Source organism: Triticum urartu, chromosome 6, assembly GCF_003073215.2.
Source record: "Triticum urartu cultivar G1812 chromosome 6, Tu2.1, whole genome shotgun sequence".
In the NCBI taxonomy this organism is placed as follows: Eukaryota; Viridiplantae; Streptophyta; class Magnoliopsida; order Poales; family Poaceae; genus Triticum; species Triticum urartu.
Window position 1 is genome coordinate 531,422,368 of NC_053027.1, and position 70,052 is coordinate 531,492,419.

Genomic DNA, 70,052 nt, shown 5'->3' on the forward strand with positions numbered 1-70,052 from the left:
TAAGTCATTTCAAATAACTGGTTGTGCTCATTTCTAAAAGGTGATTTCACTCACTTCCAAAAACTAAATTCACTCATTTTGAAACACTCATCTCACTTATTCCGAAACACATATTTCACTCATTTACAAAAACAATTTCACTCATTTCAGAAAATAGATTAAGCTTGTGTGAATTTTTTAACTCAATTTAAACATCGATTTCACATATTCGAAAACACATATTTCATTCGTTTCAAAGAACTGGATACACTAATTTCGTAAAACTGATTTGACTCATTTCACTGTGTTAAAAAAATGATTTCACTCATCTAAAAAAACTGATCTCACTCATTTCAGAAAAATAATTTCACTAAGTTGAGAAAACAGATTTCACTCATCATCATATTTCAGTTCAAAATGGATTTCACTCAGCACAAAATACTGAGTTCACTTGTTTAGAAATTGATTTTACTCAAAGCAAAAAAAATGATTTCAAATATTTCAAAAATTGATTTAACTCAATTCAAAAAACAATTTCACTTGTTTCGTAAAACATATTTCACTCATTTATAAAAAAGGTTTTAAATAATTTGTTTCACATGTTTTACATCACTAGTTTCAAAAATCTGAAATAACAATTTTCACATATTTCACACCAAAACATGTGTCATGTGTATGAAAAACAGATTTCACTCATTTATAAAAAAGGTTTTAAATAATTAGTTTCACATGTTTTACATGGCTAGTTTCAAAATTCCGAAATAACAAGTTTCACACAAAAAATGTCTCATGTGTATGAAAAACATATTTCACTCATTTTAAAAAATTGGTTTCACCCAATTCAAAGAACATATTCCACTATTTTCAGGAAGCTGATTTCACGCATTTCAAACGTTGAAATTTAGACTTGTTCGAATGTATTCAAGATTGATCTTGTTCTAAAGGTGTTGGCTCCAGGAGTGAAAAGGGAATTAAAAGTGATGGATTTAGAGATGGAGATAGGAGAGATAATGTCAGAGACATGCATGTCATAGTCTGTACCCTAAGTAGTAAAAAGAGAGAAGCTGGACCATGCATGCGTCCTTTGCATGCGCATGGTGGGTCCGGTCTGATGAAATATGGTGACGTAAATATAGCAAAGAGGGGAATACAAATGTACACCTTTTGAGCTGGCAACATGCTATTAGTGAGAGAACCACATGTACATACCGGAACCGGTAATAAACACTTTGTGTTTACAGGTGTTCTACAGGCAAGTGGGTTTTGATTGGAGATTAAGGGGGCGGGGGGGGGGGGGGGGGCCACCCTCGTGAAAATCAAGGGGGAGAGGTTAGTCAGAAAGAAAGAATCCTAGTCAGCGTGTAATTCCGTGTAACCCTTTATATGTTTAGCATTATTGATTAAAAGGATATCAATTACTCCTACATCCGAATTCCGCAACAACACGACATCAAGGATGCACACTGTAAAATTAAATCATACCTCAACCGAACAACAAGTACTAAATTAGAGGTAAGCTTTATATGCACAGTTTTTTGACCAGCGGACGCGTTGGATGCCATTTGATCATCTAGCGTGGATTGCGGCGCAAGGATGATGCCACGTCAGGATTTTCTATTAGTTCGTTGTGCCCAACTCCCTGGCGAACGTCATATTTTTATTCTCCACCACAAGAAGTAGCATCAAGTGGCACAGAGGATGTGAACAATGTAGTAAAAGTTGCTATATATACTTTACAAGTTCTTTCAAATTTGTTTTTATTAAAAAAATGAAAATCCTCATCTTTTTCATCTTTGAAAGAACAAAATCACTATTTTTCAGAGGGAACTTATTCTAAACTTGCCATGTGCATTTTTATTATAGGTAGCATGGCATTTTTCTATTGAAACGTGACATTATTTTGTCTTTCAAAACATGGCAAAAAAATGATCATTTTTTTGGAAAAATTTCATCAATTTGAAAATTATTCGTGGAATTTTAAAAAGTTCATGAAATTTGTAAAAATATCATGAACTTGAAAAAATTACAAATTCAATAAAAGCTAATCAATTCAAAAAACAAATCGTTGATTGAAAAAAGTTCATGAATTCAAGAAATATTCACGAATTAAAAAAATCATGAATTCCAAATTTTTCGTGAATTAAAAACAATTGCAAATTCAAAAAATTACATTAATTTGACAAGGTTCACTAATTTTAAACATATTCACATATTTAAAATAGTTCATGAACTTGGAAAATTTCACGAAATTGAAAAAATCATGGGTTTAGAAGTTGGTTACTATTTTATAAAAATCGTAAATTTTAAATTTATTCATGAAATTTTCAAGAAAAAAGATAAAACATAAAATTCAAAGATTAAAAAGTGATGAAAATCCTCCGGAAGCTTCACAAACCAATGTGAATGAAGAATCTAACATCTTCACAAAACCGGAGCGAAGCACAGGATCCGAGCGCATTACAGCGAGACAGATGGCCAGCCCATTAGCAAAATAAATCTTCTACGCGATCCACTCCCACTGATACCACGGGCCCACCATCCTCCTCCCAGCTGCAGCGCACGTGCCCGGGGCGATCGGCCATGACCGCCTTCCATACGCGGATCGCTTTAACTCGGCCAATTACTACCGCGCAAGATACCAACTCTGCCCCTCATCCCTCTACTGGACACGGGACGGCCTTCCAGGGCAGGGAGGTAAAATCGCCACCAGGGGCGTTCGCAGTGCCGCTTTTTAAGCAGAGCGGCGGGCGCGTCCTCCTCCAGTCCACCACACCACCTCGCGAGCTCCTGCTCCGGACTCTTGACGGGAGGAGAGAGAGAGAGAGAAAGGAGAGGGGGATGGCGTCGAGGGTGCCGACGTGGAGGGAGCGGGAGAACAACCGGCGGCGCGAGCGGCGCCGGCGCGCGGTGGCCGCCAACATCTTCCACGGGCTGCGCGCCCGCGGCGGCTACGCGCTCCCCAAGCACTGCGACAACAACGAGGTGCTCAAGGCGCTCTGCGACGAGGCCGGCTGGACCGTCGAGCCCGACGGCACCACCTACCGCAAGGTCCGTCCCGTCCCTGTCCCTCCCTCCGTGCAAACTCATCCACCTTCTCCTTCCTCTCCTCTGCCGTCTCGACGCCGTTTTGCTTCATGCATGCGTTCGTGCGCGCGGCTGCACGCGCGTGCATGCGTACGTGCATTAATTCTTGCCGAGCTGTGGAGCGATCTGATCCCGTCTCGTTTGGTTGAGCTCTTTCTTTTCTCGGTTCAGCGATTAATTCCTTCCGGATCGAGTGATTTCTTCCTTTTTAGGATGGATGGATTGAGCCGTAGATTTCTGCTCCTCTCAGCTGGTTTTGCTATGGTTTGCTTTGATTTCCTTTTCTTGTTGAAATTCTCTCTTCAATGCATGGTTCCTTCATGGTGCGGATGACCGTGGAATGAGCTGCCGATGTGCATGTGGGACAAGGCAAAGGGGAACCACACGCACATCATTACGTAAGTTTTTGTTTGTGTGCCTGTTTCCAAGCAAAAGCTATAGGATTGCAGCAATGCGTATTGGTTCTTTCCCCTTATTAAGTGAGGAGGTCTGTAAAGTTTTGTGCTTTCTCTTCATGATGAAGTTAAATCTTCCGCGATACTGCCGCTATAGCCTCGCTATAGTTGTTGGCAGCCTCCGCGTAATGCTATGGCCACCGCCGCGAAATGCTCCGAATATCCCGCTGAACGATCCAAAGTTCAGCAATAACGTACAGAAATCCTCTTTCCTGACCAGAAAAGTTTCCTCTATAGCCCGCTATAGTTGTTGGGAGCCTCCGCGCAATGCTATGACCACAACCGCGAAATGCTCCGAATATCACGCTGAATGGTCTAAAGTTCAGCAATAATCTACAGAAATCCTCTCTCCTGACCGGAAAAGTTTCCGCTATAGCCGCGATTGCCCGCTATACGACTGCTATAGCTGCGGAGAGAACCCGCCGCTAAATCATATTTCCCGTGATTTGTAACTTTTTTTTTCCCAAAAATGTGAGGAAGTGGCGGGATTTTGCTTTTCTTCTTGGTCTCTGTTTCTTTTCTTTCTCTTGTCTTTTTAGGCAAGTAAGGGTGTAATGTACCAAAGCTCCTAGCTCCTTTCCTTTTTTCAGTTAGCATCTATGCTATGCATCGAATCTGTTCGCCGTCCAAACATTTGCCACAATCTTGCAAAGCCATGCTTTAGCAAGTACTCCCCCCTAGACTCTTATATTTTTTATAGAGGAAGTAGTTGAAAATTTAAGTAGCCGTGCTTGGATGGAAGAGTTCATGCGAGAGAAAAGACGGTCATATATATGCAGGTGCAGTGCATGATCGAATATTTTCATCAAAGGAGCTAAGACTGTCAAAGAAGGCACGGCTTTGATTTCAGAAGACCGCTTTGCAATACAAAAATGACATTCTAGAGATGAGCATGCTCTTTTTTTTTTTTCCTTTTCTCGTGCAATCAGCCTTTATGGAAGTGTGTCACCGCCAGCATTTGGCATTGTGACGGCTGTACTATAAAGGTGTTCAATGAAGATAAATGAATCTTCCTTGGCACGTGCCAATATTGTTCTCCTTCGGTAACATGCATGTAGTAACATAGACTGGGCTTGTATCTACATCTAATCCCGACTTTCAGAGTCAATTATCTTGTCGCGGTAAATATGCATTTGTCTTTCGGTAACACAATTGTAATCCCACACAAATGAGATGTAAAAAAAATACACACACAATTGTCATACTGACTTATTCATTTTTCAGGGTTCCAAGCCTGTAACAGCAGAAGGTACCAACCCGATGGTCCGGTCGGGCTCCCCAAGCCCGTGCTCGTCGCACCAGGTGAGCCCGCGGGCCTCCTTCCCGACCTCCGGCACGTCCTCGCATACCACGCTCGGCGGCGGCCGCGGCAGCTGCTACGAGGGCGGTTCCCTCATCCCTTGGCTCAAGAACCTCTCCTCCGGCTCCGGGTTCGCGTCCTCTTCCAAGTTCCCGCGATACTCGCCCCACTCGTACTACTTCAGCGGTGGCTCCATCAGCGCGCCGGTGACCCCGCCGTCGGGCTCGCCGCGGCGCATGCCCTGCCTCAACGCGGGATGGGGCGAGTATCCGAGTGCCCAGGTCCAGCCTCCATGGGTCGGCGCCGGCGGCAGCGGCTACGATGATTACGCCTCTCTCCCCAACTCCACGCCGTCGAGCCCCCGCGGAGGCCAGGGCGTCGGTCCAGACCCGGCCGCCTGGCTCTCCGGCTTCCAGATATCGTCGGCCGGCCCGTCGTCTCCGACCTACAGCCTCATGGCTCCTTCGAACCCCTTCCGAGTCTCCGGGGAGATGGCGGCGGCCACCGCGAGCTCTTCGAGGATGCGCACCCCGTGTCAGAGCGGGACGTGCTCGCCGGTGGCGCTGGCGGTCCATGGCGATGTCCAAATGGGGGCCCGCGCGGAGGATGACTTCGAGTTCGGGAGCGGCGGGAGGCCGGTGTCGGTGAATGCGTGGGAGGGGGAGCGCATCCACGAGGTGTGCGCCTCGGATGAGCCTGAGCTGGACCTCACCCTCGGGCTCGGGAGCTCCAACACCCGCGCAAGCGCACTGAACTGAATCATCAAGGGAGAGAAGAGATCGATGGAAGCTACCGCCATAGGAGTTTCGTCAGATTTCCATTTTGGCAGACTATTTCCGTCCTGTTTACAGGATCCGAGCTTCAGTTTTGCTAGAACTATCGTCAAATTTAGCCTATCTTTTTGCGAATTCTCTCTCATTTTCTCTTTATACTCTTCTTAAGAAGAAAACATGGCAAGGGAAGGGAACCTGCATGCTATATGCTGTGAAACTTGATCATACTGTTGAATTATCAGAATCAAAGATATATGTCGATCGATTATGTTTGGCATTTTGGGTAGTGTTTCCTGTGATTTCCATCCGTACTTTTTTCTTCATGGTTCTTGCTCTTTTGGTGCAGCTGCTGATCGAAGTTATGAAACACTTGCTAGTTTCTTTCTAACAGAGAAGTATCTTCTTCTCCTGTTTTATAACCCCCTCCGTTTTAAATATAAGTATTTTTAGAGATTCCAATATTGAACTACATACGGATGTACATGAACGTAGTTTAGAGTGTAGATTCATTCATTTTGCTGCGTATGTAGTTCATATTAAAATCCGTAAAAGAAGACTTATATTTACAAACGGAGGAAGTAAAACAGTATCCTCTTCTTCATTTCATAGCTATCTTGTTTGGGAGCACCTATGGCTCAGGTGCCTGAATATTTTCTTTGTTTCAGTCTATTGTTCCCTGAAACGTTTGATTCACATCCAACGAAGTTAATTGTTCTGATTTAGTAACTTCCAGTCAATTCCAATACTCAGCCCGATCAACCAACGCCCAGCAGACAGGAAGTGCTACTATCGAAGCCCAACCAATCAAAGCCCAACAACCAACTACCCAGAGAGGTAAAAAAAAAATGATATTTTTCTTTGTACATGACCACACACTATACATACAAAATGCCCCGTGTACTTTTCCCTCTAGTTAGGGTTTCGTGTTCTCCCGGGGCGACTTTTCGCCGCCATCGAGGTTTTGCTCCCCTATCACCGATCAACCCTCTCTCTCGCCTGTGCTTGCGCTGGGGGTGGCCACCGGGGCTGTCCCTACGCCTGTGTCGAGGGAGGAAGCGGCGGAAGTTTAGGGTTGCCCCACACAACCTGATCTGCTTTCTTCGGGTGAGAGATCTAATGGCGGCTTCCGGGGACTCGAGTTCCTTGGAAATCAGTGAAGTTGAGAAGATGATGAAAGAGTTGGGATTGAGAGAGGAGGACTTGGACGATGTGATCTTCGACGAGCAAGCTGCGCCGCCGGAGGGACCGAGATGGGTAGCCTTAGCTAGGGTTAACACCACGAAGAACTATAGCCAGACTTGGTTTTACAGAAACATGAGAGCGGCATGGGATATCGCACAGGAGGCTAAGTTTAAACCTCTGGAGGAAAACCTGTATACTATCCAATTCACTTGCCTTGGTGATTGGGAGAGAGTTATGAACGATGGCCCATGGAACTTTAGAGGGGACGCGGTGATTCTTCTGCCGTATGATGGAATCTCAAAGCCTTCCACTGTCAAGCTTGAGACAATCAAGATATGGATTCAAATCCATGATGTACCAGACCTGTATGCTCATCTGGTGGCTCCGCTGGCAGCAAAAGTGGGAGAAGTTCTATTCTCAGAACCGAACTCACATGACTTTGTTGGCAATTTTCATCGAGTTTGGGTCAGCATCAATGTCCATAAACCTCTAAAGAATACATATCTATGATTAGAGATGGGAAGAGACAGATATACAGAGTTAAGTATGAAAAGCTCCCGGACTGGTGCGCGGTTTGTGGCATGCTAGGTCACCTATATAAGGAACACGGAAATGGTATCCATCCTCCATCAGCACTTGTGTTCAAAGATCTCTGAGCTAGCTGGCTATGCGTTCGGGTCGTGGCCCGGGCGAAGGCCGCAGCCAGAGGGGTGGACGTAGAGGAGGCGGTCAGGGGGGCGTTCAAGCGGCCGCTCAGAGGGAAGCTGAGGCGACATGACAGAACAATATGCTCATAGTGCAGATCATGTTGGGGATCTTAGAGGGGTGGCCAGTGATGCAGATATGGAGGAGTGGAGCAGGAAGAGGAACGCGGGATCAGAGCTGGGGGCTAGAGGAACTACAGCCCCAAAAATCTCTGAGAATGCAGGGGAAGAAGTGAACCCACTAGCAATTGTGCCGACAGCTTTGACGGCTGTGAGTCCACACCGCATAGAGATCTGAAGAGAACCAGGAAGACGGAGGAGGACTCCGAAGGTGCAAACTCAAAAGTGAAGAATTTGGCGGGCTCCTTCGAGGAGCACCGCCGGGCCCAATGAGTGCGCTATGTTGGAACTGTCGGGGTGCGGGCAAAGCCACGACAGTTCGAGAGGTTCGCGAGTTTGCGAACAAATTTGCCCCTACCCTCTTATGTATTGTGGAAACTCAGTTAGAAGGCTCGAGGGTAGAAGCTCTAGCAGGCACTTTTGGTTATGATAATAGTTTTGTGATTGATAGTCGTGGTAGAAGTGGAGGTATTGGCATTTTTTGGAACAATGAAATAAAATTGGAAATTCTTGGTTACTCGGACTACCATGTTGATTGTTCTGTTGAGGAGGTAGGTTTTGACCCTTGGAGAGCTACTGTTGTTTATGGCGAAGCGCAAACACACCTTCGATATAAAACATGGGATACTTTGAAAAACATCAACACTTCTAGCAATCTGCCTTGGTGATTTTAACGAAGTTCTACGTCCTGATGAGCATCAGGGAGTTTGACAAAGGAGCAATGCGCAAATACAGAATTTTCGTGATGCGGTGGATGTTTGCATGTTGCTAGATGTTGGTTATAATGGTCGTTTCTGGACATTTGAAAAGAAAGTGCGGGGAGGATCCTACACTAGGGTCCGACTGGATCGTGCCCTAGCCAATGCTGGTTGGCGTGCAAGGTTCCCTCTTGCGGATCTGACTCACCTAACGGCAGCGTCTTCAGACCACTGCCCCATCCTGTTGCGGTTGAACAGAGAGCAGCCACGGAGCAGACAGCCGAAACCTTTTCGGTATGAGGTAATGTGGGAGGGCCATGAATCGTGGAGTGACACTATCAACGCAGCATGGACAGGCAGAGGAATCAGCAACAGAGTGGAGGATCTTCGGGCTAAATTGCAGGCTATATCCCTTGACTTGGGACGGTGGAACAATGAGACATTTGGGAACGTGCGGAAGGAGATTAAAAGGCTGAAAACGGAGCTGGAGAAGCTTCGGTCCGACCCAAACCGTACGTCTCCGTCCCACCTTGAGCTGAAGATCAACGAAAATTTAGTTGAACTTTACCATCGGGATGAGATACTATGGAGGTAGCGATCCAGGATTGAGTGGTTAACGTCGGGTGACAAAAACACGAATTTTTTTCATTTGAGAGCGAGCATTCGAAGAAAAACTCGCTTGGAGTCTAGACAGATGATCCAGATGAACTCAAAGCTATGGTGCATGATTTCTATAAAATGTTGTACACATCGGAGGGTGTAAACAATATGGAAGCAGTTCTAAATTGTATACCAACCAAAGTTACAACAGAGATGAACGAATTACTTGTCGCACCTTACAAGGGAGAAGAAGTAAAGAAAGCCCTTTTTCAGATGTTCCCCACCAAGGCTCCGGGACCCGACGGTTTTCCAGCTCATTTCTATCAACATCACTGGGATCTTTGTGGTGCCGAGGTAACGGAGGCGGTTCTCAGGATAATACGAGGTGAGTGTTGGGGAACGTAGTAATTTCAAAAAAAATTCCTACGCACACGCAAGATCATGGTGATGCATAGCAACGAGAGGGGAGAGTGTTGTCCACGTACCCTCGTAGACCGAAAGCGGAAGCGTTATGACAACGCGGTTGATGTAGTCGTACGTCTTCACGACCCGACCGATCAAGCACCGAAACTACGGCACCTCCGAGTTCTAGCACACGTTCAGCTCGATGACGATCCCCGGACTCCCGATCCAGCATAGTGTCGGGGAAGAGTTCTGTCAGCACGACGGCGTGGTGACGATCTTGATGTTCTATCGTCGCAGGGCTTCGCCTAAGCACCGTTACAATATTATCGAGGAATATGGTGGAGGGGGGCACCGCACACGGCTAAGAGAACGATCACGAAGATCAACTTATGTGTCTATGGGGTGCCCCCTGCCCCTGTATATAAAGGAGTGGAGGAGGGGAGGGCCGGCCCTCTCTATGGCGCGCCCTAGGGGAGTCCTACTCCCACCGGGAGTAGGATTCCCCTTTTCCTAGTCCAACTAGGAGTCCTTCCATGTAGTAGGAGTAGGAGACAAGGAAGGGGAAGAGGGAAGAGAAGGAAGGAGGGGGCGCCGCCCCCCCCCTAGTCCAATTCAGACTAGTCAATGGGGGGGCGCGCGACCTGCCTCTCCCTCTCCCCTAAAGCCCAATAAGGCCCATATACTTCTTCTTCCGTATTCCCGTAACTCCCCGGTACTTCAAAAAATACCCGAACCACTCGGAACCTTTCCGATGTCCGGATATAGTCGTCCAATATATCGATCTTTATGTCTCGACCATTTCGAGACTCCTCGTCATGTCCCCGATCTCATCCGGGACTCCGAACTCCTTCGGTACATCAAAACTCATAAACTCATAATATAATTGTCATCGAAACCTTAAGCGTGCGGACCCTACGGGTTCGAGAACAATGTAGACATGACCGATACACGTCTCCGGTCAATAACCAATAGTGGAACCTGGATGCTCATATTGGCTCCTACATATTCTACGAAGATCTTTATCGGTCAGACCACATAACAACATACGTTGTTCCCTTTGTCATCGGTATGTTACTCGCCCGAGATTCGATCGTCGGTATCTCAATACCTAGTTCAATCTCGTTACCGGCAAGTCTCTTTACTCGTTCCGTAATACATCATCTCACAACTAACTCATTAGTTGCAATGCTTGCAAGGCTTAAGTGATGTGCATTACCGATAGGGCCCAGAGATACCTCTCCGACAATCGGAGTGACAAATCCTAATCTCGAAATACGCCAACCCAACATGTACCTTTGGAGACACCTTTAGAGCTCCTTTATAATCACCCAGTTACGTTGTGACGTTTGGTAGCACACAAAGTGTTCCTCCGGCAAACGGGAGTTGCATAATCTCATAGTCATAGGAACATGTATAAGTCATGAAGAAAGCAATAGCAACATACTAAACGATCGGGTGCTAAGCTAATGGAATGGGTCATGTCAATCACATTCTCCTAATGATGTGATCCCGTTAATCAAATAACAACACATGTCTATGGTTAGGAAACATAACCATATTTGATTAACGAGCTAGTCAAGTAGAGGCATACTGGTGACACTTTGTTTGTCTATGTATTCACACATGTATTATGTTTCCGGTTAATACAATTCTAGCATGAATAATAAACATTTATCATGAAATAAGGAAATAAATAATAACTTTATTATTGCCTCTAGGGCATATTTCCTTCAGTCTCCCACTTGCACTAGAGTCAATAATCTAGATCACATCACCATGTGATTTAACATCAATAGTTCACATCACCATGTGATTAACACTCATAGTTCACATTGTCATGTGACCAACACTCAAAGGATTTACTAGAGTCAGTAATCTAGTTCACATCTATATGTGATTAACACCCAAAGAGTACTAAGGTGTGATCATGTTTTGCTTGTGAGAGAAGCTTAGTCAACGAGTCTGCCAAAATTCAGATCCGTGTGTATTTTACAAATTTCTATGTCTACAATGCTCTGCACGGAGCTACTTTAGCTAATTGCTCTCACTTTCAATATGTATCCAGATGAAGACCTAGGGTCATCCGGATCAGTGCCAAAAACTTGTATCGACGTAATCCTTTTACGACGAACCTTTTGTCACCTCCATAATCGAGAGACATATCCTTATTCCACTAAGGATAATTTTGACCGATGTCCAGTGATCTACTTCCTAGATCACTATTGTACTCCCTCGCTTAACACAGTATAGGGTATACAATAGATCTGGTACACAGTATGGCATACTTTATAGAATCTATGGCTGAGGCATAGTGAATGACTTTCATTCTCTTTCTATCTTCTGCCGTGGTCGGGCTTTGAGTCTTACTCAATTTCACACCTTGTAACGCAGGCAAGAACTCTTTCTTTGACTGTTCCATTTTGAACTACTTCAAAATCTTGTCAAGGTATGTACTCATTGAAAAAACTTATCAAGCGTCTTGATCTATCTTTATAGATCTTGATGCTCAATATGTAAGCAGCTTCACCGAGGTCTTTCTTTGAAAAACTTCTCTCAAACACTCCTTTATGCTTTGCAGAATAATTATTTCCGATCAATAATATGTCATTCACATATACTTGTCAGAAATGCTGTAATGCTCCCACTCACTTTCTTGTAAATACAGGCTTCACCACAAGTCTGTATAAAACTATATACTTTGATCATCTCATCAAAGTGCATATTCCAACTCCGAGATGCTTGCACCAGTCCACAGATGGATCGCTGGAGCTTGCATATTTTGTTAACACTTTTAGGATTGACAAAACCTTCTGGTTGCATCGTATACAACTCTTCTTTAATAAATCCATTAAGGAATGCAGTTTTGTTTATCCATTTACCAGATTTCATAAAATGCGGCAATTGCTAACATGATTCGGACAGACTTAAGCATAGATACGAGTGAGAAACTCTCATCGTAGTCAACACCTTGAACTTGTCGAAAACTTTTTGCGACAATTCTAGCTTTGTAGATAGTAACACTACTATCAGCGTCTATCTTCCTCTTGAAGATCCATTTATTTTCTATGTCTTGCCGATCATCGGGCAAATCCATCAAAGTCCATACTTTGTTCTCATACATGGATCATATCTCAGATTTCATGGCCTCAAACCATTTCGCGGAATCTGGGCTCATCATCGCTTCCTCATAGTTCGCAAGTTCGTCATGGTCTAGTAACAGGACTTCCAGAACAGGATTACCGTACCACTCTGGTGCGGATCTTACTCTGGTTTACCTACGAGATTTGGTAGTAACTTGATCTGAAGTTACATGATCATCATCATTAGCTTCCTCACTAATTGGTGTAGTAGTCACAAGAACATATTTCTGTGATGAACTACTTTCCAATAAGGGAGAAGGTACAATTACCTTATCAAGTTTTCTACTTTCCTCCCACTCACTTCTTTCGAGAGAAACTCCTTCTCTGGAAAGGATCCATTCTCAGCAACGAATATCTTGCCTTCGGATCTGTGACAGAAGGTGTACCCAACATTTTCTTTTGGGTATCCTATGAAGACGCACTTCTCTAATTTGGGTTTGAGCTTATCAGGATGTAACATTTTCATATAAGCATCGCAACCCCAAACTTTAAGAAACGACAACTTTGGTTTCTTGCCAAAACACAGTTCATACGGTGCCATCTCAACGGATTTAGATGGTGCCCTTTTTAACGTGAATGCAGTTGTCTCTAATGCATAACCCCAAAACTATAGTGGTAAATCGGTAAGAAACATCATAGATTGCACTATATCCAATAAAGTACGGTTATGATGTTCGGACACACCATTATGCTGTGGTGTTCCAGGTGGCATGAATTTGTGAAACTATTCCACATTGTTTTAATTGAAGACCAAACTCGTAACTCAAATATTCGTCTCCGCGATCAGATCGTGGAAACCTTATCTTCTTGTCATGATGATTTTCCACTTCACTCTGAAATTCTTTGAACTGTTCAAATGTTTCAGACTTATGTTTCATCAAGTAGATATACCCATATCTGCTCAAATCATCTGTGAAGGTCAGAAAATAACGATACCTGCCGCAAGCCTCAACACTCATCGGATCGCATACATCAGTATGTATTATTTCCAATAAGTCAGTTGCTCGCTCCATTGTTCCGGAGAACGGAGTCTTTAGTCATCTTGCCCATAAGACATGGTTCGCAAGCATCAAGTGATTCATAATCAAGTGATTCCAAAATTCCATCAACATGGAGTTTCTTCATGTGCTTTACACCAATATGACCTAAACGGCAGTGCCACAAATAAGTTGCACTATCATTATTAACTTTGCATCTTTTGGTTTCAATGTTATGATTATGTGTATCACTACGATCGAGATCCAACAAACTATTTTCATTGGGTGTGTAACCATATAAGGTTTTATTCATGTAAACAGAACAACAATTTATTCTCTTACTTAAATGAATAACCGTATTACAATAAACATGATCAAATCATATTCATGCTCAACGCAAACACCAAATAACACTTATTTAGGTTCAACACTAATCCCGAAAGTATAGGGGAGTGTGCGATGATGATCATATCAATCTTGGAACCACTTCCAACACACATCGTCACTTCACCCTTAACTAGTCTCTGTTTATTCTGCAACTCCTGTTTCGAGTTACTACTCTTAGCAACTGATCCAGTATCAAATACGGAGGGGTTGCTATAAACACTAGTAAAATACACATTAATAATCTGTATATCAAATATACCTTTGTTCACTTTGCCATCCTTCTTATCCACCAAATACTTGGGGCAGTTCCGCTTCCAGTGACCAGTCCCTTTGCAGTAGAAGCACTTAGTCTCAGACTTAGGACCAGACTTGGGCTTCTTCACTTGAGCAGCAACTTGCTTGCCGTTTTTCTTGAAGTTCCCCTTCTTCCCTTTGCCCTTTTCTTGAAACTAGTGGTCTTGTCTACCATCAACACTTGATGCTCTTTCTTGATTTCTACCTTCATCGATTTCATCATCATGAAAAGCTCGGGATTCGTTTTCGTCATCCCTTGCATACTATAAGTTCATCACGAAGTTCTACTAACTTGGTGATGGTGACTAGAGAATTCTGTCAATCACTATCTTATCTGGAAGATTAACTCCCACTTGATTCAAGCGATTGTAGTACCCAGACAATCTGAGCACATGCTCACTAGTTGAGCGATTCTCCTCCATCTTTTAGCTATAGAACTTGTTGGAGACTTCATATCTCACAACTCGGGTATTTGCTTGAAATATTAACTTCAACTCCCGGAACATCTCATATGGTCCATGATGTTCAAAACGTCTTTGAAGTCCCGATTCTAAGCCGTTAAGCATGGTGCACTAAACTATCAAGTAGTCATCATATTGAGCTAGTCAAACGTTCATAACGTCTGCATCTGCAATAGGTCTGTCACCTAGCGGTGCATCAAGGACATAATTCCTCTGTGCAGCAATGAGGATAAACCTCAGATCACGGATCCAATCCGCATCATTGCTACTAACATCTTTCAACACAATTTTCTCTAGGAACATATCAAAATAAACACAGGGAAGCAACAACGCGAGCTATTGATCTACAACATGATTTGCAAAATACTACCAGGACTAAGTTCATGATAAATTTAAGTTCAATTAATCATATTACTTAAGAACTCCCACTTAGACAGACATCTCTCTAATCCTCTAAGTGATCACGTGATCCAAATCAACTAAACCATGTCCGATCATCACGTGAGATGGAGTAGTTTCATTGGTGAACATCACTATGTTGATCATATCTACTATATGATTCACGCTCGACCTTTCGGTCTCCAGTGTTCCGAGGCCATATCTGTATATGCTAGGCTCGTCAAGTTTAACCTGAGTATTCCGTGTGTGCAACTGTTTTGCACCCGTTGTATTTGAACGTAGAGCCTATCACACCCGATCATCACGTGGTGTCTCAGCACGAAAAACTTTCGCAACGGCGCATACTCAGGGAGAACACTTATACCTTGAAATTTAGTGAGAGATCATCTTATAAAGCTACTGTCGAACTAAGCAAAATAAGATGTATAAAAGATAAACATCATATGCAATCAAAATATGTGACATGATATGGCCATGATCATCTTGCGCCTTTGATCTCCATCTCCAAAGTACTGTCATGATCTCTATCGTCACCAGCATGACACCATGATCTCCATCATCTTGATCTATATCAATGTGTCGTTACATGGTCGTCTCGCCAACAATTGCTCTTGCAACTATTGCTATCGCATAGCGATAAAGTAAAGCAATTATTTGGCGCTTGCATCTTATGCAATAGAGAGACAACCATAAGGATTTTTCCAGTTGCCGATAACTTCGACAAAACATGATCATCTCATACAACAACTTATATCTCATCACGTCTTGACCATATCACATCACAACATGCCCTGCAAAAACAAGTTAGACGTCCTCTACTTTGTTGTTGCAAGTTTTATGTGGCTGCTACGGGCTTAGCAAGAACCAATCTTACCTACGCATCAAAACCACAATGATAGTTTGTCAAGTTGGTGTTGTTTTAACCTTCGCAAGGACCGGGCGTAGCCACACTCGGTTCAACTAAAGTTGGAGAAACTGACACCCGCCAGCCACCTGTGTGCAAAGCACGTCAGTAGAACCAGTCTCGTGTAAGCGTACGCGTAATGTCGATCCGGGCCGCTTCATCCAACAATACCGCCGAACCAAAGTATGACATGCTGGTAAGCAGTATGACATATATCGCCCACAACTCACTTGTGTTCTACTCGTGCATATAACATCAACATATAAAACCTAGGCTCGGATGCCACTGTTGGGGAACGTAGTAATTTCAAAAAAAATTCCTACGCACACGCAAGATCATGGTGATGCATAGCAATGAGAGGGGAGAGTGTTGTCCACGTACCCTCGTAGACCGAAAGCGGAAGCGTTATGACAACGCGGTTGATGTAGTCGTACGTCTTCACGGCCCGACCGATCAAGCACCGAAACTACGACACCTCTGAGTTCTAGCACACGTTCAGCTCGATGACGATCCCCGGACTCCGATCCAGCAAAGTGTCGGGGAAGAGTTCCGTCAGCACGACGACGTGGTGACGATCTTGATGTTCTACAGTCGCAGGGCTTCGCCTAAGCACCGCTACAATATTATCGAGGAGTATGGTGGAGGGGGGCACCGCACACGGCTAAGAGAACGATCACGAAGATCAACTTGTGTGTCTAGGGGTGCCTCCTGCCCCCGTATATAAAGGAGTGGAGGAGGGGAGGGCCGGCCCTCTCTATGGCGCGCCCTAGGGGAGTCCTACTCCCACCGGGAGTAGGATTCCCCCTTTCCTAGTCCAACTAGGAGTCCTTCCATGTAGTAGGAGTAGGAGACAAGGAAGGGGAAGAGGGAAGAGAAGGAAGGAGGGGGCGCCGCCCCCCCCCTAGTCCAATTCAGACTAGTCAATGGGGGGGCGCGCGACCTGCCTCTCCCTCTCCCCTAAAGCCCAATAAGGCCCATATACTTCTTCTTCCGTATTCCCGTAACTCCCCGGTACTTCAAAAAATACCCGAACCACTCGGAACCTTTCCGATGTCCGGATATAGTCGTCCAATATATCGATCTTTATGTCTCGACCATTTCGAGACTCCTCGTCATGTCTCCGATCTCATCCGGGACTCCGAACTCCTTAGGTATATCAAAACTCATAAACTCATAATATAATTGTCATCGAAACCTTAAGCGTGCGGGCCCTACGGGTTCGAGAACAATGTAGACATGACCGAGACACGTCTCCGGTCAATAACCAATAGCGGAACCTGGATGCTCATATTAGCTCCTACATATTCTACGAAGATCTTTATCGGTCAGACTGCATAACAACATACGTTGTTCCCTTTGTCATCGGTATGTTACTTGCCCGAGATTCGATCGTTGGTATCTCAATACCTAGTTCAATCTCATTACCGGCAAGTCTCTTTACTCGTTCCGTAATACATCATCTCGCAACTAACTCATTAGTTGCAATGCTTGCAAGGCTTAAGTGATGTGCATTACCGAGAGGGCCCAGAGATACCTCTCCGACAATCGGAGTGACAAATCCTAATCTCGAAATACGCCAACCCAACATGTACCTTTGGAGACACCTTTAGAGCTCCTTTATAATCACCCAGTTACGTTGTGACGTTTGGTAGCACACAAAGTGTTCCTCCGGCAAACGAGAGTTGCATAATCTCATAGTCATAGGAACATGTATAAGTCATGAAGAAAGCAATAGCAACATACTAAACGATCGGGTGCTAAGCTAATGGAATGGGTCATGTCAATCACATTCTCCTAATGATGTGATCCCGTTAATCAAATAACAACACATGTCTATGGTTAGGAAACATAACCATCTTTGATTAACGAACTAGTCAAGTAGAGGCATACTAGTGACACTTTGTTTGTCTATGTATTCACACATGTATTATGTTTCCGGTTAATACAATTCTAGCATGAATAATAAACATTTATCATGAAATAAGGAAATAAATAATAACTTTATTATTGCCTCTAGGGCATATTTCCTTCAGTGAGGAGAGTCCAGAAAGCATCAATGATACGGTCCTGGTTCTCATCCCTAAGGTAATGAACCCGTCTATGCTAACTCAATTCCGACCAATCAGTTTATGTTACGTGTTATATAAGATTGCGTCCAAGGTGGTTGCGAACAGATTGAAGATGATTCTTCCGGATATCATTTCAGAGGAGCAATCAGCTTTTGTGCCAGGCAGGCATATTACAGACAATATCATCAGTGCATATGAGTGCCTTCACTTTATGAAACGCAGCAAAGCCAAGGTTAACAGTTTCTGTGCCCTAAAACTTGATATGATGAAGGCATACGACAGATTAGAATGGGATTATCTACATGCGATGATGATAAAGCTTGGCTTTGCCCCATCTTGGGTTCAGATAGTAATGAACATGGTGCGGTCAGTTTCCTTTTCAGTTCTTTTTAATGGTGAGAGACTTGACACCTTTTATCCATCCAGAGGTATTCGGCAGGGAGATCCGATATCCCCGTATCTCTTTTTAATCGCAGCAAAGGGCCTTTCGTGCCTACTGAAATCCGGTTCCTCGTCGTCTCAGCTAGAAGGGATCAAGGTGGCAGCCACGGCACCAACCGTGAACCATCTCCTTTTCGCTGACAGCCTGTTGATGTTTAAATCGAGTGTTGAAGGGGCTGTTGCAGTATCAAACTTGTTGGAACGTTACTGTTTGGCATCGGGACAACGGATAAATCATGAGAAATCCTCTATTTTCTTTAGTAAGGGGTGTCCACAAGCTATGATGCAGAATATTAAGAACACTTTAAATGTTCAGAATGAATCGCTCAGTGACAGGTACTTGGGGATGCCTACTGATGTTGGGCATTCAAAAAATGGCAAATTCAGATATCTGAGAGACCGTGTGTGGGAGAAGATCAGAGGGTGGATGGAGAAGCTCTTATCTTCAGCGGGGAAGGAAGTGCTTATCAAATCGGTGGCGCAGTCGATACCGGTCTTTTCTATGTCGTGCTTCCGGCTCCCAAGAGGATTGTGTGAGAGTGTCACCTCCATGATCAGACAGTTTTGGTGGGGGAGCAAATAGGGGAAATGCAAACCTAACTGGGTAGCCTGGGACGAGATGATAAAACCAAAACATCTAGGTGGCCTCAGTTTCAGGGATTTGGAGATTTTCAACCTTGCCCTACTATTGAAACAGGCATGGAGGATGCTTCAGAACCCCACATCGTTGAGCGCCTGCATCCTCAAGGGGGTATACTTTCCAGATGGTTCTCTGTTTGAAGCAAGTCTTGGAAATCATCCATCACAAATCTGGCGGGCTATCTTGGATGGACGAGATATTATGGTGCAGGGACTAGTGAGGAGAATTGGAAACGGGGAAACCACGGACATCTGGCAGGACAATTGGCTACCTCGCACACTTATGAAGAGACCGCTAACATCTCTGGTTCAACACCCACCTCTCAAAGTGTCGGAACTCATCAACAACGCCACTTGCTCTTGGAATGAACAGTTGGTCAGGGCAACCTTTATTCTAATTGATGCGGAGACTATTTTGCAGATTCCTCTCGGCACTAGACAGATTGAGGATTTTTGGGCGTGGAGCGAGGACAGACGGGGCGTTTTCTCGGTTAGAACTGCTTACCATATGATTTTTCAGAAGAAACTAAGCAGAGAAGCCTGGTTGTATGAGCAAGGGGGGGGTCATCTCACTCACATGCTGATAGCGAGGTTTGGACTAAACTATGAGGGATTACTGTACCCTCAAAGCTGAAGATTTTCCTATGGAGATTTGCGAAGAACACCACTCCAACAGCGGCACTTTTGCATCATCGGAACATTGAGGACACACCGGCGTGCTGCCTCTGTGGAGCGGAAGATACTTGGAGACATGCTTTGCTAAATTGCACAGTATCTCGGAGCACATGGGCGTTGTCATCTGACCATATCATCGAAGCACTGAGTATGAACGGAGAAGGTGACGCAGAGAGATGGCTTTCCATGCACCAGTCCCTATCTCATGATGAATTCATCAATCTCGTAGTCACACTGTGGGCATTGTGGGGAGCCCGACGCAAGGCGATCCACGAGGAAATATACCAGAGTCCTTTTTCAGTCCATGCTTTTGTTCAATCTTACATCAGTGAGCTCAAAACTATCCAAGCTGTCACTTCGAGGCGACCAGGCAATCCTTTGCCTCGGCCGACGGGCTGGATCCCTCCACCAGCGGGACTGACAAAGGTGAATGTAGATGCTGCAGTAGGGAGGGGAAGGAGACATGGTTCTGTTGCGGCAATATCAAGAGATTCTGCTGGCCATTTTCTGGGAGCGTCAACTGTGGTCTTTGGTGGTATATCGGATCCCACGACCCTTGAATGCATGGCGATCAGGGAGGCGCTGGCCCTTGCTGATGATCTGAATGTGTCAGATATACAAGTGGCGTCCGACTCGAAGATGGTGGTTGAGGACATCCGAGAGAACAACCCAACTGCGTATGGTGCAATCATACATGAAATAATAGAGCATAGATCAAACTTCCACTCATGTAATATTTGTCGCGAATTTAGGAGCTCGAATATCGAGGCTCACAATCTCGTGAAGCATGCTTTATCCCTTTCGACTGGCCGACATGTTTGGTTAGGACAGCCGGACGGACTCTCTTTCGTCCATGTAAACATTGTGACATCTTAATAAAAGCTTCGGAGCTTGCCTAAAAAACATACAAAACGCCCGACATGACCACACACTATAAGCTTTGCTTTTTCTTTGACACATATATTACCCTGTAGGGGGGGCTCCTATTTAGCGCATGAAGCGTTGGCAAACGAGCCAACGCTCACCCCTTCCCCCCGCACACCCTATTGGGCCAACCCATGTGCGCGGCGGGTCACCCCTGGTTTTTATTTTGTTTTCTTTCATCCTTTTTTTTCTATTTTCTTATTTTCTTCTCCAAAATAGGATTCAAAAAAATTACACATTTTAAAAAGATAATTTTCACAAAAAAATAATCTTCAAGAAATCATAAAATGTCCGTGAATTAATAAAACGTTTGTGATTTTGAAAAGGATGTTCGTGAATTAGATGAAACTTTTCGTGAATTCAAAAAATGCTCTTGATTTTATAAAAATGTTCATAAAAAATCAGAAAATGATCATTAATTACAAAAAGGTCACCGATTTGAAAACTATTAGCCAATTGAAAATGTTTATGCATTTCAAAACTATGTTTGTCAAACAAAAAATGTTTCCTAATTGAAAAAAAAATATCGATTCAAAAGATGTTCCCTGATTTTAAAAAATGTTTATCGATTTAAAACAGGTTCACAGATTCAAGTAAATGCTCAACTATTCAAAAACAATTCATGAGTTTAAAAAATGTTCACAATTTTGAACAAAATATTTGCTGATTTGAAAAATGTTCGTGATTTTATAGAAATAATCAAAATTCAAAGAGTGTTCACGATCTCAAAAAGAGTAAAAATGAAAAAAAAAGAAAGGAAAATAAAAAATAAAAAAAGACTAAATGAAAGAAAAACGAAAAATAAAAACATAAAGATAAAATAAATGTATAATAAAAGGAAAATATAAAATACAAAAAAAGAAATAATGAACCATGCGAAAAATACAAAAAAAACGGTTCAGAGAAGTTCGAAAACCAATGGAATAAACCCAGTATGGGCCGGCCCATAGCGAGAACGTGGAGCAATGGGAAGGGTATGCGTTGGGTGCAAGTTTGAACCGACAATTGTAAACCATGTTTGAATAAAAAAAAGTTGTAAACCATGTATGATTTTATCATACGCAAATCATAACATGTACAACTACTACAAAATATATATACGCTATGATGTGATTTTATTTGAGACTTACATACATATTTTATTAGTTGTCTTTTTCACCCTTCCTCCATGGTCAAATTCTGGCTTTGCCCCTGTCAAAAGAGGGAAAATGTCTTTGAGACTGGGCCTCACAGGCAAGGACGTGAGACCCATCCTGATTGACATAACGTGGTGATGCCAATCTTAAAGCACATAGACCCACTGTGACCATTCCGGATTCCAGTTTCCTATTCCGGAATGGTACCTTCATGTCTCCAGCGGTCACACCGGTGAGCTTAGCCACATTTGCTTTTGGTCTATGGTGATGTTCGACTTTTAGTTCTTCTCACAGCCTTCTATTTTCTTAATCTTTTGTTATTTTTTAGGAAATGCAGTCCTAGAATATGAGTTCTACTGGGCTTCCTCAAGGTACTTCCACACTTCCAGGGGCCATTTTGCTGAGCTTAGCTGCATTTGCTCTTGTTCGGTGCAGTTGGACCTTTAGTTCTTCTCAGAACCACCTATCTTTATATGATACAAGCGCACTTCACTGCTGTGTTTGATAAAGAATCAATTGAACCAGGCAATAACAAGATGAGAATGTGCCTCCTCATTTTTCTCTAATTTACCATTGAACTTTTAATCATTCATCAACCAGTCTACTGTGAATCAGGTTCACATGCAATTTTCATGCGATGAGTATTTCTGGACTGTATAATGCTAACTTGCACTCGTGTCTTGGTACTTTTTCTCCCGTTTTATATATGAGAAACGTGTGGCTGCTCCCAGGTGTAGGTGCACCCACATGAACAATACACATTAAAAAAATATAAAACAAGATAGAAAAAATCTGATTTTTTTGACATGAAACTAGGTCAATAGTTTTAGCTTTCTGCAAAAATTTGTGACCAAATAACATTTAAGGAGCCCTCAGCAAACAAAAAAAAAATCACTCCTCAAAAGTGAACAAAACTTTGAACAAAGATTTTTTTTTTTGCCGAGGGCTCCTCGGATGTTATTTGGTCATGAAATTTTGCAAGAAACTAAAACTTTTGATCTAGTTTGTTGTCCCAAAATTTGAGATTTTTTGGATTTTGTTTTGTATTTTTTTCAAGTGTACTGTTCATGCGGGTGTAGGTACACCCGGGAGTAGAAAATCCAGTCTTTTTATATATCTTTGATCTAGGAAGAATTTGTAACTACTTTGGGGAAGATGCATTTTTCACACCAGCCTAATTTATTTGCTTAGGAATACTTATAAATATTGAATTATGCAAGGAAAATGCAACATGTTAAGGACGGTCAACTATATAAATAGCCAAATGCGTACTCCTGCTATACGGAATTTAATGGTCCGGCTTTTGCATATTGTATGTCAACGCATTTCATTTCGCGTCCCCCGCAAAAAAATGCATTTCATTTCGGGGTAACATGTAAGAACCATGCATAGAGCTAACAATTTATCATTTTGTTACTCCAACGGAACTAAAGCTACTGCTATAAATTTACTGTTCATGGTTTTACGAAAAAGGTTTTCCCCCGCTTTATATTATAAAGCAACAACCCCAAGCATCCAACAAAACGGTTCAAAGTACAATCCGGTCTCAAGTCTCAAATCATCGCTGGGGGCACAGCAAGACAAGCCCCAAACAAAGAGAAAAAAGAAGCTAATCCGGCTCCGGAGGAGGTGGCGGTGGTGGTGGAGCTAGAGCAGCAGCCGAGGAGCGAAGACCCGTGATGATGTTGTCGATGATGTCCCGGTCGCGCCGCTTGCTAAGCGGTCTCCATAGCTGTAAGAAACCACACATTTTGTAGATTGCATCAGTCACACGGCAAGGGGTCATGCATTCGATGACTAGTTTATTGCGGATGCACCATAAGGTCCATGCTAGGGTACCCACAGCCACCCAAGTGGGGACATCTAGGACCGGGGAGCCTAAGGATCTCCCCGAACAGGCCCGGAAGGTTGTCGTGGCACTAGACGCCACCAACCACCTCCTGAAAGTAGCTCCATAGGAACTGCGCCGCCGGGCACCGAAAGAAGATGTGGTTGCAGTCTTCCGGTACCAAGCAAATGGGACATAGGTCGTCCCCAGGGCTATTACGCTTACGCACCTCCGTGCCTAAGGGCAGTCGGCCACGAACCCATTGCCATAGGAATATGCGGATTTTCAAGGGGAGTTTGATCTCCCATAACACCGAGAGTTCAATTGGCCTAGGAGTGGGCGCAATCGCCTGATACAGGGATCTAGTAGAGAATCGGCCATTGGCTCCAAATGCCAAGATAGCGAGTCGGGCTCAAGGGAGGGGGTGTGGAGGTCAATGCACTCGAGCAACTCCTCCCATTGAGCGTGCTCCACCGCCCTGAAGGTACGACGAAAGGCAATAACTCCCAAGTCGTCCAAAGCCACGACCACCGAGAGTTGTGGGCGGGCACAAATTGAGAATAAAGCGTAAAACCGCTCCGCAAACGGACGCGTCCCAACCCATCTATCAAGCCAAAAAAGGGTGCCGAACCCAGAACCCACCTTAATGGAAGTCCCAATACGCAGGACCAACATCAATTGGATCATCGATTGCCAGAATTGGGATCCACCAGATCTGGAGGCGAACATCAGAGGTTTCCCTCGAAGGTATTTCGCGTGGATAATCTCCAGCCACAGCCCACCATCCCCGGTCTGAATGCGCCAAAGCCATTTGAAGAGGAGGGCAATATTCATCCGCTTGGATGAGATGACCCTGAGGCCGCCCTGGTCCTTGGGCTTGCAGATCTCAGACCACTTAACCATGTGGTACTTCTGTTTATTGTTCTCTCCAGCCCAGAAGAATCTAGAGAGAAGTTTGATGACCTCCTGATGGAGGGATTCATGTAGACTATAGAATCTCATAACATGCATCAAGAGGCTAACGAGGGAGGAGTTCATCAGAATCACTTGAGCGGCCTTGGAAAGCCACCCCTGCCACGGCTCCATCCAGGTTGGAGCTTGGAAATTATTGGGCGAAAGTCTTTCTCCTGTAGACGGGCGTCACTAATCGGCATACCGAGGTAAGTAGTGGGGAAGGAGCCCAAGTGACAGTTCAAGCGATTGACGATTCGTTGGGCTTCCTCCCTAGAGTACCCAAGCACCATCACTTCACTCTTAGCGAAGTTAATCGTGAGACCCGACATCTCCTGAAAGCAGAGGAGGAGGAACTTGAGGTGTCGGGTATCCTCGTCCAAACCTTCCACCATCATAATGGTGTCGTCCGCATATTGGAGGTGGGTCAGACCACCATTGGCCACAAGATGGGGGCAAATCCCTCTAATGTGACCCGCCGGCTTGGCCAAGTTTAGGATCGTAGCTAGTGCGTCGACCACAAGATTGAAAAGAAATGTTCATGGTCTTTCAGTTTTAGTTTCCATCCAATAAGCAATGAGCAAAAAGTTGAGCTTAGTTGACTTAAGATGAAGGTTGCATTCAGTTGTGTTGAGATGAAGCTTACATTTAACAATTGTCTATGGATTTTTGGCCATCGCATATATTCTTGTGGACATGTTAAACATGATCCGCCGTGTTCTGTAAGATAATTACCTGACAATTATGCATAACGAGCCAGTCGACCATAATAAATCGCGTACAAAATAAATACATGAGACTTAACTCATGACCGGAAAACAGCGCAGCAAGGTGCACGTTACACTCTAGTGTACATGTAATAGGAAAGATGTATCGTATACCAGTATATGTATGTACTATACACAACAAACTGTAGGTATGGTGGATGCCAAAGCTTGATCTCCGACATAGATTCCTGCTGGCGATGAGGTTAGCGTTTCTCGTCGCGTATACACGCTAGCGAGATTTGGTTTCGGGACCTCGATAATTTTTATTCTGGTCAACCTTTATAATATCTCTGTTGCGCCTTCTCTTGACTATGATGTTTCTTATCTAACCTTGTAATTAAGTAAGTTCGACCACTGTGAGTTCTTTATTTTTGAGAAACACCTGTAATGTTATTCATACCCGACAATCATTACATCTGCACCACTTTGGATTTAAAGTTCAAGAAACAATAAAATAATTTCTACAACTAAGAATTGCAATGAAATATCTTGGCGTCTTCTCAGTGATATCAATGTGCAAGATGAAATACTACCAAGACTTTACTAAAGCGACTGCAATCGAACAGGAGCACCGATACTACTACTCTTTCACCTGCACAAACTTGATTGCCAATAAAAGTTTTTGAAAGCCCATTGAGTCGCTCATATAAGATGGGAAGCCGTAAGTGACGAGAGAATTTGGGCATGGATGTTCCCCTACAAGTGCATGTTGTCAGACTGCAAGATCTTTGCTAGAACGCAAATGAAGGGCTCCGACTCCACAAAGAATCAAGCCATCAAAAGCAACACAACACAATATCACAAACTCATTACCAAACTTCGCGAGGACACAAAACGCTTTTCCTACATGGCTCTGCCACATAAGAGAGAGTAGATTTATTCGCAAAACACTAGTCCCTTCATTAATGAGACGCCGACGAAGGCCACAAAGAACGTTTGAGGTACTCCCACCTCTCAACACGAAGATGGCAGTGAGAGGCGGGGGACCAAAAGAAGGGCCAACGGCGGCTGTTGTTCTTCCTCAAACCCTAACTTCTCTTCGTTGTATTATTATTGTTTATGACTATGAGTAAACATCTCCTTTTTTTTGAGAATTAGTAAACATCTCCCGATTGACGTCGAAATCTAAACCAGGCTCATATCATATAGGCCCAATGGTCAGCCCATGTGATCATCTCAAAGTCCAAGCATACCAATATAGGCCCAACGTGGAGCCCATGCTAAAAGGAACGAGGTTTCCTTTTCCTTTTCTCTGTGTGAACATTTTTTTAAAAGTAATCGATCAGCTATCCGGTCGTACAGAAGGGACGAGACTTGCCTGCTCCCCCAACGTGCTCCCATCCGTGCTCCCGCATAGATGGCATAATTTAATTGGAACAAGATAAGGCCCGACCCCACCCCCTTAAAATCAGGGGGGAGATGATTAGATTAGAAAAAAAAGGAGAAAAAGACAGCCGTAAGATGGAGTGGGAGCACGGATGGGAGCATGGCAAGGGAGCAGGCAAGCCGGATCCGTACAGGAGAGCATGCACCATGGAAGGAATCCGCAACGCAAGGGTAGACCAACGAAGCTAAGCTAGTATATATAGGGTAGGAAATCTATGTTCATCTATGGCCACAATTTCCTACTAAAATTAAGGACAACGCTAACGCCCATATGTGTGGTGGGACCGAAACCCGCCCACACACGCTGTAATACACAGACTGCGCCACGTCACCACATGTATGCATGTGAGAATCTTTTTGAATTTCCTGTTTTTAAAATGTTTTATCTCTTAAATAAAAAATCCGATTGAAGATCTGTTTTCACCATTAAATCTCTTGCGATGAGATCTTCAAAACTAGATCTCATAGCAATATATTTCGACGATTTTTTTTTCTGTTAAAGTTGTCATGTTTATTGCACATGAATTTTTATGGTGTTTACACTAAAGTTGCCATGATATATTTCAACTATTTTCTTTCACATTTAAAAGTAAATTTTGACATTTATAAAACAGAAAGAGTAAAATGCATCATAGGTCCTATAACTATCCGAGGTGTGTCACTTTAGTCCTATAACTATTCGAGGTGTGTCACTTTAGTCCTATAACTATCAAAGTGCAGATTTGAGTCCCAAAACTATTTCGAGTCGTTCACTGCAGGTCCTATGGTCGCCCCAGCAGTGATTGTTGGCTGACGTGTCACCTGGACCAGTGCCACAACGACCCAGGGCGCGTGGTGGAAGATTTCCCGCCATTGGTGGTTGATACATTTTGCAATTTGGTCCATCAAATTGTTTGCTCTCCAGCCGCAGCCCTCCTCTCTGCAATCTCATCTCTCTTTCATCAGTTCTGCCATGTCTGGAACAAGCTCGACGGCATCAAGATGTAGCAGGAACAAGCCGGCACGGCAAATGATCATGCAAGTGACAAATGAATGTTGCAACTTAACAGGAAAATATATAGATGAGAATTGCCACACTTCCAGGAAGTAGCACATCATATTGTCATTAGATAAAGAGTGCTCTTGCATAAACATAGATACACACTAAAGCTTGCAACTATGTAATGTGGTACTGGGTTGCACTCTGCATGATGCAGTACCACATTACATAAGTAGTACCTCCGTCCAAAATAAAGCCTTCAATTTGTGAAGGCCCTAACCATCTCTATCTATCCAAAAGAAACCAAACTCTGTCCAAAAAGAAACCAGGTTCTGTCCAATAGAAGGCATGTCCACTTCATCTTCTATTTCTTCTTCCTAGGAATAACATTGTCCAATAGAAGGCATGTCCACTTCATCTTCTATTTCTTCTTCCTAGGAATAACATTCTCCTTCTCCGTGATCTTCTCCTTCCTTTTCTTCTTCTTTGCTGCTACATGGATTATAGTTGTGGTCTGTTTTGTCATTGGTAGATCCTCTATTTGGCTTGCAAGAAATTGATTGTCAGGAAGAGGTCTTGGTGCCTGGGATTCTTGGGACGGCTGTGACTGCAAATGTGAAAACATGTGTTACATCAGTTTTGGAATAGGAGAGTTTCCATGAGATTCACAAAAGTTGAAAAGAACTTACGGATTGCATCAGTATGTCGAACACAGACATGTTCTGCTCCCACACTTGTATTACACTAGATCCAACCACACTTGCAGAAGATGTGGTCTACAATTCCAGAGTAGTTTTGGATTTAAGTTAGCAACTAACTAACTAGAAGTAACATAAAGGAAATTATCTAGTAATTGTTACCTGATCAGATGAAGTAATCCTTCTCTTCACTGGTAATTTTGCCTTTTTGGCAATATGCCTTGGAATTGAGTTTTGTCCTTGAACTGCCTCACCTTGCTGCACTTGCCCTGCCTCTCGCTGCTCCCCTTGCCTTGCCTCATCTTGTTGCTCATGTCTACCTTTTTCAGGGCAAGTTTTTTTATTATGATCAACTGACCTACAAATACTGCAGTGAGAAACCGCACCATGCTTGCTCAACTTTCCTTCATCAGTCTCTACAGGGTTCTTCTTTCTTTTATTACTAGGCCTCCCAACATGCTTTTCGTATAGGGGTGGCAAGATTGGAGCAGCATTCATCTTTTCCCACTCTCTTGGGTCTCTGCAAGGCATAATAACTTCACCATATACTTTCTTGAATGCTGCAATACTATAGCATGGAGAGACAACATTCTCTCGTTTGATTCTTTCACCTCTGAGACAAGAGATGCCATGTCTACATGGTATGCCTGTTACCTGCCAAGCTTTACATGAACATGTGTATTTGTTTATGTCAACCTTGTACTTGTTGGGGAACGTTGCAGAAAACAAAAATTTTCCTACGGTTTCACCAAGATCCATCTATGAGTTCATCTAGCAACGAGTGATCGGATTGCATCTACATACCTTTGTAGATCACGCGCAGAAGCGTTCAAAGAACGGGGATGAGGAAGTCGTACTCGACGTGATCCAAATCACCGAAGATCCTAACGCCGAACGGACGGCACCTCCATGTTCAACACACGTACGGTCAGCGTGATGTCTCCTCCTTCTTGATCCAGCAAGGGGGGAGGAGAGGTTGATGAAGATCCAGCAGCACGACGGCGTGGTGGTGGATGCAGCAGTCACCGCAGCAGGGCTTCGCCGTTCTTCTGCGAGAGGGAGAGATGTAGCAGGGGAGAGGGAGGCGCCAAGAGTCAAGGGTGCGGCTGCCCCTCCCTCACCCCCTTTATATAGGCTCCCCAAGGGGGGGCGCCGGCCCTAGGAGATGGGATCTCCTAGGGGGGGCGGCGGCCAAGGGTGGAGTGGCCCCCAAGGCAAGTGCCCCCCCCCACCCTAGGGTTTCCAACCCTAGGCGCAGGGGGTGGGCCAAGGGGGGCGCACCAGCCCACTATGGGCTGGTTCCCCTCCCCACTTCAACCCATGGGGCCCTCCGGAATGGGTGGTCCCACCCGATGGACCCCCGGGACTCATCTGGTGGTCCCGGTACAATACCGGTGACCCCCGAAACTCTCCCGATGACCGAAACTGCACTTCCTATATATAATTCTTCACCTTCGGACCATTCCGAAACTCCTCGTGACGTCCGGGATCTCATCCGGGACTCCGAACAACTTTCGGGTTACTGCATATTCATATCTCAACAACCCTAGCGTCACCAAACCTTAAGTGTGTAGACCCTATGGGTTCGGGAGACATGTAGACATGACCGAGATGGCTCTCCGGTCAATAACCAACAGCGGGATCTGGATACCCATGTTGGCTCCCACATGCTCCTCGATGGTCTCATCGGATGAACCACGATGTCGAGGATTCAAGCAACCCCGTATACAATTCCCTTTGTCAATCGGTACATTACTTGCCCGAGATTCGATCGTCGGTATCCCAATACCTCGTTCAATCTCGTTACCGGCAACTCACTTTACTCGTACCGTAATGCATGATCCCGTGACCAGACACTTGGTCACTTTGAGCTCATTATGATGATGCATTACCGAGTGGGCCCAGAGATACCTCTCCGTCATACGGAGTGACAAATCCCAGTCTTGATCCGTGTCAACCCAACAGACACTTTCGAAGATACCCGTAGTATACCTTTATAGTCACCCAGTTACGTTGTGATGTTTGGTACACCCAAAGCACTCCTACGGTATCCGGGAGTTACACGATCTCATGGTATAAGGAAAAGATACTTGACATTGGAAAAACTCTAGCAAACGAACTATATGATCTTGTACTATGTTTAGGATTGGGTCTTGTCCATCACATCATGAGAATGATGTGATCTCGTTATCAATGACATCCAATGCCCATAGTCAGGAAACCATGACTATCTGTTGATCAACGAGCTAGTCAACTAGAGGCTTACTAGGGACATGTTGGTGTCTATGTATTCACACATGTATTACGATTTTCGGATAACACAATTATAGCATGAATAAAAGACAATTATCATGAACAAGGAAATATAATAATAATCCTTTTATTATTGCCTCTAGGGTATATTTCCAACAGTACTCGTCTCTGAGTCCCAAGACAGTAAAGATGCCTTTGCCAGAAGGCAATGCCTGACAATTATTAGCCATTTCTGCATTCTTATCAAGTATCTTTTTTATCTTAGGACAAATTGTTCCACACCACTCTTCACTTTCCTTGTTCTTGCTATAAAACCTTGTCGACAATTGATTTTTGATTTTTTTTGAACATGCTCATGACAGGCAGCTCTCTAGCATCAAGTATCCACCTTCATTGAGAAGAAACAAATCAGTTCAGAATGTAAATTCAAACCAGATATATCCCCGACATAGCAGCGAGATAGTGCACTATGTAGAACTAGAATGGAAAACTATATGCCAAAATATATTAGAATGGAAAAAGCGATAGGAAACTTACTTATTAAAGACCTCACAATTATTGTTTAGTAGCAGGTCACACTTTGGTAATTCTTGGAAAAAGGCCCTGCACCAGGAACTTGGTTCAATTGCTTCTAAGTACTCATAAGCTTCCAGATTTAATTCCTTCATGTCATCCATGTTTTTTCTCCAATCAATTTTATTGTACGACCTTGCAATTGCCCATAACTTGTTCTTCAGGTTCTCGCCCTTCCACTTCTTTGCAAAATTTTGGTAAAGGTGCCTCACACAAAACCTGTGTTGTCCATGAGGGAACAGAGCAGTAACGACATTTATTAGTCCTTTTTGCCTATCACTCATCACTGTCCAAGGTGCTGTGTTCACTATGTGCAGATCATCTTTCAAAGTCTGTAGAAACCACTTCCATGTTGGTGTGTCATCCACTTCAACTACAGCCATAGCAATGGGGAAAATACAGTTGTTTGGATCAATCCCTACAACAGTCAACAATTGTCCACCATATTTTGTTTTAAGATGGCACCCATCAACACAAATAACAGGCCTGCATCCAGCCAAAAAGCCTCTTTTACAAGCATCTAATGACATGTAACATTGGTGGAATCTGCCATCTTTGAGTTTGATAAACATGCTACTTCCAGGGTTTGACATTCTGATCTCTTGTGCATAGTCCCACATCATCGAGTATTGTTTCTCCTCATCTCCATGAATCTGCTTTATTGCTATCCTTCTTGCTCTTGCTAGCTTGCTCCTTGCAGGGATCATGTTGTAGTCCTTCTGCACCAACCTTGCAAAATTCATCAATGTCATCTTTTCGTCTGCCCTGAAGTTCTCCAAATACTTGCCTGCTAGATATCTTGATGTGAATCCATTAACCTCCCATTCTATACTGCAGGTGTGATCCCCCACATAAGTTTTCACCACAAAACTTGTGGTTCTGCTGTCAGGTGCTGCGAATAAATACCATGGACAGTCATCCGAGCAGTGTGCCCTAATTCTTTGTTTATCATTCTTTGCATACTTGATTGCAACTCTATTCTGAATAGCGTACTCTCGAATTGCCCTTCTAAGATCACCTGCAGTAGGGAACTTCATACCCAATTTGAATATCGGTGCTTTCATGTCCTCCGGCTTGAAAGACCTGAGCTTCACCTTCTTCTTTTTCTTTTTCTTCCCTTTTTCCATAACAACCTCATGTTCTGATTCATTTCCCTCATTCTCTGAAGCTGGCAGTTCTAGCTCATCGGTGTCATAGTCACTATCCCTCTCGTACTGTACTGCTTTATTTTTCTTTGCTCTGAGATCCTTATTGAAGTCATCAACCCACTCCTCAAACAGATTATCATCGCCATTCTTAAAGTCATTGTCTAAGTCAGCCCAATCTTCATAACTACAATCACTATCACTATCATCACTACACTGTCATTGTTTTTCTGCACTTGTTCTTTAGTTCTCCCTTTTTGTGCCTTGCTCTTGATCCTAGGACTACTCCTAATATAACTCTTTGTACCTCTTTCTTGTGGCTTCACGGGACTCATGATATCAGGCATTGTAGGTGAGCCAATTATGCATATGTCATCCATATTCAGCTCGCTATAAATATCACCATGATCCATGTACAACTTGAAATGCTTGAACTTTGGCACAACAGCAGTCATACTAAGACAGTCTGCATCTCTATCAATAATTCTCAGTCCATTATCCAAATTCATGCCAGGAAGTAACCAGAAACACTGCACTTTACTTGGATCATAGCCAAGCTGCTGCACAAAATCTTTAATCCACAACGGCGACCAGGTTTCAACCTCACAATGATCAAAGAAATCTGTTTTGCAATCCATGTATTTCTTGTTTGCTCCAAAGCCGAGAAAAACCCCACCATGATTAATCTCTACTGAGAACAGCTCCTCCTTGGGTCCTATTACATGAAAAAAAAAACAGAGTACATATATACATCAGCAGTACAATTTCTTTTGCATCACCACTAGTACATATATACATCAGCAGTACAATTTCAAATGGTACTATAGGTGTACAGGACGAGCTTATAATGCAAAAAAAAGATACCACTGTACATAACAAGGCTTCAGTTACAGCAGGGACTATATACTACAGGAAAAATAGTGCCCAAATCACCATACACACAGGAAAATGCCCAAATCTCCATACGTACAGGAAGATGCCCAACTCTTTTGAAATAGATTTCAGTACAGAAAGATTTTAGTACAGACAGAAGATTTCAGTACGGGAAGAGAAGCCATATGTACATTCAGACTGAATCGACACAATATCTAAGCTGTAATGCCCAAATCGTGCCAAATCTTGCTACTCTATTGAAATCTCTAAGCCAAAAGGGGGTGCAGCAGGGACTGGGGTTAGGGTTCTTACCATACTCCGGAGGAGGGGTGTTGGGAAGCCGCCGCGATGGAGCCATCGGACCAGCGCCGCGGTCGGATTAGCAGCCCCGACTCCCGTCCTGCGCCTCCAATCGCTGGACATCAATCGCGAACGTCGCCGGTCGCCACCATATCGCCGCCTCAGAGAGATTCGTTCGTAGAAAGAGAGATGGAGAGTCTGAGAATGAGACGAGCTGAGATTTCAAGGGCTTTCCTGCAAATAAACGCTTCATTGTTTAGACTGGTGGGCCCCTCTGGTCGATGTGGCACCGGTCCAGGTGACACGTCGGACGGTCAACGCTGCTGGGGCGACCATAAGACCTGCAGTGAACGACTCGAAATAGTTTTGGGACTCAAATCTGTACTTTGATACTTATAGGACTAAAGTGACACACCTCGGATAGTTATAGGACCTATGATGCATTTTACTCAAACAGAAAATTAAGAAACTAGACTTGCCATGAACCATAAACTAATATTGCCATGATACATGCACTTAAGATTGCCATGGTTCATACAAAAAATATTTTTCATGGTCAAAGTATTGCAGTTGCCACCATCAAAATAGTAAAATTGCCATGCTCTACAAACTGAAATTGCCACATGACAACTTTAGTTTAAGCACTATGACAACTACAGTGTAAACATCATGGCAACTTCTAGGCAAAAAAAAAATTCGTCAAAACATATCAACATAAGGTCTAGTTTTAAAGATCTCGTCGAGACGGATTTAATGATGAAAACAGACTTTTAATTCGACTTTTTAATTAGGAGATAAAACATTTTTAAGCCGAAAATCAAAAAAAATCCTGCTGATGTCATCTGTTCACATGTGGCAAAATGAGTGGTAAAGAAGGCGTGTAGGCGATGTGCAATATGCCACACGTGTGGGCGTTAGTTTTTCCGAAAATTAAACCTACGCATGCCGACTAGCAAGTTATATAAGTACTGATCGCTCCTACTCTCTAATTAGCTGCAAGATATATATACTCAACCGCAGTCCAGGTGTCCCTACCTAGAAATCAAAAACCCACCTATCTGATTCGAGAGCATCTTTGATACGCTGATGACCTTCTGATTAAGAGTTGGTAAGGTCATCTGTAACACGCAGGGCATTAAAGATGCGTGTTTCGTTCTCTTATTCGTTATCAGTTGTTCACATTCCTTTCGAATCTATTGGTACATGGACGCATACGTGCATCATACCCTTGCCGGTTTCAATCCCTGAGGGAGATTCATAATTTGCTCGGCTAATCTTATCGAAAAAGATGATACCCCGCGCGTTGCATCGGGAGTCGGCTGCAATATATTGCAATGAAATTTAATTTGTGATTCATTTGATTAATAATATACTTCCTTCGTCCGAAAAAAATTGTCCCTTAAATGGTTTAAATGGATGTATCTAGCACTAGCTTGGTGCTAGATACATCCATTTAAAGGACAAGCTTTTTCGGACGAAGAGAGTATAAACTAAAACTAACATAATGTGTGTATATTTGACAAATGCTTATGAATGTAAGTAGCATAATATAATGAAAAAAGGTCCATGGATGTTGTTGAGGTCCATTGACGAGGTGGTATGTGTGCATGTTCCAAGAAGATCATCTAAAACCCAAAAATACGTAAAAAAATAGAAAAATATTCCAAGGGTGGCGCACTCTCATTTCACAAAAAATGACCCTTGCGGGGCTCTTGCAAGGAGTACCCACTATATAGTTGCTCCCCCGTTAGGAGCTCCATGAAGCTGGAGTTTTTTTTTTTGAGGTTATTTTTTAAGGTGAACTGGAGTTGTTTTGTAGGACAACTACATACCAAACCTTAAAAAAGAGAAAGAAGAGATACAAAAGGCCCACAAGTTAATCCGTTTAGTGAAGGCCATAAGTTAGTTATAAAAGCCCAAAGTGCATAACAAGTGCACATGGCGGCCTAGCCCATCTCAGAGTCGACACCCAGCGGGCTGGCCGGCTGTCGGAAAGCGCGGCGGCGTTCCCCTTTCTACTACGGCGGCGGCGGCCGCGATGTATCCCGGAGAGGAGGCGACGGAAGGTCAGCCAGGCAGGTAATGGCGTTTCTCTACCGACCCCCCCCCCCCCCCCCCCCCCCCTCTGTGTCGATCGATTTGTGTTTGATCACGGCAAGGATAGACAATTAGACATGGAGTTTCAGGTTGGCTCAGAATGTGGATGCTTGTCCGCCTTGCCTTGCACTGCATTCGATCGATGAACGGGCAACCCGATTATGCTGGTTCTCAAGTGGTGCCTACTGCCTAGAGATGATGACTGAGCACAATCTGTCACCGGCCAGAGCGGTGATTGAAGAATTGAGCTTCACTGTCAGTTTGAAACTTATTAGATTACCCGTTGTGTACTGCCCTAGAAAGCTGTGACTTAGTTTGCCTGCGGCATATGGCAGCTGTGTCGATGCTGATCTGAACTTCATGTGAACTCCGTGCATCCTGATGTAACCGTGTTACCGGCAAACAATTTGCGCTTCACGCATTAGTTGATCCGGTCCCTTGCTCTGTGTGGGTGCTTGTTGCTGCTTATTATTCCCTCTGTATCAGATATAAGATGTTTTTTGATACAAAGGGAGTATAAAAAATATATTATATTTTGATACGGAGGGAGTACCAATTAGGATGAAATTGGGGGTGAAAGCCCCTTTTGGCCCATTGATCTGATTGTTATACTACTACCTGGTTTAGTTTGTGATGCTTTAGTTATAGTAGCAGCAGGCTCACAAATAAAAAAAATACATTACACTATTTCATATGGCTCATGTGGGTCATTGGATCCTGAGATGTTTGTGGGCGCTTACATAATTTGCCATGCACATTTATCTATGATTTTGCCACCACAAACTAATGAGAGTGATGAACTGTTCTGTTCTATGATACATCATGTTCTAGTTAATTAAATGTACATTCACAAGAGAAATGCTATAGCATCACAAACTAAACCCATGTATAGTGCAGGTTCACAAGAGAAATGCTACTGTCTATCTATTGGCATTTTGCAGCAAGTTGCCGATGCGTTGTGGCGTTGGCACAGTTCTTCAGTTTCCACGACTCCATTTCCGGGACTTACTTGCAGTCGCCATGGCCCGCAGGATGTCCAGCGGTCTCCAGTCGGTGTCGGACGTGAAGGTCGGTCGGTGCTTCCGCTCCAGGTTGCAGCACTTCAGCGCCAGCCGAAGGAGCCGCTCTGCCTGCACCTCTGGCCAGCTGCCGGCAGATGCGTCCAGCAGGCCGTGCACCGCGTCCCTCCTGAGCGCCTCCTGTACCTGCTCGACGATATTGAGGTCGAGCAGCCCCGTGAGCACCTGCAGGATCACCACGCCGAACGCGTAGACGTCCGACTCTGTAGTGAGCTCGCCAGTCATGAAGAAGATGGGGTCCATGTACCCCATTGTGCCCATCGGGTTGGTCCACCGGCAGATTGTGTCCTCCTTCAGGGGCTTCATCTGCACAATGCGCGCCGTTCCAAAGTCCCCTAGCCGGCTCACATTCCCGGCGTCGAGGAGGATGTTCGTCAGCTTCAGGTCCGCGTGGATGATGGCGTGGGGGAAGCTGGAGTGGAGGTGCGCCAGCGCGGAGCGCTGCTCGGCGAGGATCCTGATGCGGTCCTTCCATGGAAGCCCCTTGGAGAGCCCATCCATGAGCGTGCCATTGGGGAGGTGCTCGTAAATGAGGATGCATGATTCCTGGCACACGCCAATCAGCCTCACGATGTGTGGGTGCTCGGTTCTGCTCAGTACCACAACCTGGAGAGTTCCAAACATGATTCAGGAGATGCCTCTCCAAGCAGACAGGTATGCAAGTCTGTTATCTACTTCTGCGAGTTCTTTTATATATATGAAAAGGAGGGAACAGTTCTCATAAAAGAAGTGAAGAAACAGGGATCCTACTACAGTTCAGATAGAACTACTTGCTTCTTTTTAGGGTGGACTACTTGCTTATTGCTCTGTATTAAGTTTGATTCTTCTTATAGTTAATCTTGTGCTACGTTGTGTGCATACTCAGATAGTTAAATGAATGTTTATTATATTTACCTCCTGCTGAAACTCTGGGAAACCTTGTTTACCATGGGGTTTACCATGGGGTCCCAACATCTTGATAGCCACTATGATACCACCTAGTTTTCCTTTGTAGACTGGACCATAGCCTCCTTCTCCTATGAGATTTTTTGAGTGGAAGTTATTGGTCGCTTTCTCAATACGCGACATGGGGAACTCCGAAATGTGATCTGGAATATGCAGCTTTGGGTATCTATTTTTCGATAAGGTTCTCTCCCTCGGCAAAACATTCCCTTTTCTGGGTGACAAGATGCTTTGTTCATGATTATAGCCCTCATCTTGCAGATCTTTTAATTTCCTTTGGAGTTTCTCCATTTCGTCCTGTACAAAACAAAAAGCTGCATACTGAAGAAGTAATCAAGAAGAGATTTAATGGGACCAATGTTGTGTGATGTACACCTTGTGTCCCATGATTTTCTATCTCCTATTTTTCTGTTCCTGAAACGCAATGGCTCTAGCTTATCTTCATCAGTATTAATTTCATTTTGAATGTTTTATTATTTTCTAGCTTACCTTCACCTAGGCATGTTTTTCCGTCCAAGCTCTACTGTGTCCGATCTCAAAAGGAATGGACTGTAACAAAAGTTGCATCGTTTGACTTTTACCATCAATTTTGCAGCCTCTTCAGAAATATTTCTGGCACTCTGTATCTCATCAGATTTATCAGCACCCTCTTCGGAAAAAATCTCCACCTCCTCACAAGCATTTGATTCCTCAACGCCTTGTTCAGCTTCCTGCACATCGTACGTGAATGGAGCAAAACTTAATGTTATTTACGCAAATTGCAATTTTCAAAAGTCATAGGTAGCACTTGTTTTTTTTACCAGATACAGTTCATCAATCTGTCTTTGTGGCAGCAGTGGTAAATATAATTCTGGTCAAACATGCTTAAGCGCAGAGTGAATTCAAATATAATGCCATTTTTTTAACAGGAAAAGGCGCTCGAGGTGCCATCTTCATTAAGCTCAAATGCATAGTACAACATTTTGCAAGAGAGAGCAAGGGTTGTACAAAATCCTGGATATTGTTTCTGTATGTGTGGGCAACCTTAAAGAGTGAGTAGATAGAATTTCTGAATGCACATGTTTTAGTAGTTGTCTTGAAAGCAAAACGAAGGTGAGTTATTACCTTTGCTGATTGATCAGCACCATCCATTTGAATAACCCCATCCCCATTGATGATATCATCTGCCTGAAATGAGACATACTTGAGAATACGCCACGAGTTAGGACCAAAACTTTGAAGAGTCATGAACTTGTAAACTGAAACAGTTATTATTTGCATATGTTTGATGCTCTTTTGGATAAAAATGTGTGTAATGCTTTACTAAAAGGTTACTTACAAAATCACTTGGTGGTGTTGTGTATCCATCAGATTCGTCGCTCAGCTGAGTCAGCTCATGTATAGACGCCAACAAATCGGAGCTCCCTCTATATCCAATGCTTCCCGTATGTTTCAGATAATCATTACTGCACTTAGGAATGATCTCATCCATCAAGTAATTACTGGATTTGATCCAGATGTCTCCAGTTATGGACTTAAGACAAACTATACCTAGTGGACATGTATTTTCCATTGAGCACCACCCAAACCTGACAGCATTTGCGAAGCTCTTCTTGCTTTGCCATTTTCCTGCATAACTTGCTTCAGTGTTATACAGTTATATGCGCTAAGGTACTATTAATTTTTTTTGAAGTATACGTGGATTGACCAACCTTCTCCATCAGTTCAGGCTTTTGTTTCTACTGGTTGGTGCATGAAACTTAATATGGCATCAGAGCCAAGACTCAAATTCAAGGCCTGGACAACACACTATTAAATAGAAATAGTTGCAGCCTACATCGATCGCACGTCCAAGGCCTGGAGCAGCCTAGAAGTGAGGGAGAGTGCCCTCCCTCCTCTCCATCAGTTCGTTCTTCGGTCTTTTGGGTGAAGTGGCTGGTCCATGAACTTACTATGGTATCAATGCCATGAGGTCTTGTGTTCAAGTCTCAGTTTTTGCAGTTTAAATAAAAAATTGCTTGCACTCTTTCTGTCCATGTTAGGCCTTATCGAGCCACATGTGAGAGGGGGTGATGAAGTTCGGACTTTTGGTTCTACTGGTTTATGCATGAAACTTAATACATTTATTGTGTACATGTTACATCAAGTAACATATATCAAGAGGGAATGCTCTTTTTTGGGGATGAGTTCATTTAAGATCTCACCTTGAACCGATGACAATTCTCTTTATTTTGAGCTTCTTTATCAGGTTTACAAGACCAACGAGAATGTCATCGTGTGTGATGTAATGTGCCTTAACCTGCAAAGATACATGCCCTGTTTATGAAACATGTCTTCTCTGAAATAGGTATCTTATAACTTTTATTATTCATAGCGTAATATTGATTTGATCCGTCTCCAAAGTTGTACTAAAGTTGAGGCACTTATTTTAGGACGGAGGGAGTACCAAATGGGTACAAGACTTTTTGGATGAACACAAATTGCTCTGCTGTAACCTGATATATCTTAATCTGAACTTAAAATCATAGGATAGAGATCATTACCTCTCTTGTATCACACAGGCTTTTATATTGTAACAACATCCTAACCGTTGCTTCTGTTTGTTTGTCTCTATGCATCTGCTTCTCCTTTTCATCTGCAAACTTGTATAGCAACTCACCACCCACTGCAGTTGTTGAGGAGAAACAGAAAATTATTTATACAGCTCATAAAAATAAATTTATACTTTATGCTGTTAATATTTGTGTTAATAAAATATAGCTATTTTGTTGCAATAAGTCATGTGTGTAATAAAATAAAAACTCGGCTGGTGGGGGGAAAACTGCCCGCATGGTTTTGCACTAAGAAGAATCTCTCCCTGGCCTGATCATGAAAAGGCCCCGAAGGCCGGCTGCTCGGACGCGCTACAGGGTGCCCAGGACATGTGGGCCACATGTATAACACTGTTAGGCAACCGCAGTGGTTCGAATTCAGGACCTGGAGCGCTACTAAGGTCACTGCAACCACTAGGCTACAGGCCTGTTCGCTCATGTGTGTAAACTTCTACAACATTTTTACTACCGACAGCAGTTGCTGTGTTTGCATTTGTCCAGAATAAGATGAGAGCATGAAAAGGCTGTTTATCATACTGGGGAAGTTGATTAGGCATTTCCTTTCCTGGCCTGGTAGAAAAATTTAACGTGTATGGTATCTTTTTTCTGAGAGAAAAAGTGTATTGGTATCTAAGATGGCTACATTTACTAAATAATGATAAAAAATTGCGTTCCTATTATCTATCTCTTTGAAATGCTTCTTTATAGGATTGGATAGCGTATTACTTTCTATTCACACACAAGTTGAAAGACAGTACACTGAACTGCACATTTTTTTTCTGATGAAACATCCTTTAAATTTCCTTCTAAAAAATTGCACATGGGTGACTATTAGAGCTGTACAAAGGATGGAAATATTTGACTGAAGAAATCTTACTGAAAGGCATCCACTTGGATGGCCAGTGAACATTGACAAGAACTAGTGTGGCCCTTGGGAAATTTGCAGCTGCCCATAATATGTTAGCCTTCTCTCTTTTGAAGTTCTTCCCCACCGCGATATGAACCTCTTCTTGATCCATCTTTCTTGCTCCCTATATATACCGTTAAAAATCAATAATTAACATCAGATCTTGATTCTGCCTTTGCTATCTTGTTGAGCAGAACCTGAACCATAGAAGCCTCACCTCAAACACGAAAAGGTGAAGATATCTGGAAGTGGTCCAAAAGGCTAACGAAAGTACCTAATTGTGCTGCACCACTTTTCATCAACCCAGAGGCATCTTTTCCCTTTTGTGCCTTTGCTCTTCCTAGGAAGTGTCAGCTCATAGAAGGCCTGAAGGAGAGGCAATGATGGTGGTTTTAAATAGTGGCCTTGGATTTGGTCTTCCTCTGACTGTATCCAGCAGCAGTGAGCACACTATCAGGTCAGTCTCTTGCTTTGGGTCCCAAGTGTAGTCCAATGAGAAAAATGTTTTTTTAGAGCAAAAAGTGTTGTTTCAGCTTAGGAAACGTTGGTTACCCATTGAGCAGCTGTTCCAGTTTAGAAATGACTATGCTGATAATAATTTATTTTTATATTGGCAGGAAAACTTGTCTGATTCGGGTGAAATTTCCGTGAAATTTCCACTACTTCCAAGGAACTGCTGTACATGCCTGCCCCTCGTTGACTGACTTTTGATGTGTAGCAACAAAGTCGTCCAATTAGATGGTGATCATCCCATCTCCCTGGCCGGCAATGCCCATCAAAGGGTTGCTTTCAAGATGCGTAAATGTTGTCCAGCACATATAGTTTTGATATGATTAGATGTATGCAATAATGTTCGTTTTCTGCAGGTGGCTTTCACACAATTCTTGCTCTCAGGCTGTCAATATAGTAATGTACATCAAGGCATCTTCTGTTTCCTAAAGCATCTGATGATTAGCATATACTAGGATTATACTTTGAACTACAATACGTGAAGAGGGGTGCAGCTTTGGATGATTGGAATCTCCGTCTGACTCATTTGGACGGAAGTGCTTGTTGAGAAATTGCAGGCTTTCAGGAATACAGTATCCCAGTGTGAGGACAGAGCGACCGGAAGGTAGGTTAGGAAGTATGCAGTCCTGACACAGTGATATGTCAAAGATGAATTGGACTCTTGCTAAAAATCAAGGTCCAGATCGGATAGATCGCAACTTCAAGGCAAATGAAGTTTCATGCTGGTTACCAGCTTCTGAAGGACCAATATATAATAGATTGTGCTGCCAATTTGGTCAGTCATTGGAGACAAGGACATCGTACCTTTTGAATTTGGTATTGTTCAACACGGAGGATCTGTGTCATTGACAAGAAAATAAAATAAGCTGATCATAGGTCCTTGAAGTTTGATTGCTTGATCATTTTGGACTTTCGGAATAGACAGATCGATGATGCAAATATTAGATTTTCAAACTGGATGTAACATGTAAAATGACACTGTACCATATATGGTTGTAAATAATTGATAGTTCCATGCTGATATGCACTTTTCATTCATCCTGGAACATCGACATTCAGAGGCCAGTCAATACCACACCAATATTGATTGTTCATTCAAGCAGTGTGCACATGCGATGGTGATATCATCACCTAAACAGTTTTCACTTTATAAATCCATGTACAAAGTACAGCATGCCACTGATGGAGCTCCAAACTATTTTGTTTTACATACACGTTTTGCTCAAGAAACAAAATGAAAAGTAATGTGTATATCTTAGATCATTCTTTCTGAATACACACAGAAGCGTTTGGTTTTTGCGGTTTGTGCCTATTAATCTGTGTAAGGAGTTAAGCGCACACCAATTGTTCATCTCAAAGTTCCATGGTGATAAAGCTAACATATTAATTTGCATTTGTCTGCAGCCATTCTTGGATCGCAGAGCGGAGGGCATGGTTCGGCAAAAGATCACAGTGGAGTAGCTCAAGATTTGTCATGGGTGATGTATGGTGGCCATTGTCAATCCACTCCCTTATAGCTTCGGCTTCATAGGTAAAACCATCTGCAGCAATTAGAGGCTCCCTCATGATATCCTGCATCGTAGAAATGCAAGGGTGAAATAACCTGAAATAACAAATGTTGTCTATGCAAGAAATTACTGACTTTGTCTAAAATTGCTAAGAATGATAAATTGGAACAAAAATTCAGGAGGAAATTTAAGGTTAATCAAGCATGCTTCCACACTTTAATATGTCAAAATGAACAATAGAAGAAAAAAATATTCACCAAGTTAAATCTATGACTCACCTGTAGTATTGGACAGATGAAGTAGGGCGGCACACCTCCAAGGTCTTCGGATACTGATTTAAATGATAAGGAACACAAAATGATGGAACTAGACTTCAACATTGGTTCAAGTACAGTCCAAACCTCCGTTTGCAGGTCAGGGCGGTTTTTTCTTCTGATTTCACAACATTTCAGACCTACCCGAGCCAATTGCTCAGCCTGCATAGCTGGCCAGCCCCCAGCAGATGAATCCAAAATTGCTTCCAGGCAACCCTTTTCCACTGCCCGTTGCACATCTTTCAACAGCCCGAATCCTGGTCTTCCAGTCAAAAGGCGCAGCAGCACGATTCCGAAAGAGTATACATCAGATAGGGGGGTCAGGTCACCAGTCATAACATATTCAGGATCAATGTACACAAAAGACCCCTTTGGGTGGGTATGCTTATATAGAGTGGTTCTGCCCCTGAACTCATCAGTGAACATTCGGCACACGCCAAAACCACTGAGCTTTGCTACATTGTTTCCATCAAGAAGAATGTTCGATGCTTTAAGGTCACTGTGGACAATGCTATGGGGTTTATTAGAATGGAGAAAGATGAGCGCGGAGCAAACATCAGAAATGATGCGGGTGCGCAACTGCCAACTGAGAGGTTTAGAATTGTCTTTGCAAGCCAGGCGGTCATCCAAGCTTCCATTGGGCATGTATTCGTAGACAAGAGCTTGAGCGTCCTTGCAAGCTCCTATAAGAGTCACCAGGTTTGGATGTCGAACCCTGCTGAGAATCTCTATCTGCAAAGGAGGCAGCATGAACAACTCAGCAATTTATTTGAAGAAGCGAATTGCCAGTTCAGTTGAGATGAAAGAAAGTAAATAATTAACCAAGACCAATAATTCAACCTCTTGATTGAACTGCGACTGTGACTGTGTGCTTTCAGGATTCAACTTCTTTACAGCTACATTTGTGTGCCGAAGAAAGCCCTTGTACACACTTCCATAAACACTTTCTCCAACCTTCAGTGAGTGGTCAAAGTTGTTGGTTGCTCCGTTAATCTCCGAGCAGGACAACTCCGTGATGTGCATTGTCCCCTCCGAGGTTCCACTAGACTCTCCTTTCTTTGCATGTAGTGCTTCTACCTCTCTTACTGCCTTGTCATGCTGCAACATCAAATCCTTGATAATACGGTCTGAATGGGAAGTTGTTTTCTCCATGGCTAATCTTTTCTTGCGTTCATCTTGAAGCTTTGCACAAAGTTCATTAGTTGTTTCTGTGAGTCTTTCAACTTCCTCCAGTGTTGTTTTCAACTTATCCTCTATTTGATTCTTTTGCTTCACTTCTCCGAAGTACATACTCTCAGAGGCTCGTGCCTGTTGGACAAGCTAAATGTGAGAGAGTATTTCGTTAAAAAAATTAGCTGGCAGTTATTGGAAAAAAAAACGATGGATCCAAAATTGTTTACAAATTTATTATTGATGATGGTAAAGTTGGTGATGATGCTTCATAAGCACAGTAGCAAGTGTATCTTCCAAATAATGCTCTTACTGGCATACATCATACAGTTGAAATAACAGTTAACATCAGTATACTTGACATGACTGAAAAATGGAAATTAAGCTACACTTACTTTCTGGAAAGCCTCAAACAACTCCCTTTCTGCCTTTTCACGACTGCAGTTGTCTTCGTAAGCTTGTTTTCTTACACTCTCCAACTCCCGGAGCATATGCTGGAATTTGTTATCAGCCTCGTCAAATTCGTTAACAGTTTCCTGGGTGAGATAAGGTCAAAACTTCATGTCAAGATTTTCTTGAATGTTTAATTATCTTCATCCTATTTCGTGTATTTATCAAGCAAATTCTTCATCATGGACCACATTTGAAGTGCATATGCATTTCTGATTGCTTCATCAGTGACCATACAAAGTTTAAGTGCGGATGCATATTGCTTACTGAAGATGTGGAGAATATAAATGAAGCAGCTTCTTCTTTGTTCCTTGAAGTGTAACTGCTAAACTTTAAGTATGCCAAAATAAATATCATTTACATAATTGTGTTTACCTTTTCATTACCGTCGGATCGTCTGAGATTTGGTTTGTGTAGCCATGTATTTGAAACACACCACATATCTGACAAGCTAGTTGATCTATCCACTGAAAACTGTTGAGCATCAGGCTTTTGTGCACCTTGCGGCATTGCCCCATGGCTAAGGGGAACCGCCTTCCTAGTGTAGAGAGAATGCAGACAAGGAGGGAAACATGTCAAATGCAGGCTGGAGTTCTGCAACGTAACGCTAAGAACACAAGTGAAGAGCATCCACGCTCGACCAACCGTACCTACGGTAAACAAGCGTTCCTTTGCAGATGTACCATATTTTGCAGGAAGGATCTGCCCGCTGTTCTACAACCTGTGCTTTCTTGGACTTGAGAGCTTTCATTTTCCTGAACTCTTGAACGAGGAGTTAGTTTTCCCTTTTGTGGTAATAGGGCATTCACTAATGACCACGACGTGTTTAATTATAGTGATAATCTACAAGTTTTTAAGAGATCACTCAGAAATTTGTGCACATACTTTGTGTAATGCTTATCAGCTGCTGCCCCCATGACAAGGGCAGTGACATGATGCTCAGTGATGAGCTGCACTAGTCCCTCTGCCACATCATCTGATTCAACCACCAGCTTCTCAGCTTGTACCTGTGAGATACATGCATAGGTCAATTTTTGAAGCAAGCATATATTTCTAGTTTTCTTCGCATTCTGGTGTCTGATATGTCTGAACCTTTTCCTGTGCACATAGGAGCAGATGTTGGTCCAGACTGTCATTGATTCTTTGCAACTCCATCTTCTTGTATGCAGTCAGCTCCTGCTCTTGCACCTGGCTAGCAGGGATCCTGGCACCCACTATGAACAGCATTGGAGGTATTAACTTTCGCAACCATAATTTACTATCAGCAGAAACTCTATGCTATTCGAATCCTGCAGGATTTTAGTTTATCTGATTGCATTGCATCCAAAATATGCTGCTCACTCCGTCTCATAATATAAGACATGTTTGCAGTTTAAATTGAACTGTAAAAACGTCTTACATTATGAGACAGAGGTAGTAAAGCCATTTTGGAATAAATAAATAAATTTGTAGAGATAATTGACGTGGATTGACCATGTCAGTGTAATAATTACCCATGTCTTGTTTATGCTGTTCAGTCTATTGAAGTACTAGTAGGTAATGAAACTACAAAGCTGCATAAAAGAACTTCTGATCCAAATTAAAGCAAAAAGGAAAGAAAAGAAAGAAGAGAAGTGGAAGAGGAGGGGATGAGGCGCACTGATGGGGATGAGCTTGGGCTGGGAGCAGACATGGAGCAGCACAAAGGCGGTGTCTTTGGGGAACTTGTGCAGCGCCCACAGCACCATCGCCTTGGACTCGCCCACCGCCACATACACCTGCTCGCCGCCGCCGGAGGAGGAGGGGGAGGATGGCTCCGACGAGCCGCCCGCGGCGTCCATGGCAGCTAGCTAGTTAGCTGTGTCGTTCTCTCTTGCTAGTTAGCCAACAGCTCAGGTCAGCTTTGGACTTGTCCCCTGCGCTCTGGCTCCTCTGAGCCTTTTTTATACACCATTGATTCAGTAACCTCTTGACCCGTTATATATACTTGTGTGCATAGATTGACTCGTTATGGTAGGCTGGCAGCTGTACACACACACCTGCTGCCGGCTTGACTTGTTGCTGCCAAGAGTTGCCCAGCAGTTCCCATGGCATGGCAGGGGCTAGCAGTTTCCATGATAATTTTACTTCCCTATGGTTTTCATGATCGCACACCACCTGTTTGTTCGATTGCCCAGCCACATGCTCTCGATCAACTCGAGGAAGACGGCGCAACAAAGTCTAGTGCTTTTCTCTCTAGTGGAATTATCGAGTCATACCAGTAAAGATCGAACATTCATGGTTAACTGATGAAGTAAAACACACCACCTTTTCATTCAGTTTGAATACACACGTCCTCTTGGAGAGTTACATGGTTGGATCGGCAACGGCGGCAAATTAATTTGACTAGACTGTTCAGGAAAAAATTGAGAGGTTGGAGCATTAATTTGGAAGCTGATCTTGAGAAAAAAGAAACGTAATCTCCTTGTGGAGTTTGACAATCTTGATGTTTTTTTCTGAGGAAAATAAACTTTCAAATGATGATAAAAAATGTATGAATGATAAAAGGAATTGGATTATATTCGAAAAAAAAGAGGAAACCGCCTTATGGCAAAGATCTAGGGATAGGAAAATTGTGTTGGGGGGTAGGAGTAATTCTTATTTTCATGGGTTAGCTAATCAACATCATAGAATGTACCATCTGGATGTGCTGATTGGTGATGACAGCTCTGTCTATTCTACCCATGAAATGTTGGAAGTTGCTACTTCTTTTTACAAAAATCTTTTTGGCTTTGAAGTTAAAGATAATATTCATTTAGGACATGATTTTTGGTCTGACTCTGATCTGGTTACAGATGAGGAAAATGATAAGTTGCAACAACCTTTATCCGAAGAAGAAGTTATTAATGTTGTTATGAGAGAAGACTCGAGAGATAGGTCTAAGGGCAAAGCCAGCGCGGGCCCTCAAATCTGCCTCAAATGTCAGGACCGGATGCTTCAAACACTTTTAGCCATTCCGAAATCCCTCAAATCGCCCTCAAACTGGGGGGGGGGGGGGGGGGGGCTGCTTCTAAGGAAATCCTGACATGCGCGAATGCCGAGCAGACATTTGTTGGATATGGTTGGATGGCCTCCGCCCGGCCGGCAAGGACATTTGAGGACGTAAATTTGGTGACCGGTGTTTGAGATGCCCTAAGGCTTATCTCTTACTTTTAGGGTATATAGGTTGCTGCAACAACTTAATGGTCACATTTCCACCTAGCAGATTCCTGTAATTCTCTCTCTTTGTCCATTTGTGCTTGTGAAATACCGTATTATGTAAATATCCTTCCAACAATTTTATTTTGTTAATATTTACCACAGCAGGTGCTAAACCTAGGCATTTTTCAGGCTGGGCTTACAAAAGCCTGGCCTTCAATAACCTAGCCCAAGCGGCCAAGCCCATCCCAAAGCTCGAAGCCCTAACAATGTACTAAGTACAAGCTCGAGTCTGGCCCGAGGAGCTCGAACACCGTTGCACAGCCATGCACGGGTGGAGGTCGACCACGACCATCTCGCCCGAGAGATGCATCGAGGGAAGGATAAAGTATGTGCCGCCAACAATGTAGGAGGCAGAGGAATTTGGGAATTTATGGTTGTGATAGTATAGTTGCACGCATCTTCGGTGCTTATATATGGAGGCTCAGGGTGAGATTTGCAGATAGTGAGACACATAAGATCTGAAGAGGCAACACGTTCAGGGCTAGGCTGGGTTTTATTTTGGACTAAAATTAAAGCCCGATTTGGGCCCAAATTTTTGATCGGACTGCAAAAACAAGCCCAATCCCAGCCCAAGACGCAAGTCCGGCCCGGGTCATCGAGCCGGCCTGCCCATGCCACAAGTCTAAGAGCCTCTCCTAAAAAAAGATGTTTCGTGAGGTGCCCATTCCAGGAAGAGCTTGATGAGATGATAATCATTTACCCAATTAGCACAATTACCACCCTATTGTTGTTAATCCACTAGAAAGCCACCTATGCGTGAGGTGAGATTCATGTATACGACTAACTAATGTGTGTGCAAAAAGGACTGATCAGTTGTTAACCTCTCCTACTGTACACTAGTAAAAAAATGGTTTGAAAATTAATTTAAATATACCATGCAAAAAAAATAAATCTGGCCCGAAATTCTGAGGTTACAAATATGTTCATGTCAACCAGGGATTATGTTACCAGGCCGAAAATTCGGTTACCCACGAGAAATCACCACCGAGCAAAAAAATTCCCTTTTTCTGAATTTGATTAAATTTAGACTGGTTTGAATGAATTTTGATTGGGAAAATTCACTCAAAAAAGCGTTCGGTAACCGCTCAGTTTTTTCTGATTACCGTCAAAATAGAAATATAGGTGCCCCCAAGATTTTATTATGCATCTGGAATCCAAAATGAATAACTAAATCTACCGGTGCTGGTATGTACCGGTGGGCAATCCACCATCCGTTAGTTTCGTCAAGATGCGTGCAGTCTTGACTCCGTATAAACTGTAAGTCGATTCCCTTTGCTATACCCGGTTAATACAACTGACAGGACTGACACACGTGGGGCCACTGCATGCCTTTTCAGCCTTTCACAGAGAGTTGAGTGCAGAGGAATAATGATGCATGCATGCAATCCCTCTTCCCATACATCTCACATGTATTAATTTTCATCCTCATATTTTGATTGCTTGATATTTTTTCAACCAAATGTCCATTTTTTAAACTTTCTATATATTTGAATTTGTGGTGACAAAGCCTTCAAAACAAGATCAATCTTGGATATATTTGAACTACTTTTTATTTTACATATTTCAACTATCTTTGAAATCACTTTCATAAAACATAAGAATGTTTTGGTATCTCATAAAAAATATTTCGATCATTTCATTTCAGTTTTTTTTAAACACTGGTTTCACTTATTTGGAAAACTGTTTAAAAAAACATATTTCACTGATTCGGAAAATTGTTTTCACTCTTTACAAACTATATCTCATATAAATTTATTGTTTCACTCATTTGAAAGAATGTAATTTCACTCATTCGAAAATCAGTATTTCGCTAATTTGAAGAAAAGCATTTCACTGAATTGGCGAAATGTTTCCACTCATTACAAAATATGTCTCAAAAACTACTTTTACTGTTTCACTCATTTCAAAAATTATAATTCCACTCATTCCAAAATTGGTATTTCACTAGTTTGAAAAAACACATTTCACTGATTTGGAAAACTGATTCACTCATTACAAAAACAATATCTCAAAAACTAATGTCACTTTGTATTTATGAAATATCTTGAAACGTATTTCACTCATCACAAAAATCCGTTTCAAACATTGAAATAGACAGTTTCACAAAACAATGGATATATTTCACTTTTTTCAAGTATCTTATTTCTCACATTTCACTCATTCCAGAAAACGCATTACACTCACCCAATTAAAATACTATATTCCACTTATTTCAAAAAATTGATTACACTAATTAGAAAAGATAGATTTCACTCATTTCACTAGTTTTAGAAAAACACATTGTAGTCACTCAATTGAAATAACAATTTCACTTGTTTCAAAGATAGATTTCACTTACTTTTTAAAATGATTGGAAATAATCAGCTTCACATTTTTTTTTAAATAACAAGTTTCACATATTTTGCACTGAAATATGTTTCATATGCATGAAAAACAATTTCTTTCCCATTTCAAAAAAATTGGTTTCACTCAATTCAAAGAACTTATTTCACTTATTTCAGAAAACTGATTTCACTCATTTGAAACGTTGAAATTTAATCATGTTTAAATGTATTCAAGATTGATCTTGGCGCCAGGAGTTCAAATATATAAAATGTTTCTAAAATGGGATTATAGTTTTAAAGATATGAATAAATGAAATTGCCAAAGAGAAAATAAAAGGCAGGATTTAATCTCGCATGCGGATGCATGAGAAGAGAGAATGAATCAGGCATGCATCAAGTAATACTTTATCACTGACATGGGCCTGCCATCTGATGTGATGCAATATTGAATTCGCCATGTTCTTCGGGAATACACTAATATATGTAAGATGTGGGCCAGCAAAGCACACGAATCGCAAAGTGGACGAACAACATATGGTTCACCGGTACATACCGGTAAAAAGAGCTTTGCGCAATCCAAACCCTTGGTGCCCAGCCAGATTTACATTATATAAAAAATTCGTCCAAATTTGAAATATTGAAGGCTGCTGAGATCTTGTCATACGAGTGACAACTCATGAGCAGTGGTGAGTAATAAGAAATTTATTAGAAAATGCATTGCCCGGGATGAGTTGGCATATATACTCCTAGGGAATCTATTTATGTGCATGGCTACAGGCCAACTAAGCACACGCGCGAGCACAGGCATATATAAACACGAGCACCCGAGCCCTAGAGAACAGAAAACAGACCTCCTCTACAAAGAAACACTCTCTGAGAGCACCCGAGCACAAGTATTGGATCGATGTCGATGGCGCCGAAGCGGAAGCTCAGCATGGGGCGGCAGAAGATCGAGATCCGGCGGATCGAGAGCGAGGAGGCGCGCCAGGTCTGCTTCTCCAAGCGCCGGGCGGGGCTGTTCAAGAAGGTGAGCGAGCTGGCCGTGCTCTGCGGCGCCGAGGTGGCCGCCGTCGTCTTCTCCCCGGCCGGCAAGGCCTTCTCCTTCGGCCACCCCTCCGTCGAGGCCATCCTCGACCGCTTCATCCCCTCCGCCGCCGCGCAGGTCGGGGCGGCGGCGGGCCTCGGCGCCGCCGGCGACCGCAACCTCGCGGAGCTGAACCGGCAGTACGGCCAGCTGCGCGAGCAGCTGGAGGCGGAGAAGGCGCGGAAGGACCGCGCGGAGGAGGCCATGGCGGAGGAGCGCGCCAAGGGCAGCCCGGCGGCGGCGTGGCTCGACGCCGACCTGCGCGACCTGGGGGAGGAGGAGCTCATGGCCTTCGCCGCCGCGCTGGCGGACGTGCAGACCGCCGTCTCCGCGCGCGCCAACCAGGTGCTCCAGGAGGCGCTCGACGTCGGCCGCGCCAGGAGCGCCAGCCGCATGCTCCTCGCACCCCCGCCGCCGCAGCAGCAGCTCGCGGGCGGTGGTGGCTTTGAGTTCGCGAACTCCAGGAATGAGATGGAGATGCAGCAGATGTTGATGGCCATGCCGCCACCGCCGGAGTTCGCCGCCACCGGAATGGAGATGGTGCAACAGGGGCTCGGGCAGAACGCCGGCTTCCCCTACTGAGAGAAGAAGAAGAAGAGATCCACACCGAGTCCGATCTGGAGTTCATCATGCCTGCATGCATCAACGTCGTCACAACTCGGCCAGAAAGGGATTGATGGATCAAGTCTTTTGATCCAGGAGCGAGCGACTAGCGGACAGTCGATTTTACATATTTGTTTATGCACATATATAATAAATAAATAAATAAAATGTCCACTCTGGGTCATAAAAACATGTTCATTTACCCTAAAAATTTGCAGTGTCTGTTTACAAAGCTCGCAAATAAATAATATTTTTGAGGGAGCATGTGTTATTTTATTTTTTTAAGAAAACAAGGATTACCCTGGCCTCTGCATCAATGTGTTGTTTCATGTAGATAGGGAAATAAAATACGAAGAAGCCCCTTCATAATAGAAACCAGGGCGAAAACTGAACAACTGAGACATCATCCCGACGACAATATAATCAAACCACTAACATCTATCATGACCTCCACTCCAGGAGTTCCTGAGCGAGAGAGCATCAGCAACGCCTTTAGAAATAAATAAATATCATATTTAACAAATTGGCAAACCCATTTAGTTAATTGCCTGTGCAATAGATTCCATTATTGTTAATTAAACATTGATGGATCTAAATTAATGAAAATAAAAGCCTTTCTTTAGTTCTCTCTGCTGATAAGTATGCAAGGATGCATGCAAGAATGTTTTGTGTAAGTTAGTACTCATTCAAAGCAAGTTAAGCTGCTCGATTTGTAAGATCGCGAACAATATGAAGGTGACCTTAATTTGCTGGGAGATAATTCATAAGAAACATGTTCACCGTCGGATTTTTTATTTCCAGCCCGAATTCTGAATAGTCTACAGAAAATTGAACACAGGTTCAAAGTAGACGCTACATACAATATGAGGTTTATCGAAATGATTGTTGGATGGTTGGCTAGCTTCTATTTTGTTGTCAAAAAATATTACTTTTTCGATTTGCTTGGCTTGCTTTCTTTCCATGCTATTTTATAGCCAATTAAATCCCAACTATCATAGTAGGGTCACATTAACTCCTCCTATTTTTTTGGATTTGAACTCCTCCTAATTTATTGAAGGACACAATTGCACATAAAAAATTCATAAAACTTAGAAAATCATATGTGAGGTTTGTGCATTGGACCTTAGACAGAATTTTTTGGGGTTTCAAGATATGACATGTTGTGGTTTCTACAAAATAAACAATATGTGATATTAGTTTTTTTCTCACGGGTCACAAATTCTCATATTTCTAAACCAAAAAGTTGTAGATACATAATTTACATTGTAAGTTATATATATATATATATTTATATATATATATACTCATTTTTAATTGTCTGGTGCGACTTTGTCCTTCAAGAGAGGCTAAGATGCTCCACATATTGTTGTTCTATCATGGAAAAAAATTTAAGGTAAATGAGCCCAAATTAAATGTAAAGGACAACAGAGCCAAGCAAATAGTTTCAGGAGGAAAAACAGGCCTTCAATTTTTTTTAAATGATGCCTCATTTGCACAATACCAATTTAATCTCATTTGATTGATATCTGATTTAATTAATCAAACTGGATTGGGTCAGTTACTGAGCAGAATTAGCCATCAATGCGTCAAACCTAATGGCGGATGGTAAATGACAACATGTTGAGGGAAGAGATTAACTTGCTGCTACCTAGCACTAATTCACGTACATTAAAATGCATATTACTCGATTCTAGATGAGCTACCGTTTCATTTGGAGCTTTTTTTTTTTGAGTGGCTTTCATTTGGAGCTTGGTATAGTCTTTTCTTTTGGCGAGGGGTACTTATGAAGTAGTTGTTGGATGACACCTCATGCATGCATGTGCTTAATTTAGCTACGCATTGAAACCAGGTTCTATTTCCTTTTTTTGTTCATATGATCCATTATTTTCTAAGAAAAGAGTGCATTATCAAAAAAAAGTTCCCCTACTTGTTTTAACGGAACCAAAAAAAACATGCCTAATATATAAATCGTACTAAAGTGAGAAATGTTTGAAAACACTTGGCCAAACAAAATGGAAACATATTACTCAAGAAATATCAAGCTAAATATATATAGGCTCGTAGAAAGGAATGTTTGATGAAAAATAAATGCATTCATCCAGGCAAAATAAGCGAGAAACGACGTGAAGCAGAGGATAATTAACACCTAAATAATTAACGGGCTACCATATATTGAGATCAGTAACGCTACATCAATGGTAGGTTTTTACGGGGTGAAACTGATATGTCAAATTGTGATTGGATTTAGGGGGGCCCGTAAACCTCCTGTAAGAGGCCCGTGTGTTTAACATATTTGTATTGAGATGATGTTCGGCTAAGTCGAGGATCCAATTATCTGATGCCATCCCATGTAGTAGTGGTATTGTCTCAAAAAAATCTCGTGTTGTGGTAGGAAATTAATACGACGGTGATATCTAGCAGGACACATGAAGTTGGCTGGGCTTTCCCCGCAAAAAAAAGTGGGCAGGGCTGCTATTTGGAGGGCTGGAAATAAGTAGTTGTCATGGGCCACAAACTCGGTAGAGTTAGAATTGGCCCAATTGTAGGTTAAGACAGTGGGCAATGCACTAACACCCACTAATCTATTTCTTTCAACATGAACACATACCATCTTAACATGCAAATATGCATGGAAAGGCCCACATCAATATGCAAATATGCATGAGAAAAGACTCGGCTCAGTAACTAATATAGTAAATTTTATGTGTTTTAAATTTTTGTTCTTATATTAATAATTTAAAAATCTCATCAATAAAACTAAATACAATCTGAAAATTTTAGTTCTTACATTATCGATTTAGAATTCATATTTCATACGACTAAATCTAATCAAATTATATATCAACCAATTCCTGCAGAGACGCACTAGCATCATATGGTCTTAACAACACTTAAGCAATGTCGTGTTTTACCATATGTCTATGGCCGTTGACCCAACTTGCGTGGAAGTGTATCTCTCCCGTGCTAAGAGAGATAAGAAACTCGACAATGAACTGGTAATCCATGGGAGCTTTTATAGAGCTTTGTTGTGATATGTATCCCTTGTCGTGAGCAATACAACCACCGTCACCCACTTCGCGTTGTTGGTAGGTCGGCCCATGAAACCTTTGCTCGGTCTCCCACACTCCCTCCTTCGCTTGTTCGTGTCGACTTTATTTCGATCTTTCGTTTCTTTTTTGTCGACCCGCTACTGGTTGCTAAGGAAAAAAGTAGGTGAGACAGAGAGCTCAATCCATACTCGCCAGAGGAGAAGAAATTTCATGTCCCCTCACCTCTGTCTCCCATCCTGGTGTTGAGACATGTTGGGGCTCGGATCTTCAGGAAATTAATAGTCTTCATCAGCATCTAGTGACAGCATGGTGTTTTCGGATAAAGTTACTTCGGGTTCTTTGTGGCCATGGAGCTAGAGAGGTATGTGTCCTCGCGGATCTGATTATTCTTATTTGATGAGTTTATGCATCATATCGCCTTGGTTGGTTTGATTTATTTTAGTTAAAATATTTCCTTGGTATTATGGTGAAGATTTTATGGTTCGAATGCCTGCACTTCTAGGAGATCATTCCCAACCCAAGTTCATCATTGAGGACTTCCCATCTTTTCAGATTGGCAACTCAAGGGATTCCAAAAACCTTTATCGGCAATCAAGCTATTGCAGGTAAACAAGGGGTAGCATGGCTGCTCCAGTCCAACAGTAGTTTCATTACTAAAGTCTTGGCAATTTTCCATCTTGCAAAAATTGAAACTATGCAGAAGATGTCTCCAAGAGAGTTCAGTATAATTATAAGTTGTCGGAGTTACTATGTACTCCTTCCATCCCAAAATTCTTGTCTTAGATTTGTCTAAATACGGAAGTACTTCTTTGGATTGTGGATCCAAAGCCCTGTGCCCATAATGATTTCGAGTATAGATAAAGTTGAATATGTTTCCCAACAAAGAAAAATAAAAAAAACAGCTATCACTTTTCAAGTTGATGAAATTAAAAAAGTCATAGATAAAAAAAATTTGGAAAATCTTAATGGATTAAAAAAGTTCAGCAATTTTAAAAATTGCTCATGAACTTGCAACGATGTTGAAATTCAAAAAATGTTCACTAAAAATAGAAAATGTTCATTCTGTAAAAAAGGTCCCAATTTGAAAAAATGTTCGTGAACTGGCATAATGATCACAAATTTGAAAAAAAAGATGATTTCAAAGAGTGGTTAGGAATTTTAAAAAGTTCATGAATTTCACAAAATGTTGGCAAATTAGAAAAATATTTTCGCATCAAAAATATATTCATTAATTTGGAAAATATCTGTGGATTTGAAAAATGTTCACAGATTCAAATACTGTATGTCACTTTCGAAAACTTCCTTGAATTTTAGAAAAGATCGCAAATTTGAAAACTATTTGCAAATTCAAAAAGTTCATGAATACAAAAAAAAATGTCCATGAACTTTGAATATGCTCAAGAATTCCAAAATTGTTCATGTATTTGGAAAATGTTCAAGTATTTGAAATTTCTCGCAAATTTGAAAAATTATCATGAATTTCAAAATGAAAAGGAAAAGAAGAAATAAAAAATAAAAAATAGAAAAAGTAAATAATGAATAATTGAAAATATGAGAAAAGCACAAAACCAGAATAGATACATGATGTAAAATACTAGTCCTTCCTAAAACCAGTTGAGAAGCGTCCTCAAACGGTGAGGCCTATTTCTTGCCCCGTGCAAGACATATTCTGTCTCATTTCTGGCGCGGCAGTACTGGGCCGGCACAATATTGTCGCGTGCGAAAGTTTTTTTATCTGGTTTTTTCTTAGATTTTTTAACTATTTGCAATGGTTTTCTTTGGGGTTTTCTCTGATTTCTTTAGTTTTATTTTTTCACTTTTATTTTTTATATCCTTTCCTTGCTTTTCTTTGTTTCTTCTTCAGTATTTTTTTACCTTTTATTTATATTTTATCTGGTTTTTTCTTAGATTTTTCAACTGTTTGCAATGGTTTTCTTTGGGGTTTTCTCTGATTTCTTTAGTTTTATTTTTTCCCTTTTATTTTTTAATCCTTTCCTTGCTTTTCTTTGTTTCTTCTTCAGTATTATTTTTTTACCTTTTATTTATATTTTTATCACGTGTCTACATTTTTCATATACATCAGTAACACCTTTTATTTTTATGCATGCTATTTTTCAATATAATATAAAACTTTTCTATACATGTTTAGCATTTTTGAACTACATGATTATTTTTTTAAAACTTTTTTTGAATACGTGTTCAAAAACATTCAAATACAGGTTGAAACGTTTTTTTGAACAATAAATCAAAACTTTAAAAAATGGCAACAGAAGAATAGCAAATATGTAAATGTTTGATACACTTTTGCATGCATGTAACACAATTCATACTCTCATTGGGCAAAGCATATTATTATTTTTAATGCAGTGCATAATCACCCTAATTGGCCTTTTGAGGTCCAATGTCCTCTAGTTGGTTTAATTTTTATTTGACACGACTCTTTGCTTATAACCACATGTCCAACACCAATACAGTAGATGATGGTATCCAACACCAAGGAAAGTTGTGAGGCCTAAGCCCAATACTTCTGTCCTTTGGTTATGTTAATCGAACTCGTCTCCACAATCCACACATCACTATTGCCCCCTAAAAAATATCGTTACTGTAATGCCTTTCCATGACTGATTTGTGACATTGATGGGCTCGCTTGTTCAGCATCAACACCAGCCAATCATGTAGAACTTTCGTAGTGAAAACAAATGTTGTATATTTTTGTTAGATAATGTTTTTTTACATAGCTACAGATGTCATATGTGCCTTTTGTTAATTAACATAATTTTTCTAGTGACCACATACAAAATTATGTTTGGTGCATTTATTCCAGGCAAAGTTAGTTTTTTCAAGAACAATGTAATGTTAGTTTTGTTTGTGCAAAAGAAATATTGGAGGTTACTGCAGATCATGGGAGCATGTTGGATCTGTTTTGTATGTCATCTGGCCATGAATTGCTTCTTTGTTTCTGCATAGCCCTAGTATGGCAATCTGTGTTATCAGGTTATCTATCATATTTCTTACCTCCGGCATATGAGATAATGTCCAAATGGTTTCAAGGCACAATAGATAGAAGGAAGATGACGGTATGCTAAAGTTAGAACCACTGTAGCAGAGTCATCAAACATGCCCGAACTCCATAGTAACTGCCAATATGGAGTTTGGGTCGAAAAACGGGTCTAGCAGATTCATCAAAGATGTCTGGACCTCCAAAAATTATGGAGCGCACTCCAAAACCTGGGTCGTAGGATCCATACTTGGAGGCTAGCATTACTAGGAAAAAGCCTACTAGTGGCGCATCAGTTTTGCCTACTAATGGCGCACTACTGGTGCGCCACTAGTATTTTTTACTAATGACGCACCACCGGTGCGCCATTAGTATCTGGTATAGACCACCATGCGCCATTAGTATGCCTCCCAGGGTGCCATATTTACCCACATGCTTTGGCATACCATTGGCGCACTGTAGGGTGATGCGCCATTAGTATCCTTTGACATACTAATGGCGCACTGTGTAGTGATGCGCCATTAGTATTCTTTGGCATACTAATGGCGCATTTTGAGGTGATGCGCCATTAGTATGAATATTATGTTTTATTTTTTTACTTTTCTGATTTTTGCACAGGTTACAAAATATATTATTGGACAGAATATAGACAGCATCACACAGCAACAGCAGATTCATCGAATACAATAGAAGATTAGTCTCCGAATACAATTCATCATATTAGTCTCTGAATTCAAAAGACCGAACAAAGATAAAACATTACAAATCTCGAGACCGCGAGTAGCGAGTTTGTCTTTACATTACAAGTCGATATCGATCATCTAAACTACCATCACATAGAAGAGAGCTGCGGTCATCACGATGAGCATCATCGCGATGAAACTGGTCTTCATCCGGTTCCTCCAATGCTCTCTCCTCTCTCCCGCTAGATAGCGGACGTATCTAGATTCCGCCTCCGCCCTAGTGGTGTACCCTTTGTAACTGTTACCGCTGAAACGGTGAACCTATCTCCGACACTCCTCCCAGTCGTCATAGACTCCGGGAACCTTACCCTTGTACACGACATACGACGGCATCTCTATGCACAAGCCAAACAACAGATAATACATAAGCAATATATAAGTATGCAACAAAAGGATCAGAAGAGAAAAGCAAGACATTAATAGCACGATTCATGGTCCTACTAATAAATAGCATCGATTACATCTAAGTTGAACGACTGTCCAAACCAAAGAGACATACAATTCATTAAAGTTTAATTACAACATGAGCCAATCAATGTTTCAGAACTACACATAGCATCACTACTTTCGACTTGACTCATGGGACCGAAGCGTGGATGGAGCCGCCGTCTGTCGTGATGGTCATGAAATCGCGGGCGTTGTCAGCCTGCATTTGTAGCGTTGTGTCTATCTCACTGTTGGACGGTTGATATCTGAGGTAGAACTGCCCCGAGGTATGAAGGACATCTTGATGGATGATTTCCGCTAACTCCGAATGGATACGAAAGAATTCTTGTCTGATGCCCGCGTCCTGGATTGCCGACAAGCTCGCGGCCCAATCTTTGAGATTATCTGGTAGCAGAAGGTGATGATGGTCCCGTACGATCGCCCACATGTGATCGAGGGCGTAGTAGGCATCCTTCTGACCGCCAGGCGGCTGCTTGACGCAGCAGAACTTAGTATTGTGGGCGAACACGTGCCTGCCGTACCTACGAACTGGCCTGGTGAAGGTGCCTCCAGATTTGGCGTAGCCGGGGAGAACATCATCAAGAACTTTCTTGATATTTGTGTAGTCTATCTTGGAGTCACGGTTCGGGTCGAAATATGTGGCCATGGAATATTTCGGGCTTAAGAGGATGAGTGTGCAATGTGTCTCACTGCACAGAACACAGAATGTTAGAAAAAAGAAAGAACGATCGAAATCTAAGAAATCATTTGTTTCAGGGCGGTTAAGGGATGACTTACTCGGGAAAGTAAGACACGAGGAAGTTATCCTTATCTGGGTTTGCCAGAATGACGCCTTCGAGGTGTGAACTCGCGACTTGGTGGTCCCCAGCGCTGCCCAAGAGCTTGGCACGCATGTAGAAGGGGTCGACTATCACGATGTCCGGGGTCTTGTCTCTAATGATCCGCATCTTCATACTCAGCGAAAACAGCCGAACGAAGGTGTAGTGCAGCGAATGAAGATTAAACATAGCAAAGATGTCATCAAACCGTAGGACGATCGTACCCCCGATGGCGCCATCCACAAAGCCCTTGCCCTCTGGCACCTTGGCCACGAAAACCGGGTATGCCACATCATTCTCTCTGAGACGCCGCTTCTCCAAAGAAAGAACACTGTCATGCAGACTCCGCATAGCACCGGTTGCAGCATTGAGCATATTTGTCGGTAGCATCGCCCTACCCGCCACATGCACCCTCCTCGAGATATCCTTAGGTGAAGGTGGCCCGTCCTAATCACGGATCGTACTCGGTGCCGGCTGGCTCGCACCGGCGCCCTTTTTAGCCTTTCGTTTCCGTCCCTTCTTCTTGATCTGCTGTAATGGGACCGAGTTCTGCTCACAGACCGCCTTCTTGAGCGTGTTGGGGCTGATAATATTTCGCACCTCAGCTATTTGAGGCTCGGTGAAGGCGGCAGCTGGAGGCGTCTCCTGAGAACTGAACGCCAGACGACGCCTGTTGCAATTGGGTTTCTCCGCCGTACCAGCTAGATCGCGGTCGTCTTGGTTGGGTTCTTGAGAAGGAGGCCCGCAGAACTCGTCACCGTACCCATGTTCGGCAAAGTACTTATCGATGTTGGTAAATGTACCGTCGTCGTTGTCGTCGTCGTCCGGATCCTGTGCCATATGCATGTCCGGATCCTGTGCCATAGGGATGTCCGGCATGTCCGGTAGCGTTGCGGCATTCTTGCCATGGCTTGGCGCCGACACGACTGGCGGTCTTGTCTGTGGGGTGGTGTCCCCCGCCCCCAAACGAATCTGGCTCTTCGGCCAAAGCAGGGGCCAGCTTACGCAGGCACTGAGGGTCATCTCATCTTCTTCATCGGCCCCAACGGGTCGAATCGGAGGTAACAACTCGTCGCAGCCTGGCAGCACCCGAACCACTTCAACCCTATACACTGTGGGTGGCATCGGATTACCGTGGAACACGGGGTTTCCCGGTTGAACGATTCTGCCCTTGGCGACATCGACCAACTCGCCGCCCACGAAGTGCAGGAGAGTGCAAGGAACATCGGCGGCACCCTGCGAAAACATGTAGGGCGTCAGGGATGCCCAGTCAAAGGTAAGGAGATGAAGTCATCAGCCGAGAGGCTTAGTTACCGTGATGTCGTCGAGCTCGGCTAATGTCGAGGCACCGCCAACGGCGGGCGTGCAACTGACGGAGGGGCCGCTTGCTGGTGAGGTGCCGGCCGGCGTACACCCGGGTGCATTAAGCTCCAATGCCTGTGCCGGCGCCGGAGACACGAATATCGCCTCCGCCGGAGACACCAATGGTGCCGCCTGCGCGTTGTGCGAGTTGCTGGCCGTGAAGCTGGGAACCGGGGGAGGCCCCTGTTGGCCGCCCGCAATCCACGTCGTCAGTAAATGAATCAACGTAGGCACCATGGCGTTGAGCGTCGTTCCCAGTTGTTGTTGCACTTGCTCTTGGACAATCTCCGGAATCCACGCCACTTGTGCCTTGAGTGCTTCAACCTCGCGCGACTGGCTTTCCGAGCTGGTCTTTTTCTCCTTTCGCCCACCAGCGGTATAGTATGACGACCATTTTGTGGACAAGCCTTTGCCGGCCACACGACCAGCTGACGTCGGCTTACTGAGCTTATCCTTGTTTTTCATTACGTTCAACGCCCTATTTAAAGGGGTGTCGAAAGGGGAGCTCTGAGACGACCCCGCGCTACTGCTTTCATTGTCTTGCGGAAGGAACGTGAACCATTTAGAAATATTGGGGATTAATTAGAATGCAACCATATGGAGCTAATTACGCGGGGGATGTATTCCTTACCAGAACAAGCTCAAGCGCCCTGGTCTTCGAATCCGTGGTAAGCTCCTTTGTTACCGGGTCCTCCTTGTACCGGGCCCTGAGAAAGTTCCTGGTCTGCTTGTCACGGTATTTCTCAAAGCGGGGCGGTAGGCCTTGCTCGGCACGCTCCGCGTCCTCCTTGTCCCATATAGGCTCCGCCACTCTGTAACCGCCGGGACCGAGTTGGTGGACCCCTAAGTTCAACTTCCGCATTTCTTTCCCCCACTGACTTGATTCGGAGGTTGCGTTGCTCTCGCACTTGATCTTGAACTCCTTGTAGTCATCTTCGCTCATCAAAGGATATTTCGCCTTGATCTTCTCATAACTATCACCTTTTTCAATCATTGCCTTCACCGTGCTTTTCCAAGTAGACAGGGCCGTGCTCATCCTCATGAGGGCAGCACTGTTCACTTTATTCCCTGAGAGGCGTGTGTTTGCAAACTCAGCGGGGAACTTGTATCGTTCGTGCAGCTTCATGAAGAGGAGGATGCGCAAATTCCCTCGGTCCTTATGCCTTAGGTTCTCGGTGTTGATCGAGACGGTGCTTCGGAGAATGCACCCGAGCTGAACCGAGTACCCCTTGACTACGTGTTTGGGCACCGTCGGATGCCCGTCGGAGTTCACTTCAATAAATTCCTCCCTGACGGTGTCGAGCACGCTCAGGCGCCGGTCCTTCCATTGCCTCTTCGGTTGGCTGTCATCTGTGTGTGCGCCGCCATCATCAGTGGTGGCATCCGCGGCGCCATCATCAGTGGTGTCATCCCCAACGCCACTAGGGGTTGTGTAGTCAGGATCGGTGTCTTCCGCGACGTCCTCATAGCGGTGAGGTTCTTCCTCCAACTCCTAGGACAACTCCCAGAATTGCTTGCCGCCCGAACCACTGGCCTCATCGTTGTGGGCCATGTTTCGCTCTAAATAGGAAAAAAGTTTGGTCAAAAAGTTGGTTATTGTCAAGGAACAAGATCATGGTCTCATCATTTAGGGTTTTTCGACACCGAGGCATCCTAAAAGCTAAGCTTTTATCATCTAGGGTTTGTCGACGCCGAGGCACCCTAAAAGCCTAAGCGTACATCATTTAGGTTCTCATCGACACCGAGGCACCCTATAGAAGCCAAGTTAAGTTTTCATCATTTAGGGTTTATCGATGCCAAGGCACCCTAGGTTGGGCCTAATCAGTTGGCACTAATCACTTGGCTCTATTGCCACCTATGTTGGGTTTATCATCTAGAGTTTATTGATGCTAAGGAGAATTCTAAGTTGGGCCTAATCACTTGGCTCTATTGCCACCTATGGTTTAATGCAGCAAGAATGGCGGGGCAGTTGATCCTACTTAACTAAGTACTAAGATACCCCGGCCCATGCATTAGTCGCAAGTACCCCATATGTCCTATTTTTAGCAAAGTCATGCTAAAATTCATGGAAAATTTCAGCATGACCTTTGCTGAAAATAGGACATATGGAGTACTCAAATTTGCCAGAACGGAAGTTAATCGACATTCCGACAAACTCAAGGGCCTCTCGGGGTACCTGCAAATTCATCACGACACAATGGTCGGAGACAAAACCCAGCAACTTTACAAGTCTTTCACAGATTTGTTTGCAAGTTCTGATATGTAATAAAGATGAGCCTCAAAGATGAGCCTCCAATGCTGATTTGTTTGCCTCAAGACAAGATGAACCTCCAATGCAACAAGTAATCCAATGCAACAGGGTTAAGCACCAGAATCTTGAGTTTAATTTGATTAAGCTGCATTGTCTTGAGGCCTGGCTTACTTGTCTTTGTCTGTCAGCTAGCTCATGCATGCATGGGCATCTAACTCATTGGTATCAGATCTGGTTATTAACAGAACAACAGGAGAAAAAAGACAAAAATCATATAGAAGCACATATGAGAACATAGTCAAGTCAAGCATTGTGACAGGTTCTCAACATGAACATGAACGTGCATTGACAGTCATATCACCTGGGCTAGGAACCATGCCACTGCCCTAATTAAACCCTAAAATAAACATTTCTCTTTCCCCTCCCCCTCCTATCCCTCTGTCTCTCTTTCCCAGCTCCAACCCCAAACACAAATTAAACCCTATATTTACTTGTAATTAAGATTCAGCCCTGGATAATCAACATACTCATCTTGAACCCTATATTTACTTGTAATTAAGAGTCCATATCTCTTGACTAGAACCACACCAAACCCATCTTGTGTTATGTATCACACCAAACAGACCAGCAACTGAATACTGGGGCTTTAAGTTGCTTGCAGAGACTAGATAGCTCTACTCATTCTTAGGAGCCAGCACTACATACTTTATCCTATATTTTATTTTACTGGGATATAATAAAGAGCACAGTTTGCAATTAGTCTGTATCTAGTTGCAAACATGACTGGATCCAGTTTCAGTCCTACATGTCTCTTACCTTGCAGGACAGTGGTAGCAGCACACTGCTTGCAATGGTTAATGTCCAAAATAACTCATTTTCATCTATAAACCAGGGACAAATACATGATACAGTGCATTTTTCTTCAGTGTGTCCAGTGCATTTTTTCGTCTATAAACCATGGACAAATACATGTTTGCTAGGCACCAAGTACTCATTGCGTGATTTATGTAACAGTTTAGCGGCTTATTGCGTAGATGAAAAATAAGGACATGTTTTTTGGTAGTGCTATATAAGCAGAAAATTCTCTTTACATGGCACACCAAAGATGAGAAATGCAACACATAGTGATAATTTGCTAGGGGCAGCAAGGATAGGTAAAAGATTAGGTAGGAAATGATACCAGGGAAGTGACGCGGAAAGAAGAGCCGCAGGATGATTACAACGAATGCAATCCTGGCACCAACCTCTCCCCTGCAATTTTGATGTTTGATGATCACAAATTTGATTCAAATGTCTATATCTAATGCTGTACAATTAAAGCAACAGAGGGATTTGACCTAAACCTAGCAAAAGAGAGAAGAAGAGGGCATGGTCGGGAGGGAGGAGAGGAGGAAGAGAGGAGAAGAGAGGCAGAGGGAGGAGGGTTACCTGACCACGATGAGGTGGTGGCCGGAGCGGAGACGACGGAGGGCGGAGACGGCGAGCTTGGGGGAGGCGGGGATAGACGGCGGGGAGGTCGCGGGCCTCCTCTCCTGGTGGACGTGGGGCGGCTCCGAGGCTCCAAGTCTCCGGCGGCTCCAAGGCTCCAAATCTCTGGCGGGTTTCTAGGGTTTCGAGGGAGGCGGGGCTCGGGGGGGGAGGGAGGAGGCGGCGCTCGAGGGGGAGGAAGGGGAGAGGGAGGCAGAGGGGGCGCGTGGGCGGCTACGGCGCAGTGGGTCGGGGCAGCGGCGGCGGTGGCGCGGTGGAGGGAGGGACGAGGGAGGGAGCGGCGCAGTGGAGGGAGATCCGAAGTGTCTGGCGAGAGGGAGGGACGAAGTGTATGGATGGGGGAAGATTACTAATGGCGCACCCCCTGGAGGTGTGCCATTAGAATGTTTTTTTCATAGCAATGGCGCACCAGCGGGACCGTGCGCCATAAGTATTCTTTCTTTTAGATAGCAATGGCGCACCAGCGGGACCGTGCGTCATAAGTATTCTTTTTTTTAGATAGCAATGGCGCACCAGCCAGCCGTGCGCCATAAGTAAGATTTTTTATTATTATTTTGTTGCATCTAATAAATTTTTAGAATATGAATATGAAACAGTAATAAATTTTTATAAAAACAGTAATAATTTTTAAAAAAATATCATCAGATTTGTTATTTGAAAATATTTATGAATAAAAAAAGATATCATCAAATTTGTTATTTGAAAATATAATCAAATTTGTTTTTTGAAAATATAAACAAATTTGTTTTTTTGGATTTTTAGTTGCATTCATTTGTGACGGTGAAGCGGGGGAGGGTGCGGGGGGTGCTCGGCGGCGAGGGGGATCTGGCAAGGGGGATCTGGCGAGGGGGGATAGCGATCGAGATGGAGGGGGATCGATATCGAGTGTCCTCATGAATATTCAATATTTTTTCATGAATTCAAAAGGTGCCCATGAAATTTAAAAATATTCATGATAGTTCAAAAAGTGCCCATGAAATACAATCGAGAAATGAATACTACAATTTAAATACAATCGATCTTAGCTAGCTAGCTATCTGTTCGCAATCTTCTTGCCCTTCTTTTTCGCAAATGGAGTTCTTCTGTGGAACGGACGTCCTTTAGGTAGGGTGGTCCTGCTTCAATTAGCATACTCATGTGAATGTACTTCCTCTTCATGCACAACGAGGGGGAAGGTTGTACATGCACACAAACACAGGCCAGGTGCTATGTGTGCTTCTCTGGCTGCCAAACGGATTGACTCCATCAGTGCTCGCGCCCAGCACGATGTTCCTTGGATCGTTCCCAAATTCTGGGTCTTCGAAGTTCAACGCTTGCCACTGGCTCGCATCCTTAGGGTGACTCAGCATCTTGTCTTTTTTATTTATCTCCGGATCATTTTCGTCATCTTCCCGCTTCTTCTCCTCCCTATCCGCGTGCCAACATAGGAGCTTTGCTACCTTAGGGTCCGCGAAATACCGCTGCAGACGAGGAGTGATCGGAAAGTGCCACACCACTTTTCGAGGAGCTTTCTTTCTCTTCTTGTATCGAGTGACGCCGCACACCGGACATATGGTAGACTCCGCGTGCTCGTCCCGATAAATGATGCAATTGTTCATGCACACATGGTATTTCATGTGCGGTAAATCCAGAGGACACACGATTTTCTTCGCCTCCTCGAAACTGGTAGGGCACTTGTTCCCCTTGGGAAAACGTTCGTGCCAGAATGACATGTTCTCGTCGAAGCATGCGTCGGTCATTTTGTGTTTTACCTTCATCTTCAGAGCCATGAGCGTTACTTTCAGGCGGGTATCCTCGGGTCTGCATCCTTCATACAATGGAGTAACCGCGTCTATCTCTAGTTGATCCAGCTTGGCTTTCTCTTGGGCGGCAGCTCTTGCGTTATTCGTCTGCTTGAGAAGCAGCTCTTGAATATGAGGGTCCTGCACCCAGCCTCCATCGTCGTCTGCTCCGGCATCTTCATCTTCATGATCATGCCCTTCGTCTTGATCTTCTTCATCATCATGTCCGGCATCTTCTACATGATGACTGTGTACAGCATCACCGTCGTGATCATGTCCTGGAGATTCTTCGTCTTCTCGCCCGCCCGAGCCGCGGTGGTTGTCTTGCTGCCCTTCGTCATTTCTTGCCTCCCCCATGGACGACTTCATAGTCATCTTCATCACCTTGCCACTGATAGCCATCCATGAAACCAAGCAAGAGCAGGTGGTCCCGCACCTGCCCAAAATCCGGATCCGCAATAAGGCTCTTCAGCTTGCATCTTTGACACGGACATCTTATCTCCGTCTCGTTCTTTTGAAGCATCTCGGCCTTCGCGGAGCTCAAAAACCTATTCACGATGCCTTCGGTCATCGTGCGGACCATGGTCGCCTGCGGGGTAGAGCAAAACGATATTTTAAAACCAAGAAAAAATTTGGCATTACTTTCCCTAAAAATAGGACCAAAAAGAATGTATAGTGCCAAAATTCTCGCCGAAACGGAAATGAATCAACATTCCGGCAAAATATTGGCAACTATCGCATTTCAAATACCGGTACCTGCAAAGACAAACATATATGCAACACCACAAACATATGCAACACCACAAACATACATAGATCTAGTTAGGCCATAAAAAGTGCATGTGCACGTTGTTGGAGCGAGCTAGGGAGAAAAAAAGTAGATCTACAACATAAAGATAGCTTTCCCCTTACTTATCTATTAAAAAAGGTAATTTAACCACTTAATTTTGATGAATCTATGGTGCAATGAGGTGAGTAGGAGGAGGCAGCCGACAAGCTTGGAGAAGGAGGTGGAGGGAATGAAGTGGGGAAAGTGAGTGTGTAGGTGTTGCTGTCCAAAATATCTAGCTGGTCCTAGGTTACTAATGGCACACCACCAACCCATGCGCCATTAGTAACCCAACATACTAATGGCGCACCTGCTGGCCGTGCGCCATTAGTAGTTTTGCAAAAAAATAAAAAATAATATATATACTAATGGCGCACCGTTGCGTAGTGCGTCATTACTAGTTTAAACTAGTAATGGCGCACTATGCCACGGTGCGCCATTAGTAGTTTTGCAAAAGAAAAGAATAAAAAAAATACAGTAGTGGCGCACTGTGTGGCTGGTGCGCCATTACTAGTTAGAACTACTAATGACGCACTTTGCCTGGATGCGCCATTAGTATATTTGGAAAAATGAAAAAAAAATTATTACTAGTGGCGCATCGTGTGTCTGGTGCGACATTAGTGTCTTCCACACTAATGGCGCATCAGCACATGGTGCGCCATTAGTATATAGTAATGGCGCACCACTTGTCTGGTGCGTCATTAGTGTCAATTTCATCTATAGCCCTTTTCCTAATAGTGTAGGGAGTGTATACGGAGCACATTCCATATCCAACCATTTGCGCAAGAGAAAGTTTCGGCCATTCTCTTCATGTCCCTGCCAATGGGGCAAATGCTATAGCAATCCCGTAACCATCGTTCCTATCTGGAAACTTGCTCATTAACAGTCGTCACCTTGTGTCCCCCACGCTCACGCCCATTTTTTTCCTGCATGATCTTTCCTGCCGGAGCGTGCCCTTTCCCAACTCTATTTACCTTCGGAGTGTGCTGCTTGCGGCTATATAAGGCGTATGCCTTATTCGTAACCATCACACTCACCCATGCATCTTCCTCTTCGCCACCTATCTTACTTCGCGCCCACCTCGTCTCTGCCATGTCGCACCAGGGCTTCCCTCATGGACCCTTCTCGGGCGAGACCAAAGAGGACCGTGCTGCCTCTGAGTATTGGGAAACTGTCCAGTGGTACTCTAAGGTTGAAGTCTTAGCTCTCCGTGAGGTCGAGTCAGCCATTGGAGATGAGCACCTCCCCGCTGCCCGCTGGTACCTCGACCGCGTGGAGGCCGCTGCCATGGCCGAAATGAAATCAGCGGTTATGGAGGGCTACAAAGATGTGGCCTTTCTCCTCATCCAAGAATCCCATTGGTATATTGATCTCGTCATGGAAGAAGTCGAAGTAGCCAAAGACTCCTCCTCATATGAGGTCACTTCCATACCGCTGAAGCCGACGAAATAAAACCGGGTTTCAATTTGTCGTTTTAGGCCAATTTTAATTTCAATTTTTTGATGTTGAAAACAAGTCACACTAATAGAAATTGCAATGTCTATGTGATGTTGAATGCGATGTCAATGAAATTGAGTGTGTATGTGATGTTGAACGCAACATGAATGAAGTTACAATGTCTTTATGTGTTCATAAAACGTAAAGTTCGGGTTATGCTGAATCTGAGTTTGCGCACAGCCTCCGCAACCTACAAAGAATTATGTAGCGTGCTTCGTAACTGTTGGCAATTTCTAAGTCCTGTTTGATCCATGTTGTGCACCATTTTGCACAAGGCTGGTATGGGCAGTACTGCAATATAAATTTAATGAACCCTTATTCACTCCGGTGGGCCGAAAATGGCATATGTAGTGGGATGGCAAAGTTGCAATGGCATATTTCCAACTTCGGTTTTTTGTAGTGGCGTTTTTTTTAATTCGTGAAAGTTGTAGTGGCATGAATCCAATTACTGTTATATACGCTTTTTTTGGGCAAACTCTTTTATTTATGCTGACTGCACTATTTGTCTACTT

At 43.3% G+C, this 70,052-nt stretch overlaps 7 protein-coding genes and 2 long non-coding RNA genes across 11 annotated transcripts in view; 4 read left to right on the forward strand and 5 right to left on the reverse strand.

Moving 5' to 3' along the window:
• The first annotated feature begins 2,755 nt into the window (after positions 1 to 2,755).
• LOC125514931 (protein BZR1 homolog 3-like) lies at positions 2,756 to 5,827 on the forward strand. The gene is made up of 2 exons (XM_048680305.1): positions 2,756 to 3,027; positions 4,743 to 5,827. The coding sequence occupies exons 1-2, from the start codon at positions 2,818 to 2,820 to the stop codon at positions 5,574 to 5,576; spliced, it is 1,044 nt and encodes a 347-aa protein (XP_048536262.1). The 5' UTR covers positions 2,756 to 2,817; the 3' UTR covers positions 5,577 to 5,827.
• Positions 5,828 to 27,724: 21,897 nt separating this feature from the next.
• Positions 27,725 to 29,074, reverse strand: LOC125512695. The gene is made up of 3 exons (XM_048677785.1): positions 28,518 to 29,074; positions 28,347 to 28,433; positions 27,725 to 28,264 (listed from the first exon to the last, which is right to left on the reverse strand). The coding sequence occupies exons 1-3, from the start codon at positions 28,884 to 28,886 to the stop codon at positions 28,079 to 28,081; spliced, it is 642 nt and encodes a 213-aa protein (XP_048533742.1). The 5' UTR covers positions 28,887 to 29,074; the 3' UTR covers positions 27,725 to 28,078.
• A 1,645-nt stretch (positions 29,075 to 30,719) lies between these two features.
• Positions 30,720 to 33,944, reverse strand: LOC125514932. Its single transcript, XM_048680306.1, has 3 exons — positions 33,512 to 33,944; positions 31,146 to 33,041; positions 30,720 to 30,996 (listed from the first exon to the last, which is right to left on the reverse strand). The coding sequence occupies exons 2-3, from the start codon at positions 32,306 to 32,308 to the stop codon at positions 30,915 to 30,917; spliced, it is 1,245 nt and encodes a 414-aa protein (XP_048536263.1). The 5' UTR covers positions 32,309 to 33,041; positions 33,512 to 33,944; the 3' UTR covers positions 30,720 to 30,914.
• Positions 33,945 to 35,454: 1,510 nt separating this feature from the next.
• LOC125514936 lies at positions 35,455 to 36,040 on the forward strand. The gene is made up of 2 exons (XR_007286682.1): positions 35,455 to 35,578; positions 35,686 to 36,040. It is a non-coding gene; the product is annotated as an uncharacterized LOC125514936 (long non-coding RNA).
• Positions 36,041 to 36,290: 250 nt separating this feature from the next.
• LOC125514934 (U-box domain-containing protein 33-like) lies at positions 36,291 to 41,450 on the reverse strand. 2 transcript variants are annotated; one of them, XM_048680309.1, is made up of 10 exons: positions 41,312 to 41,450; positions 41,065 to 41,218; positions 40,140 to 40,261; positions 39,801 to 39,895; positions 39,148 to 39,225; positions 38,936 to 39,062; positions 38,722 to 38,784; positions 38,199 to 38,327; positions 37,570 to 37,914; positions 36,291 to 37,281 (listed from the first exon to the last, which is right to left on the reverse strand). In XM_048680309.1, the coding sequence occupies exons 2-10, from the start codon at positions 41,204 to 41,206 to the stop codon at positions 36,574 to 36,576; spliced, it is 1,809 nt and encodes a 602-aa protein (XP_048536266.1). In that variant the 5' UTR covers positions 41,207 to 41,218; positions 41,312 to 41,450; the 3' UTR covers positions 36,291 to 36,573. The 2 variants fall into 2 exon arrangements, with proteins under 2 accessions (XP_048536266.1, XP_048536265.1); XM_048680308.1 differs by having other exon boundaries at positions 38,722 to 38,799.
• Positions 39,810 to 41,847, forward strand: LOC125514935. Of its 2 annotated transcripts, none has more exons than XR_007286679.1 (3): positions 39,810 to 39,943; positions 41,286 to 41,551; positions 41,712 to 41,847. It is a non-coding gene; the product is annotated as an uncharacterized LOC125514935 (long non-coding RNA). The 2 variants fall into 2 exon arrangements; XR_007286680.1 differs by having other exon boundaries at positions 39,815 to 39,943; positions 41,289 to 41,551.
• Positions 41,848 to 42,984: 1,137 nt separating this feature from the next.
• Positions 42,985 to 46,964, reverse strand: LOC125514933 (U-box domain-containing protein 33-like). Its single transcript, XM_048680307.1, has 9 exons — positions 46,686 to 46,964; positions 46,139 to 46,260; positions 45,932 to 46,053; positions 45,697 to 45,801; positions 45,422 to 45,584; positions 44,992 to 45,132; positions 44,267 to 44,734; positions 43,391 to 44,158; positions 42,985 to 43,176 (listed from the first exon to the last, which is right to left on the reverse strand). The coding sequence occupies exons 1-9, from the start codon at positions 46,864 to 46,866 to the stop codon at positions 42,988 to 42,990; spliced, it is 2,259 nt and encodes a 752-aa protein (XP_048536264.1). The 5' UTR covers positions 46,867 to 46,964; the 3' UTR covers positions 42,985 to 42,987.
• A 4,529-nt stretch (positions 46,965 to 51,493) lies between these two features.
• LOC125516915 (agamous-like MADS-box protein AGL29) lies at positions 51,494 to 52,255 on the forward strand. Its single transcript, XM_048682179.1, has one exon. It carries the CDS (start codon positions 51,494 to 51,496, stop codon positions 52,253 to 52,255), a length of 762 nt encoding a protein of 253 aa, XP_048538136.1.
• A 17,782-nt stretch (positions 52,256 to 70,037) lies between these two features.
• The window catches only part of LOC125512701 (subtilisin-like protease SBT1.4), a 1,639-nt gene continuing 1,624 nt past the window's right edge, over positions 70,038 to 70,052 (reverse strand). The window contains exon 3 of the mRNA XM_048677799.1: positions 70,038 to 70,052. This exon is cut by the window's right edge and continues 488 nt beyond it. The gene's annotated coding sequence lies outside the window, so the exon portion shown is untranslated.

Coding starts and splice junctions, on each gene's coding strand:
- LOC125514931 (XM_048680305.1), top strand. CDS start 2,818: ATGGCGTCGAGGGTGCCGACGTGGAGGGAGCGGGAGAACAACCGGCGG. Junction 3,028..4,742: donor ACGGCACCACCTACCGCAAG/GTCCGTCCCGTC, acceptor TTCATTTTTCAG/GGTTCCAAGCCTGTAACAGC.
- LOC125512695 (XM_048677785.1), bottom strand. CDS start 28,886: ATGCCTTGCAGAGACCCAAGAGAGTGGGAAAAGATGAATGCTGCTCCA. Junction 28,434..28,517: donor GGATTACTTCATCTGATCAG/GTAACAATTACT, acceptor CTGGAATTGTAG/ACCACATCTTCTGCAAGTGT. Junction 28,265..28,346: donor TCGACATACTGATGCAATCC/GTAAGTTCTTTT, acceptor TCACATTTGCAG/TCACAGCCGTCCCAAGAATC.
- LOC125514932 (XM_048680306.1), bottom strand. CDS start 32,308: ATGGAAAAAGGGAAGAAAAAGAAAAAGAAGAAGGTGAAGCTCAGGTCT. Junction 30,997..31,145: donor AATTGTGAGGTCTTTAATAA/GTAAGTTTCCTA, acceptor TTCTCAATGAAG/GTGGATACTTGATGCTAGAG.
- LOC125514934 (XM_048680308.1), bottom strand. CDS start 41,206: ATGGATCAAGAAGAGGTTCATATCGCGGTGGGGAAGAACTTCAAAAGA. Junction 39,063..39,147: donor GGAAAATACATGTCCACTAG/GTATAGTTTGTC, acceptor TCCTAAGTGCAG/TAATGATTATCTGAAACATA. Junction 37,915..38,198: donor AAGAGGCTGCAAAATTGATG/GTAAAAGTCAAA, acceptor TGTTTTGTACAG/GACGAAATGGAGAAACTCCA.
- LOC125514933 (XM_048680307.1), bottom strand. CDS start 46,866: ATGGACGCCGCGGGCGGCTCGTCGGAGCCATCCTCCCCCTCCTCCTCC. Junction 45,585..45,696: donor GGAACGCTTGTTTACCGTAG/GTACGGTTGGTC, acceptor TCTCTACACTAG/GAAGGCGGTTCCCCTTAGCC. Junction 45,133..45,421: donor GATCCGACGGTAATGAAAAG/GTAAACACAATT, acceptor TATCTCACCCAG/GAAACTGTTAACGAATTTGA.
- LOC125516915 (XM_048682179.1), top strand. CDS start 51,494: ATGTCGATGGCGCCGAAGCGGAAGCTCAGCATGGGGCGGCAGAAGATC.